General features: G+C 40.4%; 2 protein-coding genes across 2 annotated transcripts; both read left to right on the top strand.

Moving 5' to 3' along the window:
* The first annotated feature begins 183 nt into the window (after positions 1–183).
* On the top strand, positions 184–2,262 carry LOC134814060 (uncharacterized). Its single transcript, XM_063822098.1, has 3 exons — positions 184–429; positions 1,050–1,840; positions 2,072–2,262. The coding sequence occupies exons 1-3, from the start codon at positions 184–186 to the stop codon at positions 2,190–2,192; spliced, it is 1,158 nt and encodes a 385-aa protein (XP_063678168.1). The 3' UTR covers positions 2,193–2,262.
* Positions 2,263–9,256: 6,994 nt separating this feature from the next.
* Positions 9,257–63,243, top strand: LOC134811492 (uncharacterized). The gene is made up of 31 exons (XM_063818340.1): positions 9,257–9,299; positions 9,422–9,492; positions 14,875–14,905; positions 16,180–16,265; positions 16,377–16,488; positions 16,790–16,950; positions 17,060–17,168; positions 17,347–17,493; positions 17,614–17,724; positions 39,551–39,738; positions 39,898–40,031; positions 40,132–40,242; positions 42,410–42,522; positions 42,659–42,820; positions 43,013–43,460; positions 43,606–43,722; positions 43,908–44,021; positions 44,207–44,411; positions 44,592–44,770; positions 44,968–45,102; positions 45,591–45,704; positions 45,874–46,171; positions 46,476–46,638; positions 46,833–46,939; positions 47,187–47,320; positions 49,454–49,597; positions 49,800–49,898; positions 53,752–53,947; positions 54,526–54,663; positions 54,777–54,892; positions 55,053–63,243. The coding sequence occupies exons 1-31, from the start codon at positions 9,264–9,266 to the stop codon at positions 62,411–62,413; spliced, it is 11,640 nt and encodes a 3,879-aa protein (XP_063674410.1). The 5' UTR covers positions 9,257–9,263; the 3' UTR covers positions 62,414–63,243.
* The last annotated feature ends 317 nt before the right edge of the window (positions 63,244–63,560 follow it).

The following is a 63,560-nucleotide window of genomic DNA, read 5'->3' as shown; positions in this document are numbered from 1 at the left end:
GTCTCTGTTGAAAAACACGTGCAAAAACGCCTTTGCACCGAAGAAGATCCAAGCTGCAGTGAAAAGGGTTGCCCTACAAGAAGATCGAAGTAAAAGTCTGATTATCTTTGGGCTCCCAGAGACTGAGGAGAACCTAGAATGCTAAGGTATCTGGTATATTTTGTTGGACCATCTCAACGAAAAATGAAAATCTTGAGCTGTAAACGAGCTGGAAAGGACACAAGTGAGCGAGTCAGGCCAGTGAAATTCACTTTTTCAAGCTCAGATCAAGCTCGTACCATCTTGAGCAAGACTAAGCTACTAAGACATGTAGAGGGGTTTAGTTCAGTTTACAATACTCTTGATAGATCAGCTGCAGACAGAATAGCCTACAAGAAAGTTGTCGACCAACTGCTCAACAAAAGGACAGCAGAGCCGGACAAAGTTCACGTAATCAGGAACTTTAAAGTCGTTAGCTCAGAGAGTTTTATATTTTCTATAAATACAATATTATATGTTTTGATTCATTGATTAATAATAATTACTTTTTTGCAAGGAGCCAATGTTATTGCGGGTGTGGTATTCAATACTGCACACTTCCGTGTTTTTGTGACCCGTCTTTCAATACATAATTTGGGTTTCGATATACTGGGCTACTGGATATTTGGGCTATATTGGTTTTCTCCTTTTATATCTGGGTTTTTTAGAAGCATTCATTTCTGTATAATTATGTATTGTTTGAAAAGATTTAGATTTTTAAAATATTATGATTAATCATATTTGATGGCGATAATCAACTTAACCGCAACTCCTCGCAGTACAGCTATGTTGAAACTATTAGTACTAATACTGCTGTGTCTTGTGACACTAGGGGACAGTAAGGGGGTTAACAAGTGGTGCACCCACAACAATAAGTTTGTCTACACCTATTCTTCTGGAACACACGCGTATAGGGACCTCAACACAGCAAAGACACAGTGCTTACAGAGGTCAGATTGCTTTGGTATCACCCGAGAGGGGGGCTGGAGGTACACTTTAAGAAAGGAATGGAGATTGAGAGACAGTCCTAGTGCTCGACGTTTGGTTTGGTCAACAAGTGGGGCAAGTTTTTGAGTGCTCAGCGGGATGATACCGTCGACTGGGATAGGAGCAACTATGGCAGCTTGGAAGTTATCAGATTCGTTCAGAATGGCAAGGACACCGGCTCCCTCAAGTCTTCCTGGAACAAGTACCTTTCAGCCTCTACCAAGCACCATCTCGTGTGGGACAGGAGTGCTGCATATAGCTTGGAAAGGTTTAAGGTGCACCAGTACGAGGATAAAGTGGCGTTCCAGTCGTACCACGGCAGATATCTGTCAGCACAAAAGGACGGCACTGTGGATGTGGATAGGACCAATGCGAATAGTTGGGAGTGGTTCACAGTCCACCCGCAGGATTGCTTGAATAACATCGAGTGTGACTGTTCCAGAACCATCAACCGTGATGACTATGAGTTTAAATCAGTTACATATGACACAACAGGGGGGCACGTTAAGGCGTTTGCGCCTGACAGGGTGGGGTACCAGCACATAGATAACAGAGACGGGTCAGTCACACAATCCTCCACCTTCACGGTGAGCGAGTCAGTCCAAGAAACGGCCACATTCACACACACAGCTGGAGCAAGCGTCACTCTTGGTACTGAGTTCTCAGTTGGAATACCGTTTGTGGGTGAGGGTAAAGTTACGGCGTCAATTACGGCAAGCTACTCCTTTTCAGCAGGTAATTCGAGATCGGAGACCAAGACAAAGACAGCTACATTCAACTGTGTGGCTTCGGCTGGCAAAAGTGTCACGTGTGAGGCTCTTCTCTTCAAATACAGGTTAGGATAGTCTCATCATAGAAAAACATCGTAAATCATGCTGTATGGCTAGTGGTTAATCATGGAACAACGATAAACGATTGATAACCGCATAGGTTAAATTAGATTATGTTGGCTTTCAAAGATTCACTTTATTTGCGTTTATCTTTCCAATTAAATGTCATTGTTGATAAGCTTCTTAACCTCATAGGCCACCCCAAGTGGATAACTCAACCCAGGCTAATGTTTCAGGGCTACAATTCCTTACACCCAGACATGGCAACACAAGAGACTGCCTTGTACCTGCACCAGTACTGGACAGTTCTCAGAGATATCAGCTGACGAGATGAGAATGACTATAACTGAGGACTAGCTTAGTTATAAGGGAGGGTCACTATTTTAAAGTCGTGTTACTAACTGAAAATTGTGAAAATGGAGCGGTGGACTACTCAGAATCTTATAATCATTGATTTTGGCAAAAAGCGGGTGAAAATATACATTGATTTAGGGAAAAATTGGGAAAACATTTCATTTTGACAAAATATGCTTTATTATGGAATCGTTTGATTTCTTTGACGAATAGTTGAAATTACCTCCTTAATTAATGAAGTTATGAGTTTACATTTCGACTTAGTAAATTATCCTGACATGATAATCAAAAAGAGATGATATTTGACCAAAACCATAATCATGGGTAGAGTGGACCGCAATAGTGTCTCTCTCTCCCAAATAAAAGGAAATTATATTAATTTGAATAACCATCCACTAATGCAAATGGATACCGAGAATGAAATCGGTCGCTCGCTTTTCCCATTCATTTACAATTGTAATATGTAGATTAAGAAGAACTACCCGAAGGCAACTGTACTCGGCAATAAAGATTCAATAAACAACAGCTAATTGGACACTGTCACTAACTACCACCCTTATCCCAAAATATTAGGTATCGACCCGAAAGCATCCTAAAGAGATTTTACAGCATGTCATGGATATAATTAATTGAAACTTTATTACAATTCGTAAGCCGTGAATGAATAGGAAAAGCGAGCGACCGATTTTATTCTCGGTATCGATTTGCATTTGCGGACGGTTATTCAAATTAATATCATTTCCTTTTGTTTGGGAGAGAGAGACACTGTTGCGGTCCACTCTACCCATGATTATGGGTTTTTGTCAAATATGAAATAGAAGATATGTTGACAGTCCCGCTTAATATATCAATATGTTTAGCTTTTCCGAAACTTGTTCGTTTAGTGATTTGAATCCTACATATTTCCCTGACTTGCTGGGGTACATTCTGGCTCTGCGGATAACTCTCACCACACATTGTGGTACTGGTAGTCTGAAGCGCCGTCCTTTACCCAGTCCGTTTAGCTCCAGTATCCCGAAGAATGTTCTGTAGGCAGCGAAACGGTAGAACCTGTTCCTTCTCTCAACATCATCCTTTTCCGGGAACTCCTCCGATTCACAGAATATTCGATGAGTTCCAAAACAGACTCGTCGCAAATTGACACTTTTAATCTATAAATTTAATCGTTTGATTTATTTGACGAATAGTTGAAATTACCTCCTTAATTAATGAAGTTATGAGTTTACATTTCGACTTAGTAAATTATCCTGACATGATAATCAAAAAGAGATGATATTTGACCAAAACCATAATCATGGGTAGAGTGGACCGCAACAGTGTCTCTCTCTCCCAAACAAAAGGAAATTATATTAATTTGAATAACCGTCCACTAATGCAAATGGATACCGAGAATGAAATCGGTCGCTCGCTTTTCCCATTCATTTACAATTGTAATATGTAGATTAAGAAGAACTACCCGAAGGCAACTGTACTCGGCAATAAAGATTCAATAAACAACAGCTAATTGGACACTAACTACCACCCTTATCCCAAAATATTAGGTATCGACCCGAAAGCATCCTAAAGAGATTTAACAGCATGTCATGGATATAATTAATTGAGACTTTATTACAATTCGTAAGCCATGAATGAATAGGAAAAGCGAGCGACCGATTTTATTCTCGGTATCAATTTGCATTTGCGGACGGTTATTCAAATTAATATCATTTCCTTTTGTTTGGGAGAGAGAGACACTGTTGCGGTCCACTCTACCCATGATTATGGGTTTTTGTCAAATATGAAATAGAAGATATGTTGACAGTCCCGCTTAATATATCAATATGTTTAGCTTTTCCGAAACTTGTTCGTTTAGTGATTTGAATCCTACATATTTCCCTGACTTGCTGGGGTACATTCTGGCTCTGCGGATAACTCTCACCACACATTGTGGTAGTCTGAAGCGCCGTCCTTTACCCAGTCCGTTTAGCTCCAGTGACCCGAAGGATGTTCTGTAGGCAGCGAAACGGTAGAACCTGTTCCTTCTCTCAACATCATCCTTTTCCGGGAACTCCCTCCGATTCACAGAATATTCGATGAGTTCCAAAACAGACTCGTCGCAAATTGACACTTTTAATCTATAAATTTAACCAACTCAATAACATTTGGAAGAATAAGAACATAAGCATTAACAACAAAGTGCGAATCTACATCGCAGCTGTTCTTACCATTCTGACCTATGGAAGTGAGATATGGAACACGACTCAAGTGCAGACAAGAAGATTAGAGTCTTTCCATCAGTACTGCTTACGCAGAATCCTGAGAGTGAGGTGGTTCCATCGAGTAAGAAATGAAGATGTTTTAAGAAGGGCTTCAATAACTGCTCTTACTGACATAATAGCAACAAAACGGCTACGTTGGTTTGGACATGTCAGTAGAATGCCTGAAGATCGGTTACCTAACTATCTACTTGAATGGAAACCCAAGCATGGGAAACGATCAAGAGGCAGGCCTAGGAAGAGCTTAAATGATGTATTTATTGAAGATGCTGAGCAGAGATTGGATCGTAATGGACTCACGATTGATTGTATGAGAAGATTGGCTGCAGATCGAAAAGGATGGAGAAATATTACCCGCCGAAGTTGTATAATACAAAGTAATGACGCAGATGACGCAGACTAATCCTTTTGGATGGAGATCTCGCCATGTAACATGTATGTATGTAATCTATAAATGTCTGTAATGCAGTTGACTGACTTTCTTTCGGTCAGTTCCTTCGCAACCCCGATTGTCGAACAGCAATATGAATCGTCTTCGAGTTCATCACCACACGAGCTGCAATCACACTACTGTTTCTCTGCAGCCTCTTGTTCTCCAGCTTCACCTTCACTCTCAGTGTCGAAGTCATGTACTTGAACTTCGGCAGGTTCATCGTCAAGCCTGTATGATCAGACATGACATATCTTTCTTTGCGGGTCCAACGCTAGGGTATACATTCGCTCATTCAAACTTTCTGGAGAATCTTGAAGGCAGTAGTCTGATAAGCTGTCTTCATCCGAATCACTGTCCGTTGCGTAGTTTGACTCGTCCGAGGATAAAATTGTTTTCTCACCTAACATACTGTTTGTAGTATAGGAACTGATACTATTATTATTGAATCGGAGTTAGTTTTGGTTTTTAAAAGGCAATTGTGAAAATAATACAAGGATTTGAATTAAAAATTTGTGCACATTAACTTTAAATACTTACTATACGTATTAAAATCGAAATCAATGAATGTACACGCAGAACGGTTGAAATCTAATCGCGACGGCTTGACACATGACAAGCTGTATCATGTATACCTCTTTTCTAAAAAAGATAAGAGGTTTACAACGTGTAGCAAGCTGCAGGCAGCGCGGCCCAATAGTTTGCTCTAATATAACCAAAGCTTAACGGTTACCAAGACGCGGCGTGCGAGCCGCGCGTCTTGGTAGGTTTAAACCTATACTTACTACAAGTTGTGCGCAATGAATGTAAAAACATGTCAAATGTGTGATGTGCAATGTGGAAAACTTATAATCAATTGTAAATTTCAATAATTTGAATTTCACACAACCACAAATTTTTGCGTATATTGTCATACGTTACATGACCCGCCGCGCACGAGTGCGCGGCTCCCCTGTATCGTAGAAACTCTATAGTGAAACGACCGTGGGGGTCACGACGTGATACAATGCGTATCGGTATATATATTATATATTTGTCAATTGTCATTGAATGACCCGCACGAGTGCTCGGCCGTGATATTATATGATACAAAATTTTAACCTCAACTCGAAGAATTTAGAATTAGAATGGGCTGCACTTACTCTACGCGTACTACTTTTGACATAACTATGAATTCGCAAAGCTTTGTCAGTTGTCTGTGGCCTGGTTCATGCATGATGCAGATACAGGTTTTAATAATATTGTTGACGGATGTTACTCGTCTAAATTTCTTCGAAGTAGCGCTCGCCTTTATTTTCTTGAAATATTATGGCTTGATGCAGTTGCTCTAACCAGAGCCCTCTCGCTTGCCATAGCGCGTCACGCAGTACGCGTATACACATGGCTACGTGAATTGATGCAGCAAGTGCTATATACTTGATACATGTTTCGTATCGCGCGCGAAAAGTGGCATGCAACGTATGTCAACTATATACGAAGTAGCGTGAGCGCGCGCGCCGGGCCAGACCGAACCATTAATAATGGTCAATAATATTGTAATGTAGAAAAAACTTAATTGTGCACCATCCGTCAAATACCTAAATAAATTTTGTTTACACCTGCAAGTTTTGCTGTAACCCAATTGATTCAGATGACTGAATATTTATTGTTACCACTGTCGAATGATGGGGCCACAGTAAAAGTGATCAATGGCACATGAGTTCTAACATAGATGTTACTGGTTTCCCAATCATATAATACAGTCAACATATTCTTAATTGTGTTTGTTTACTTTACTTGTGCCTTCCTTGCCAAATCCGAGAATTTTCCCAACATAAACTTTATATTTGTCACCATTTATTTGATTCAAGTTTCCTTGTTGCAAAATTTTGTTTTATTTGATGATAGTTTCATGTCAAATCATGTAAACATTTTGAAATCGTGATCGTTTGTCATGGCCAAGGTGTACAACCACAAATTGTCAAATGCTTTTGATGATAAAAAGACTGCGCCCAGCCTCTGTTTACTATACAGCTGCAATGTGCAGATTGCAGACGGAGTGCTGATCGAAGTTTGGTCAATATGATTTTTCATATGTCTCACGATTAATCATCAATCATGGACAATTTCTCTTGAGAACATTTGAGTATGTACTTTGCTGCCAGAAAGGTTTACTACCGCCAAAACTAGCTTTTCTTTCACTTCTGTAGAAATTTGATTTGTGCTCGTCACAGCTAGGCAATGGTATGGATGACCTTGCACAAAATTTAAAATTCGCTATTTGCTTAAACAGTGGCGTCATGTTGCCTGTTGGCGCCCCCGCTGAAAGAGCGCCTCCCTGTTGGCGCCCTTCCCTAAAATTGAGAAATTAAATTATTTTAGAGGATACGCCGGTAAAGTCTCTCAAAAGTGTGTTTCTAGAGCAAAACGCGCAGTTTTGCTAGTACCGTAGTTAAGTTTTTCGAAATTGTCTCACATTCAACTGACGATTTGGCACCCCCCTCAGATTGCGCCCCCCGCAGACCCCGCTGAAGTTTATTACGCCACTGTGCTGAACCAAGTGAAATAGAGAAACAAGAATCAGCTGGTGCTAAAGTTTAAGATTCGCACATTCATCAACCAGACACAGGAAATTGTTTCCAACTGTTCATCTGAGGAGGAATTATTGTGGAGGAGTATAATACGATGGGTCTGCAGATGATGGGGGATCTAGAGGAACTGTCTAGTGCTGGCTGATTATAAGCAGCTGATCTTTTTCTCTTGAGTAAAATAGTCAAATCTTGTTATTCCTGCGAAAATCTTTTACATGATTTTCAGAAGGGATTCTATCAGACTTTTAATAAAATTAGAGTTGCAAGTTGGGACCTGCTGCTGCTGCTGCTCATCTCCTCTTGGTCGGTTAAAGGTAGGAGGAGTGAGTACCTGTACTGTCACGAGTCTTCACCAATCAACGTAGCACTATGTTTCTTTCATTTACTGTCAAATATATGCACAGATCTACAGTAATGATAGCACACAAATTTTCCTGTGTCTTTTTTGTGTCCCCAACTGCCTTTTGCCACATCCCCCCTGGAGCTTTGTTCTTCAATTTTCTTTGTGCCAATTTTCTAAGTTTGCCAGTGTAAAGTACAATTTACCTAATCGGACGATTTTCTGTCAAAATGACCTAAAACAGGGAAAAAGAGCACCCCTCTCTGATGCTCCCCGCACATTACAGGTTGTCTGGTGCCTGTTTTCGCAGTACAACAAAAGTACAGTTCTCTTTGTAGCAATGCTTGTTGTCTAAATATGATGACTTAAAAAGGGTAGATCTAGATGGATATACAATTGATTGGATCTATCATCTACCACCCTTATTTCATTCAAATTGTTTTCATTTAACCACTTGGATGGTGCTTAGAAGACGCCTGTTTCCTCATTAATGGGAATGATCTTCTCCTTAATAGGAACAATTTGTTTACCACACACAAGGGAAGTTGTTTCAACCTGTCTTCAAACTCTACAAATTTTTGAAGACTGTCCATTTTTCAGAACCTTAAATGATTGCCAAATATTCAGCCAGTTGCTTGAAAAGACTCCTGAGCAATTCCGTCTTGGTTTGACACTATATATGTGTTTTACATTTTGCTGTTCTTACCAGACAAATAGAACTTGCCAAATTTTTAAATTTGCAACCACTCCTTCCCAAATGCATCGGTGATCATTCCTTACTGACGATTTCAACCTTTGTTCTGATTTGAGACAGATTTCCACAATTGGAAACGATCTTTTCGTGAATATTCTTAATATGAACAAGCTATCAAGCAGAGTATTTCATTTTTACCACACACAAGGAAAGCTGTTTTAACCTGTCTTTTCACTCTAAAATTTGTTGAAGATTGTCCATTTGTCACCCTGTCAGTTAATTTTCTGAACCTTAAATGATTGATGTTCAGCCAGTTGCTTGAAAAGACTCCTGAACAATTCCGTCTTGGTTTGACACTAAACGTATTTTAAAGGTTGCTTTACCAGACAAATAGAACTTGTAAATGTTTTAAATTTGCTACCCCTCCTTCCCAAATGTGCATCGTTGATCATTCCTTACTGATGATTTTAAGTTTTGTTCTGATTTAAGACTCTGCAGCACAATTACAACTATCACTCTGTCATACTAAGCAGTTCATTGTATTGGATTGCAAAGTTTTTACAACCCCTCCCTTTCTTCACTCATTTTTACTACTTTTCGGGGCCCTTTGTTATGACACTATGTAACTTCACGATATTCGAACAAATTCTGAAACTACATTTTCCCATCGATGATTGTCAGCTGTCCACACCACTTTTTTGCACATGGAATTGTGAATTGAAATACCACACATGTTTTTAAATGTGCTATAAAAAGTGTAAAACGTTTCTCCTTTTAGGTATGAAATGTGGTTCTCCAAGCTAATACCTCTTCTTTTTCTGGTAAGTTCTCAGCTTTTGCATACCAAACATTCTTTGTTCATCTTTAGATCCTTCCGTCGGACAAATAATGTTTTTCTAAAAAAAGGTCCTAACTACATCCTTAGTTAACATCATTATTTCAGGTAATTAGGACTGGATCAAGTGAACGAATTCCCCTCACAATAATAACTGAACTCGATAACTCAGTACAAAGGTTGGTTTATTTAATGACTTACACAGATTACACTGAGATATACTGGGCTGATAAAATCTCCGTCTGAGTTAAACATTACATTATTAAGTTTTAACTTGTATTATTAACTTCCAATAACTGCTAACTAATATCATGGCTGGTAAAAACGCTCTAGCTCGTACGTGACACAAATTACCTTGTACATCAAAGTTCTAAATAAAACATTTAAATTTGAGAGACTTGCTAGGGAGTCAGGTATTATTAGTATGTGTGACACATTCTTTCATTCCCCCGGTCTCATAAACGTGACAACGCAGTGCACATCTCCCCACAGCAGTGTAGGATTTATTAATGCAGAAACGCACGGTAGATGTATCACATTATTGTAAGTAATGTCATTTCGTAATTACAAAATATGGTCCGAAACATCCCGAACGTGATTTCTGAGAACTCACCTCCAAATGGTATCTGATCTTGGTGATGTGGAACTGATGCGTCACCGCCGTCTGTAAGTAGGAACACGTAATTATCAGACTGTATGTACTTGCCGATAAAATTACCACTCAGAGATATTATATATATGATATAATAATATTATATATCCAATATCTCAATTTTTACCCCAAACCTTTCCGGTTTCCTAAAAAATGTAAAATTAGCCCCAGATAAACTCATCCATTAAGGCATGTCGTAAACGAAATGTTGGTGTCCATGTCGGTATGCGTCTGAAAAAGAGAGAAAATACTGTGCTTATCGATGGTAAGAAACTAATTTGTGCAGCCCGACAAGAGTTGGTACAAAACTGCCCTACAACTAGACAGGGCTGTATCAAAGGAAGTTTACTTTAATTACGAGCTGATAAGGTTACCAAGTTTTACACCATACACCCGCGTGTTTTATAGGCTAAAAATGTACACCCGTCATCAAGTGTTTGATCTTTACACGTAAAAGCAGAAACATGTTTTATTGGTTGTTAGTGAAATATGTATTAGTGGTATCTGGGCATGTTAAGGCTACAAGAGTGGTAGAAAGAGTTTACTGCTGTTACGACCTACAGGAAATGCTGGATGAGTTGTGTTTGAATCTAGGATCTTGTTTAAGGTCTCGAGTTTTTGCTTTACTATATTCCACATGAATAGAATTCAGAAGTAGGAGAATAAAATCACAGCCCATAACGGTAGATGTGAGAATAAAGTCCACTCCGTGCCTATCACTTGCTCATAACAACAGATAAAAAGAGTCGGCACTTAAATCAGCTCACCCGTTTAAGCATTCCTCAACACATCTTAAAAAATATTTCATACTGCCTTAGAATGCGGAAAATTTGCAAAAGCGACTAGAATAGAGCAGAACATTGGTGATTTTTCCAAAACTCTGACGTTTCACTCATAAATAATTTGGGGAGGCAGTACAGCTGGTAAACTGAGTTAGAAACAGGTCGTAAGCGGGGTGTCACGGCCTAGATCCCGCCACATACCCCACTTTTTGTAAAACTTGTTTGTCATTAAAGACACCCAAGATCATGTATCAGAATCTGGTAGGTACTGGTGTTTTCTCTTTGTAATCTGATGAGATAAACCCATATTTGGTCCAAGTCACTAACAGTTTAAGAAATCGATACGTTCTTTCTTTTTCCACACATACGAATCATCAGATTATCAGGATGCAGTCTAACTTATCAGTCCGATTATCAGGGAAAGATGAAACTTAACAGTCCTTGGTCTAGATGCTCACTGGCTATCTAGTTGAAATCATAATATAAGCCAGCTTCAGCACATACCTTTAGAAAATACCTAAAATTAGGTCATGTCCAGCAGATTTCAATTTATACAGCTAAATCGTTTTAGGCGAGACATTTCAGATAAGAGTTGAGATTGCAGACAAGTTGATTGGATTGCATATGTCCCGCGTGCAGCACGGAATTCCGTGCGGGCTCACTCGCAAACAAGGTTATCTGCACAGATACATGTACTTGTGTACTACACACTACTTCAAATTTCTTTATTTTGTTATCTGATATAAAATCAAATAAACATCGTAAGTACACTGAGTAGGTTGTATGTAAGCGAGCTCTAAAATCAACTCTGGTTAGAGACTGGGCGGTGTGTAGCTGCTATCACATATTGTAATATTATCTTCCTCTCACTGTGTAACCAGTACCGAGACCTTTTAAAAACTATAAATTCATTATAAAAACGATATGTTTTAAAAACTTAAACTTTCTCTTCCTTCTGAAGATCGTTGCAGCATCATGCCCTATATTAGGTGGTTATTTGCTTGATTGTGTTGTGAAGCAAGGTTATATAATACCTAATGAGGTGAACAGCTGTGAGCATGGAGAATGCTAGGGAAGCAGGTGCTTATCAATATAATCAGCATAAACATGCAAACTGCATGCTAGCGCGACAAGTAGCAATTACTGGAGGACTCTATTTTGGGAGAACTATTCCTGAAAACTTATCACCATTTAAGTAGAACTTGGAGGCGTGTAAAATTTATATAATATAGTCCTCAAATAATCCTGATAAATTAGTGATAAGCCGCTGGTAAGCACTCGAAAATATGCGGCTGTCTGCATGTATTCTGTATTAAGAATTAGAAGAATTGTGTATTTGAGTAGATCATTCTAACCCGCCGGAGCGTACTTCACACATTCTAGGTCCAGGACTAGATTTTTGACGCTTACGTCAGAACTCATTAGAATGGATGGTGGTCATTCTTCTAACTCGGTATTGTCTAATTTTCTATCTTTCTGGTGTCTTAGTGTCAACCTACTTCTGTATTTGTGATGTGGTGAAGCACCATGGTAGCAACATAGAACCAAATATAATATAAATTTTGTCGCGGTAGGTAGGTAGCAAAGATCTAACAGTTCTCTAAATGTTGCAGCCAAAAATAGTACCAACTCATTTGAATGGTCATTGGTACCGATTACATGGCAGAAAGCGGGCACTCTTGGAGGTCATGAGTAACAAGTTACGTAGTAATGCCGATCAATACAAGGAACCTCGTATTTGAAAACTAATCGTCATTATCCATCAACTTGAATAGTTATCCAGAAAATATTGTCCCGGCTGGGTGACGTCGAATTACCTTATTTTGTTAAATTGTATGCCTCTTTATTAATATTATGAACTGATGTATTTTTGGGTGTCTCCTGATATACGACAGTGCAATTTGTTGCAGCAGACTTAAGAGTTAAGATTTGATGTTTTATGGTTAGGGAATTGGATTATACACGATAATTAAAGTGAGTCATTACTATCTGACAAGGTTACTGACAGTTACAGACGACAATTGTAAGATTTTAAAACTTCAATCAAACCCTGATCTCTAGAAGGATCCTTTGTAGAGAAGAGGAAATTCAGGTGATAGTAACAAAAAGGTGGAGGTTAAACCTGCTAATAACACTTCTAGTTAACATCCAATCAACACCTATCAAAAACCGGGGAAACCCAACAAATGCACAGGTTCACCCAACCCAATCCGTTTTGCAGCCGTCTACCTTAATAATAACACGTATGTTCTGGACGTTCTTGCGGGAAAATTCCAAGAAACCCAAAGTTCACCAGGCACCAGGCACCAAGCTCCAGTTTTGGAAATCCTGAAATTAATGGGGAGGGGTCACTGGGGTCAGGGTAGAGATTTGGAGAAGGTAGATTATTTACACCCTTTGTGATAATGTGTTGGCACGATGAACTTTTGGCGGCAAATTAATATTCCATAATTATTGGTCAATGGACAGATATGTTGGTGACTTAATAAATTTGAATTTGTTTTCAAATTTCTGGCGTCTGCAACCAAATGATACCAAAAGCACGGCTCCAATTCCTTCTTTGATTTCAATATTGCATTACAAGGTTTGGTAATTGAATTACAGGACCATTAATTTTATCGCTAACGTGTGCCACACCAAGGGGCAGGACAATACAACATATTTTGAGGGCCAACAAATTTGAACACACCTTCATAACGCAGCTTCATATACATACAATTTCATCGGAACGTTCAAAAATAGAATTTCATCCATTTATATTTTCCTAGCGTATGGTATTTCTCTGGAGCTGTACTGCTGTCCGCATGTACAAACCGTTAGCACCATAGTAGTAGAGCACCATGGCAACTAACCCAACCTGATATCGCTCCGTTAGTCCGTACTTAAAACTAGGTGGGGTCAGGGGTTACCCAGACATTTCTACTGTGTCGCCCACTTGTTTGCCAATCCATATCGCTCAATATAAACCATGAAAAAGCACGTACTTTGAATGTAGATTAGTGATAATGCTTATAAATTCCGTTCTCTGAATACCCAGAACTGTCTATTACCAGTTACATGTAGATTGTAGAGCACAGATCTTATCAATAAACAAAGTCTAACCTGCACTTGAGCTGTCTATACTTAAGTTACACAAATTCTACAGTCACTAACGACCCATCATTCGATTAATTTGATATAAGTTTTCAACGATAATCGAATAGCAGGGGCCGGGACTTTTTCAGTTAAATTTAAAAATGATAATCTGTCAGAACATTAGTGTCTCTTATCCGTTTGTCTGCATTACATGCACACCTGTAATAATAATGAACCCAATATATTGACTAGACAGGCGGTGTGAGACCACCATCCTGGTTTCTACCGCGGACACCGCTAGACAGCAGCCCTTGCAAGTCTTTGTCAATAATATCAGTTCACAGATCAGGGAAGGAAATATAGGGCACGCCATGTAGACTCAGTAACGGACTTTATCCAATAACCCTGGAATTCGTTCCTCATTCTGTGTATCGAATTCCTTACAATTTAGTTTCTGTAAGTCACATCAATAGAAGAAAATCTATTTTGGATACAATTTTATCTTCTGGCGAGTGTTAAACATTTCAGCGGTAGGTTAGATAAGCATGCCATGATTTAATCTTTTGGGAACTCCCTAAATCTCTTAGCCGTAATTTTTTCTAAAAATAGTTATAACCCTTCCATCGGAATCATGTAGGAGTAGGAGTCAACAATGATTTAACTTTTGTCGCACCCAATCCGGGCAAAAAATCTCGTAATCATAATTAAAATTCCTCTAACCCTTGTTTACGTAGTCAACTAACCATGCTGTAACACCCCAGCTACGCTATTTATACCAGTCAACCCATTACCCAAATATGCAAGGCTTGTAACTTGGGTTTCTGAGACACGTGTCAGGTCGAAGATTACCAAATATGAGACGGACACGACCCTTCACTGTGTCCTGATATCTGGGATATATCCTCCAAAAATCTCATTGCATAATTGGTGATTGTAGATAAGGAGCCATAATCGGTTATTGCCTAAGATGTTGCCGCAAAACATGATGATATTACTGGTGTTAGTGTGTCCCCGTGGCCATGGACAGCCGTACTAAATTTCTATCATTTCAGTTTAGAAGAATCACAGAGGAACTTAATAGAGGTGAGTGGTTTTTACTGTTTTATTTTCGTTACCCAATTACCATCCAATCACCTCATTATCGTCTAATTATTTCGTACGGAGGGTGCTAATTTTACCGGGATGAGGTTTGAGGGCTTCATCCCGGCAAAATAGTTCAGTGACTGTGGTCTGTCACGTGATCAAAACAACTATCTCTGAGTGGTCGAAATATATCAGGTGACCGGTCAACCTCTTTCTGATTGATTAACCGATGGCTTGAGTTTCAAAGGGTAAAAAGTGTAGAATTTCTTCACAAAACCACTGAGTTTCCGTGACAAGAGAAGGGAGAGGAGAGGGGTACTGATAAATATTGAGCAGCTCAGTTAGTCACCACAAACACGATCAGACAGGACTTCAGACCTGTCTTGATGGACGTCTGAAACGGAAATTTAGAAACTCTGACAAGTTAAAACCCAAGAATTAGATCATGTCTTGAATCTGTCTAGGTAGACAGGCGAACCCCAAATACTCCGGGTGTACCCTGACAACATGCCAGGAATTTACGAATTTATAGTTTGAATCCCCGAGGAATTTGAAGGGTTCGTGTGAAGCGCAAGATGTTTGTGTGAGTGTGTCGGAGTGACTAGTTATATAAACGAGAGAGAGAGGGGGGAGAGAGGGGGGTTAAACCTAAGGACAGGGTTACACGGGAGTTAGACACCACGGTAATTCCTTTATCAGCTACACCCTCCCCTCCCGTTAATTACCTGTTCTCTGCACACTGCCCTCAGTTTGTGTTACAAATTGATTAATTTGATACCGGCTCCCCTCTTTTTTGGGAATAAGTCCCCGATATAATTTCCATATAATTAGGACATGCTCTGCTGTTGGGTTTAGAAAATCAGTGACTAGTGACTGTTTCAGTGACTAGTGACTGTTTATTATAGGTTTTAAACTGAAGAATGTGAGTTGACATCCAAGCAGTGGGTTTTAAAGTTCGAGGCCGTCACTGGATACCAAATATGTGATCCCTTGAAACAACTTTGTAAATTCCTATAATATGACACGAAGTTTAGTGAGGTCCTATATTTCCAACTCCTAAATTCTAACACCGCCAAAATCACTGATATGTGTGGGAATATGAATGTGTGAAACTTTGCAGTGTAAGTGAAAGCATAGCTGTATTCTTAAGACCAGACTCGGAAACGTCTGATATAGTGTCTACCGGACTCTCAAATTTATCTCTACCATAACAGTTACAAAGTTTAAGGATTGTGTTTCCCTTACCTCCATTCTATTTAATCACTTAATTTCAGGATAGCTTATTACCAGCTGTGTTGAAATGGGTAGAAGATAACATCAGAGTTGACCAACAACCTCAAGGCGTTTTACGGATAGAAAGGTGAACAAAGTTACTGAAACAAATTTAAGCGGTTATTTACAATTTGGTTTACCATTTTCCGATATTCATCACTGTTCATCCTATATCACTCTTAATTTCCGTATTTTTCAGGGGATGTACAGCCGATAATACCGTGCTGTCCATGGGCGTCCGGAAGTGTATTCGAGGCTGTGTAATCAATCAGCAATGCGGCTCGCAGATTATTCCTGCCGAACATTTAGGGGTAATAAATTCCTGTCCTCTTGCGTGTATCTTATCCAATTAGACCGTCTATTTTGTCCCATCCTACTGTAGCTTGATGCTCGGTTGATCAGAAGATATTTTAACGGCAGGCGCGAAGTACAAACACAAAATTTTTAAAGAAAATGTTGCAAAAGATATTCACTGTAGCGAGAATTTACGCGCGCGCGGTAAATAGGCGCGCTAGCTATCTGAGCTAGCTAAGCTAATGGCTATCTAATCTCGAGCTAAGGTAGTGGATGATCTCAACTTTGTGAGATTTTTTAACGACATTTTGCCATCAGGCTTGCACCCAAATGATAGGAGGCATGGTGACGCCTGCAGGAGAAGGTGTACGAGAGGGATTTATCTTGTACGTCTCTGCTGGAGAATGCGGTGAAGATGGAGATCCTGGCAATAATGCTGTCCAGGGCAAACATTGTACCTCTTCTAGAATAGATTCCGGGTAAGTTCCTAACATTTAGCTGCAATAGTATGAATCAATACATCCATGTTTCGTTACTATGAGATACTATGGACACAGTCTTTGTTAATAACGCAATGAATCTCATCAGACGACCCACACACGGCTACATGAAGTTCTGCACTAAAGAACTGAATAGCCACGTTAGTAAATACGAGGAACTTGTTCACAAGACCCTGCAGAAGATGATACACATTCTGGTAAGTGGGCACTGTCGTCAGTTACTTCATCTGGTCAAATACTTTCCTGGTAAACCTGATTATCCTGATCAGTGATCTGTTTTGCTTTATTACAGATCAGTTCGGCCAGCTTTCGGGCAAATGTCTCGTTTGATTTTAAGCATTGAATCTCAATAGTTCCTAGCATCTAATTTACCAGGCGTTCGACAAATCGCTGTTTAACAAATTCACTGGTAAAGATGGTAAGGTGTACACAAACCCCATCAAGAAGATTAGCAGAGGCATTGACACAGCAGCCGGGGTTATTACCAAGTCATTGGACTACATTGAACTGCCAACTGTTATGGTAAGCTTTCGCCACCATTTGAATAGTAATTTTCGATAGTCCAAATTGTTTATTATAATTCGATAATCACCACTCATGTTGCATGTCTGGTATTATTACTGATTGTACTCCAATTAATAGGAGGAACTAAAGTCTCATTTTGGTTGTGATGATATCCCGGGAGCTCAGCTAGAGTCGGAGGAAAATATATCTGCTGGAGACGAAATCTACTTGGAAAAACTATTCTTCGGGGTATGTTTTCATACATGTTGATTAATACTACCAGAAAAATTCTGTAACAAATTAAACATTTCGTTCCTAATACTCTAATATAATGGGTACTTTAATTTGGAAAACACAGAAAGAAACTTCTCCTCAAAAAGTTATAATATATATAGCGAGAATATTTCCATTATATGATGTGTTAATTAAAACATGTTAATTATAGGCTCAGATCTGAGATGTTTTCAAAATACTCAAAGAAATTCCAAGCGAAATTAATTAATGTAAGTTATGTTAAATGGCGAGAACCAACATTTTTATAAACAAAAGAAAGAAATGTAAGTTCACTTCCATATAGATTCTTCAGTTCTCATCAAGAGCTCCAGATAGGTTTGGTATATCTCCTAGATTTTATTTCAGTGTATGGTTGATCTCTAAGACTTCTTAGGGATCCATTATCGATTCCAATCGGTTTTGTAAAGGAAGTTGATATATAATGTTATAGTAAGAAACTAGGCAGCATTAACAGTAACTGAATGTCTAGCTAAAAGTACACAATAGATCATATATATATATATGTACACCTGTTGTATAAAGAATCACGAAGATAATTAGGCATGCGCTCATAGGTTCTCATGGACTAATGTTTACTGACTCTTATCGCTCATGCCTCGATCTAAAAACTTCTATTACATTACCAACATTCGTCTCAGCACACAATCAGTTGGTTGTGCAGCAATAATTTATTTATTTAAAAAATCGTTTACACACAGTGGTGTCTTTAAGGCAAAAAATCTCTTTGGGCCGGTTTGTCTCACGACTGCCCTACAATTTCATTGTTGACCATATTTTAAACATATCTAATTGTTTTCTGTAAGACTCTGAAGGCACAATAAATGTCAGTTCGCTTCTATCTAGATTCTAGATTCTTCAGTTCTCATCGAGAGCTCCGGAGATACTTTGGTTTTAAATAATTTCCCGAACATTACTTTAAGATGACGCTGCATGGCAGTGCTCCTCAGAAAAAGAGTAAGAGCGGTAACAGTAGAGCAGAGTAGAGGTGAAGTAGAGCTGGAGATGTAGATCATACCCAACTCTGTCCAGGACAGTTTCTTTATCTTGTCTTCTCTTCCAAGGTGTGTCCTGTAGATTATCAGCCACACAACCACTGACAGGATGGATGTCAGTACATATATTGTTGTCACAATCAGGATGGTGACAGCTGCTTTACGGTTAGGACTTGGTTTCTTCCTTTTCTCTGTCCTCTGTTCTTTTGAAGACTCTTTGCTTAGTTGTGTTGACTTCTTGCCAGATCCAGGTTGGTTGGAAGTAATCCCAGCTTTCTGTCTGGTGAGGTAGTAGATCTGTATTATCATGAGAATAAAACAGAGGAGAGCAGGGAGAGCTAAAGGAGTGAGGAACTGTACCACTACTATCTCTCCCTGAGAGAAGGAGGTCAGAGTGTTGTTTACAGATCCTGTCAGACTTGTGAGAGAAAATCCTGGCTCTGGTTTGAGGACCAGTGATTTGATGAGATAGACCTTGTTTTGGAGACAAATCTTTGTGATGTAAGTCCAGATATCCAGAGATGTAATTGTCGACCAGAGAAGAAGATAGACCAGGGTGGAGATGGTAACATACTTTCTGTTGACTGGATAGAAAGGGTTGAGAATGTTGATACATCTGACCACACCCAGCACACAGTTCATGAAGACACTCATCCTAACAGAAACTGAGGGACCACATGCAAAACTGGTATATCTGAACCAATTTTGCGCAGGTAGCTCATAGTCTTCAGGGTGAAAAGGTGCATCTTTGGAACTTTTTTTGAACAATTTTGAAGAAATTTTTGAAAAAAAGTGAAATTTTATTTTTCCAAAACTGGTATATGTTACAATATACCATTTTAGCTTTTAACAATCATGAAAACAAAATGGTATATCTGCAGATAGACCACCTTCAAGAAACTTATCTTCTATAAAACCGGTATATCTATACACATTTTATAGACTTTAGCCAGCCCAAATGGTATATCTTCAGATATACCATTCTCAGTTAAATTATTTTATTGTTTATAGTAGGGTAAGGCACGTAATTTTGTCAGGGTACCTAATTTTGTCATTTTGCTCTGAAAAACTGCCTCGGCTCGGAATTTCAGCTTGAAAGAAAAGGATTGTGTATAAAAAGAAAGCTTAGACTTTGCTGAAACTGCTCGTACAAAGTTTAAGTTTCTAGCTCTTTTGCATCTGTGTCAAAAATGAAGGCGAAACTGTTAACCCGAAAAATAAATAAGATCCTTAAGGTTTTCTTAAGGAATTTTCAAAATTTTGATTTATTGCTATTTCAAAAGTAATTGAGCTACCTTCATGCCATTGCATATTTCAAATATCTTCTACAGCAGAAGTATACGTACAAATTTTCAAGTCTCTAGCGCAATTATTGTTCAAGTTACAGAGGGTGACAAAATTAGATTCGATTTTGCCAAAAGTACCTAATTTTGTCAAAAAAATCGACCTTTCTCAAATTTCTTGTAAATCACAGATTGAGTTGAAAATGGCCTTATACAACTATTCTGAAGTTTTTTTGCCCATAGGATATGTATAAGGCACTTATAATAGCATAACACTTATAATAGCATATTTTCGCCGAGAAATATTAGGTGGATAATCTGATTTTTTCAATCTAAAATGACTAAAAAAAATATTTGATGAAATTACTAAGCAAGTAATCTATCTACAGACATGAAAATTTCAACCTAGGCCTAGAACCAATCGTTTTTCAAGATGCCAGTGGTTTCAGGGGCATTTGGAGCTATTTTCTAAGATTATATACCCAAAAAGTGTCATCTTTTCATCAAGCTACAAAACTATGAAAACATCATATCTTTGGGATTTTTGAGGTCAATGTTGGTAAAAAAGCGCTCGAATGATGCATCCAGGTAGTCTAAAATACCGAGAAACGGTTACTTTTTGCACAATCTTCAAGTGACAAAATTAGGTTCGGGGTGACAAAATTAAGTAAAGTCACCTAATTTTGTCATTTTTTCAAAATAATTTTTTTGGACATCTTCAACCCCAGCAATTTCGATCATTTTTGTGTTAGAACTTGCCTAGACTGTCTACTATAACATGGTGGAGGTTTCATCTAAATCAGAATTTCAGACGAGGTTAAAACCCATGGTTTATATCAGGCAGTCGGAAAATTGCCAAAAAATGACAAAATTATGTGCTTTACCCTATAGAAAAAAATGGTATATCGTGAGATATACCAGTTTTGGTACAATTCTAGTTTTAAAAATGGTATATAGACAGATATACCATTTTTTAGAAGTGTTTTTTACACATGATATAGAATCTTTAAATCAGTAAAATGCATTTATCTCAAAACTATCAAAAACAGATATACCAGTTTTGCATGTGGTCCCTCAACTGTAGTTATCCAGTAACTGATCAGAGCCAGACTTGTTGGAACATCTTCTTCTAGAACTCTTATAACCAGAGGAACTTGGAGCAGGAACCCGATGGCACTGATAAAGTCAGTTACACTGGTTCGGAGGTAGAGGATGGAGGGGAGGTTGGTAGAGTTGGTCCAGTAGTAAGTGAGAATGGAGAGGTTGAAGATAAGACTGAGGATTATCAGCAGTGTGTTGCAGGATGTGATAACAGGAAGAAGCAAGTGTGGCTTATCATGCTTTACCGGCGTCTCTGTAGGGCAATTATTGTTGGGGTTGTTGGATCCTGTTTCGTTTTCTATGTTGGATGGTTTCGTATATACGAGTACGTTCTGATGAAAAAGTACTGTTTCCTTAGTATTATCTGGTTTCTCCGGAGAAGGTTTAGGTTGTGGCATTGTATAGATCATGTTTGTAATTGGTGGTAGTTTGGTATATCTCCTAGTGTTTATTTCAGTGTATGGTTGATCTCTAAGACTTCTAAGGGATCTTTTATCGATAACGATCGGTTTTGTAAAGGAAGTTGATATAGAATGTTCTAGTAGACCGCTGAAAAACCAGCTTGTTGCGATCACAAACTTGAGGGAGAGCATAACCTCAAAGAAACTAAGCAGCATTCACAATAACTAAATATCTAGCTGGAAGTACACAATAAATCATATAAACACCTGTTATATAAAGAATCACGAAGATAATTAGGCATGCGCCCATAGGTTCTCATGGACTAATGTTTACTGATTCTTATCACTCGTGCCTCCATCTAAAAACTTCTATTACATTACCAACATTCGTCTCAGTACACAATCAGTTGGTTGTGCAGCAATAATTTATTTATTTAAAAAATCGTTTACACATTACACACAGTAGTGTCTTTAAAGCAAAAAATCTCTTCGGGTCGGTTTGTCTCACGACTGCCCTACAATTACATTGTTGACCATATTTTAAACATATCTGATTGTTTTCTGTAAGACTCTGAAGGCACAATAAATGTCAGTTCGCTTCTATCTAGATTCTAGATTCTTCAGTTCTCATCGAGAGTTCCGGAGTTATTTTGGTTGTGAATGAATTCCCAAACATTACTTTAAGATGACGCTGCATGGCAGTGCTCCTCAGAAAAAGTGTAAGAGCAGTAACAGTAGAGCAGAGTAGAGGTGAAGTAGAGCTGGAGATGTAGATCATACCCAACTCTGTCCAGGACAGTTTCTTTATCTTGTCTTCTCTTCCAAGGTGTGTCCTGTAGATGATCAGCCACACAGCCACTGACAGGATGGATGTCAGTACATATATTGTTGTCACAATCAGGATGGTGACAGCTGCTTTACGGTTAGGACTTGGTTTCTTCCTTTTCTCTGTCCTCTGTTCTTTTGAAGACACTTTGCTTAGTTGTGTTGACTTCTTGCCAGATCCAGGTTGGTTGGAAGTAATCCCAACTTTTTGCCTGGTGAGGTAGTATATCTGTATTATCATGAGAACAAAACAGAGGAGAGCAGGGAGAGCTAAGGGAGTGAGGAACTGTACCACTACTATCTCTCCCTGGGAGAAGGAGGTCAGAGTGTTGTTTACAGATCCTGTCAGACTTGTGAGAGAAAATCCTGGCTCTGCTTTGAGGACCAGTGATTTGATGAGATAGACCTTGTTTTGGAGACAAATCTTTGTGATGTAAGTCCAGATATCCAGAGATGTAATTGTCGACCAGAGAAGAAGATAGACCAGGGTGGAGATGGTAACATACTTTCTGTTGACTGGATAGAAAGGGTTGAGAATGTTGATACATCTGACCACACCCAGCACACAGTTCATGAAGACACTCATCCTAACAGAAACTGTAGTTATCCAGTAACTGATCAGAGGCAGACTTGTTGGAACATCTTCTTCTAGAACTCTCATAACCAGAGGAGCTTGGAGCAGGAACCCGATGGCACTGATAAAGTCAGTTACACTGTTTCGGAGGTAGAGGATGGAGGGGAGGTTGGTAGAGTTGGTCCAGTAGTAAGTGAGAATGAAGAGGTTGAAGATAAGACTGAGGATTATCAGCAGTGTGTTGCAGGATGTGATAACAGGAAGAAGCAAGTGTGGCTTATCTTTATCATGCTTTAACGGCATCTCTGTTGGGCAATAATTGTTGTATCCTGTTGGCCATGGTCCTTTTTCGGATGGTTTCGAACTTGTAGTATTATCTGGTTTCTCTGGAGGAGGTTTAGGTTGTGGTTTTGTAAGGATTTCGACTTTTGGTGGTGGTTTGGTATATTTTGTATAGACTTCTATGCTCATCTCTCCTTCTAGAAACAATGGCCTTTTGGGGTTTTCCTTGTTATTAGGTTTTTCATCGTTTATATTGCTTGGTGGTTTGGTATATGTTCCATTGTTCCATTTTATATCAGTGTATGGTTGATATCTAAGACTTCTAAGGGATCTTTTATCGATTATGATCGGTTTTGTAAAGGAAGTTGATATAGAATGTTCTAGTAGACCGCTGAAAACCCAGCTTGCTGGGATTACAAACTTGAGGGAGAGCATAACCTCAAAGAAACTAAGCAGCGTTAACAGTAACTGAATGTCTAGCTGTTAATTAACCAACAGATCATATAAACACCTGCGAAGAATCATGATCTTAATTAGGCATGTGCCCATAAGACTTAAGTTCTGATGGACTAACTGATTCTTATCTCGAGTGCCCAGATCTTAAAATATTTCTAACATTACCAACATTCGTCTCAGCACGCAATCAGTTGGTTGCACCGGTCAGCCAAAATAACTGATCTATATTTTCTAAAATTATGACTAGTATTTCTTAAAAGTTTGCCAATTTTCATATTGAGATGTCTTTCAAACACCCAGTTTGTCGTGATCAGGGGGATAATAACAAGACAATAATTTTATTTTACTGTAGACATATCACAAATAAAGAAGGTAAAACAGTTTTGTTCTAAAAATATATTTGAAAGCTTTTATTCTGGTGGTAATTTGGGCAAGTCGTTGGTCCGCTGAGGCAGATGTAATCACATAGTTGTTTAAAAATGTATCTTCGAAATTAGTGTTTTACAACGGTTCACAATTTGTGCCATCATATATATAAATGATTCCATCTGTTTATAATATCAGGCTAAAGTATCCTGTATAAATGTTTCGTGTGGAGTAATTTGGTATTTTAAAACTATTATGAGAGTGTGGTAAAATTTTATTCCCACCGAAGTTGATGTAGAATGTTCGAGTAGAAAACTCAGCTTGCTGCGATTACAAACTTGCAGGTGACCATAACCTCAAAGAAACTAGGCAGCATTAACAATGACTGAAAGTCTAGCTGGAAGTACACAATAGATCATATAAACGGCTCTTACTAATTCGCTTGCCCAAAAATTATCACGTGACTTTGGTTTTTATGGTTTTGCAGCCGAACAAAATGGTTTTACATAAACCCTAATCCCAACTCTAACCCTAACCATAAACCCAAAGCTATCCATAACCCTAACCACAACCCTAACCCTAACCCGAGCCCTAAACAATCAATTTCGTGTCTTACTAGCCTGTCACGTGAACAAAACAGTTTTTTGCCGATAATTTTCCAGGGAAGCATTTTTACCCTACGTCATGGGAGGTGATTCGGAATCGGCGTCCAAAAATACACCAACCAGATTACTTTTGAGCCTTCAGGTCCCTTTCACAAGGATTTTCTTTAAATTTGGGCGTGCGATTTAGTGGGAGCGCATATAAACACCTGTTATATAAAGAATCACGAAGATAATTAGGCATGCGCTCATAGGTTCTCATGGACTAATGTTTACTAACTCTTATCACCCGTGCCTCGATCTACAAACTTCTATTACATTACTAACATTCGTCTCTGCACACAATCAGTTGGTTGTGCAGCAATAATTTATATATTTAAAAAATCGTTTACACACAGTGGTGTCTTTAAGGCAAAAAATCTCTTCTTGCCGGTTTGTCTCACGACTGCCCTATAGTTACATTGTTGACCATATTTTAAACATATCTGATTGTTTTCTGTAAGACTCTGAAGGCACAATAAATGTTAGTTCTCTTCTATCTAGATTCTTCAGTTCTCATCGAGAGTTCCGGGGAGGTTTGAGGTTTAAATAATTTCCCGAACATTACTTTAAGATGACACTGCATGGCAGTGCTCCTCAGAAAAAGTGTAAGAGCAGTAACAGTAGAGCAGAGTAGAGGTGAAGTAGAGCTGGAGATGTAGATCATACCCAACTCTGTCCAGGACAGTTTCTTTATCTTGTCTTCTCTTCCAAGGTGTGTCCTGTAGATGATCAGCCAAACAGCCACTGACAGGATGGATGTCAGTACATATATTGTTGTCACAATCAGGATGGTGACAGCTGCTTTACCGTTAGGACTTGGTTTTTTCCTTTTCTCTGTCCTCTGTTCTTTTGAAGACACTTTGCTTAGTTGTGTTGACTTCTTGCCAGATCCAGGTTGGTTGGAAGTAATCCCAACTTTCTGTTTGGTGAGGTAGTAGATCTGTATTATCATGAGAATAAAACAGAGGACAGCAGGGAGAGCTAAGGGAGTGAGGAACTGTACCACTACTATCTCTCCCTGGGAGAAGGAGGTCAGAGTGTTGTTTACAGATTCGTCAGACTTGTGAGAGAAAATCCTGGCTCTGCTTTGAGGACCAGTGATTTGATGAGATAGACCTTGTTTTGGAGACAAATCTTTGTGATGTAAGTCCAGATATCCAGAGATGTAATTGTCGACCAGAGAAGAAGATAGACCAGGGTGGAGATGGTAACATACTTTTTGTTGACTGGATAGAAAGGGTTGAGAATGTTGATACATCTGACCACACCCAGCACACAGTTCATGAAGACACTCATCCTAACAGAAACTGTAGTTATCCAGTAACTGATCAGAGCCAGACTTGTTGGAACATCTTCTTCTAGAACTCTTGTAACCAGAGGAACTTGGAGCAGGAACCCGATGGCACTGATAAAGTCAACTACACTGTTTCGGAGGTAGAGGATGGAGGGGAGGTTGGTAGAGTTGGTCCAGTAGTAAGTGAGAATGAAGAGGTTGGAGATAAGACTGAGGATTATCAGCAGTGTGTTGCAGGATGTGATAACAAGAAGAAGCCAATTTGGCTTATCTTTATCATGCTTTAACGGCGTCTCTGTAGGGCAATTATTGTTGGGGTTGTTGGATCCTGTTTCTTTTTCTATGTTGGATGGTTGCGTATATTGGAACTCCTGAATAGGTCCAGTTTCTGTAGTATATATCCTAGTATTTCTTTCAGTGTATGGTTGATCTCTAAGACTTCTAAGGGATCTTTTATCGATTCCGATCGGTTTAGTAAAGGAAGTTGATATAGAATGTTCAAGTAAACCGCTGAAAACCCAGCTTGCTGGGATTACAAACTTGAGGGAGAGCATAACCTCAAAGAAACTAAGCAGCGTTAACAGTAACTGAATGTCTAGCTGTTAATTAACCAATAGATCATATAAACACCTGTTGTATAAAGAATCACGAAGATAATTAGGCATGTGCTCATAGGTTCTCATGGACTAATGTTTACTGATTCTTATCACTCGTGCCTCGATCTAAAAACTTCTATTACATTACTATCATTCGTCTCAGCACACAATCATGATCAGTTGGTTTATGGTTGTGCAGCAATAATTTATTTATTTAAAAATCGTTTACACACAGTGATGTCTTTAAGGCAAAAAATCTCTTCGGGTCGGTTTTTCTCACGACTGCCCTACAATTACATTGTTGACCATATTTTAAACATATCTGATTGTTTTCTGTAAGACTCTGAAGGCACAATAAATGTTAGTTCGCTTCTATCTAGATTCTAGATTCTTCAGTTCTCATCGAGAGTTCCAGAGATATTTGGGGTTTGAATAATCTCCCGAACATTACTTTAAGATGACGCTGCATGGCAGTGCTCCTCAGAAAAAGAGTAAGAGCGGTAACAGTAGAGCAGAGTAGAGGTGAAGTAGAGCTGGAGATGTAGATCATACCCAACTCGGTCCAGGACAGTTTCTTTATCTTGTCTTCTCTTCCAAGGTGTGTCCTGTAGATGACCAGCCAAACAGCCACTGACAGGATGGAGGTCAGTACATATATTGTTGTCACAATCAGGATGGTGACAGCTGCTTTACCGTTAGGACTTGGTTTCTTCCTTTTCTCTGTCCTCTGTTCTTTTGAAGACTCTTTGCTTAGTTGTGTTGACTTCTTGCCAGATCCAGGTTGGTTGGAAGTAATCCCAACTTTTTGCCTGGTGAGGTAGTAGATCTGTATTATCATGAGAATAAAACAGAGGAGGGCAGGAAGAGCTAAGGGAGTGAGAAACTGTACTACTACTATCTCTCCCTGGGAGAAGGAGGTCAGAGTGTTGTTTACAGATCCTGTCAGACTTGTGAGAGAAAATCCTGGCTCTGCTTTGAGGACCAGTGATTTGATGAGATAGACCTTGTTTTGGAGACAAATCTTTGTGATGTAAGTCCAGATATCCAGAGATGTAATTGTCGACCAGAGAAAAAGATAGATCAGGGTGGAGATGGTAACATACTTTCTGCTGACTGGATAGAAAGGGTTGAGAATGTTGATACATCTGACCACACCCAGCACACAGTTCATGAAGACACTCATCCTAACAGAAACTGTAGTTATCCAGTAACTGATCAGAGGCAGACTTGTTGGAACATCTTCTTCTAGAACTCTTGTAACCAGAGGAACTTGGAGCAGGAACCCGATGGCACTGATAAAGTCAACTACACTGTTTCGGAGGTAGAGGATGGAGGGGAGGTTGGTAGAGTTGGTCCAGTAGTAAGTGAGAATGAAGAGGTTGGAGATAAGACTGAGGATTATCAGCAGTGTGTTGCAGGATGTGATAACAAGAAGAAGCCAATTTGGCTTATCTTTATCATGCTTTAACGGCGTCTCTGTAGGGCAATTATTGTTGGGGTTGTTGGATCCTGTTTCTTTTTCTATGTTGGATGGTTGCGTATATTGGAACTCCTGAATAGGTCCAGTTTCTGTAGTATATCTCCTAGTATTTCTTTCAGTGCATGGTTGATCTCTAAGACTTCTAAGGGATCTTTTATCGATTCCGATCGGTTTAGTAAAGGAAGTTGATATAGAATGTTCGAGTAAACCGCTGAAAACCCAGCTTGCTGCGATCACAAACTTGTGGGAGAGCATAACCTCAAAGAAACTAAGCAGCGTTAACAGTAACTGAATGTCTAACTGTTAATTAACCAATAGATCATATAAACACCTGTTGTATAAAGAATCACGAAGATAATTAGGCATGTGCTCATAGGTTCTCATGGACTAATGTTTACTGATTCTTATCACTCGTGCCTCGATCTAAAAACTTCTATTACATTACTATCATTCGTCTCAGCACACAATCAGTTGGTTGTGCAGCAATAATTTATGTATTTAAAAAATCGTTTACACACAGTGGTGTCTTTAAGGCAAAAACTCTCTTCTTGCCGGCTTGTCTCACGACTGCCCTACAATTACATTGTTGACGATATTTTAAACATATCTGATTGTTTTCTGTAAGACTCTGAAGGCACAATAAATGTCAGTTCGCTTCTATCTAGATTCTAGATTCGCCAGTTCTCATCGAGAGTTCTGGGGAGGTTTGGGGTTTGAATAATTTCCCGAACACTACTTTAAGATGACGCTGCATGGCAGTGCTCCTCAGAAAAAGTGTAAGAGCGGTAACAGTAGAGCAGAGTAGAGGTGAAGTAGAGCTGGAGATGTAGATCATGCCCAACTCTGTCCAGGACAGTTTCTTTATCTTCTCTTCTCTTCCAAGGTGTGTCCTGTAGATGATCAGCCACACAGCCACTGACAGGATGGATGTCAGTACATATATTGTTGTCACAATCAGGATGGTGACAGCTGCTTTACCGTTAGGACTTGGTTTCTTCCTTTTCTCTGTCCTCTGTTCTTTTGAAGACTCTTTGCTTAGTTGTGTTGACTTCTTGCCAGATCCAGGTTGGTTGGAAGTAATCCCAACTTTTTGCCTGGTGAGGTAGTAGATCTGTATTATCACGAGAATAAAACAGAGGAGGGCAGGAAGAGCTAAGGGAGTGAGAAACTGTACTACTACTATCTCTCCCTGGGAGAAGGAGGTCAGAGTGTTGTTTACAGATCCTGTCAGACTTGTGAGAGAAAATCCTGGCTCTGCTTTGAGGACCAGTGATTTGATGAGATAGACCTTGTTTTGGAGACAAATCTTTGTGATGTAAGTCCAGATATCCAGAGATGTAATTGTCGACCAGAGAAAAAGATAGATCAGGGTGGAGATGGTAACATACTTTCTGTTGACTGGATAGAAAGGATTTAGAATGTTGATACATCTGACCACACCCAGCACACAGTTCATGAAGACACTCATCCTAACAGAAACTGTAGTTATCCAGTAACTGATCCGAGGCAGACTTGTTGGAACATCTTCTTCTAGAACTCTTATAACCAGAGGAACTTGGAGCAGGAACCCGATGGCACTGATAAAGTCAACTACACTGTTTCGGAGGTAGAGGATGGAGGGGAGGTTGGTAGAGTTGGTCCAGTAGTAAGTGAGAATGAAGAGGTTGGAGATAAGACTGAGGATTATCAGCAGTGTGTTGCAGGATGTGATAACAGGAAGAAGCAAGTGTGGCTTATCTTTATCATGCTTTAACGGCGCCTCTGTAGGGCAATTATTGTTGGATTCTGTTGGCATTGGTCCTTTTTCGGATGGTTTCGAACTTTTAGTATTATCTGGTTTCTCTGGAGGAGGTTTAGGTTGTGGTATTGTATAGAGTTCTATGCTTATCTCTCCTTCTAGAAACAATGGCCTTTTGGGGTTTTCCTTGTTATTAGGTTTTTCATCGTTTATATTGCTTGGTGGTTTGGGTCATACATCAGTATTCCGACGGCAGTACGGCGGCAGTACGGCGGCAGTACGGCGGCAGCACGGCGGCAGTACGGCGGCAGCACGGCGGCAGTACGGCGGCAGTACGGCGGCAGTACGGCGGCAGCACGGCGGCAGTACGGCGGCAGTCCCGCGGCAGTGCCACGGCAGTGCCACGGCAGTATAGTGACAACACTTATATCAGACTTTTGATCCAATTATTTCATGGTTTGGTATATGTGCCATTGTTCCATTTTATATCAGTGTATGGTTGATATCTAAGACTTCTAAGGGATCTTTTATCGATTATGATCGGTTTTGTAAAGGAAGTTGATATAGAATGTTCTAGTAGACCGCTGAAAACCCAGCTTGCTGGGATCACAAACTTGAGGGAGAGCATAACCTCAAAGAAACTAAGCAGCGTTAACAGTAACTGAATGTCTAGCTGTTAATTAACCAACAGATCATATAAACACCTGTAAAGAATCAAGATCTTAGTTAAGCATGTGCCCATACGACTTAAGTTCTGATGGACTAACTGATTCTTATCTCACGTGCCCAGATCTAAAAATATTTCTAACATTACCAACATTCGTCTCAGCACGCAATCAGTTGGTTGCACCGGTCAGCCAAAATAACTGGTCTATATTTTCTAAAATTATGACTAGTATTTCTTAAAAGTTTGCCAATTTTCATATTGAGATGTCTTTCAAACACCCAGTTTGTCGTGATCAGGGGGATAATAACAAGACAATAATTTTATTTTACTGTAGACATATCACAAATAAAGAAGGTAAAACAGTTTTGTTCTAAAAATATATTTGAAAGCTTTTATTCTGGTGGTAATTTGGGCAAGTCGTTGGTCCGCTGAGGCAGATGTAATCACATAGTTGTTTAAAAATGTATCTTCGAAATTAGTGTTTTACAACGGTTCACAATTTGTGCCATCATATATATAAATGATTCCATCTGTTTATAATATCAGGCTAAAGTATCCTGTATAAATGTTTCGTGTGGAGTAATTTGGTATTTTAAACTATTATGAGAGTGTGGTAAAATTTTATTCCCACCGAAGTTGATGTAGAATGTTCGAGTAGAAAACTCAGCTTGCTGCGATTACAAACTTGCAGGTGACCATAACCTCAAAGAAACTAGGCAGCATTAACAATGACTGAAAGTCTAGCTGGAAGTACACAATAGATCATATAAACGGCTCTTACTAATTCGCTTGCCCAAAAATTATCACGTGACTTTGGTTTTTATGGTTTTGCAGCCGAACAAAATGGTTTTACATAAACCCTAATCCCAACTCTAACCCTAACCATAAACCCAAAGCTATCCATAACCCTAACCACAACCCTAACCCTAACCCGAGCCCTAAACAATCAATTTCGTGTCTTACTAGCCTGTCACGTGAACAAAACAGTTTTTTGCCGATAATTTTCCAGGGAAGCATTTTTACCCTACGTCATGGGAGGTGATTCGGAATCGGCGTCCAAAAATACACCAACCAGATTACTTTTGAGCCTTCAGGTCCCTTTCACAAGGATTTTCTTTAAATTTGGGCGTGCGATTTAGTGGGAGCGCATATAAACACCTGTTATATAAAGAATCACGAAGATAATTAGGCATGCGCTCATAGGTTCTCATGGACTAATGTTTACTAACTCTTATCACCCGTGCCTCGATCTACAAACTTCTATTACATTACTAACATTCGTCTCTGCACACAATCAGTTGGTTGTGCAGCAATAATTTATATATTTAAAAAATCGTTTACACACAGTGGTGTCTTTAAGGCAAAAAATCTCTTCTTGCCGGTTTGTCTCACGACTGCCCTATAGTTACATTGTTGACCATATTTTAAACATATCTGATTGTTTTCTGTAAGACTCTGAAGGCACAATAAATGTTAGTTCTCTTCTATCTAGATTCTTCAGTTCTCATCGAGAGTTCCGGGGAGGTTTGAGGTTTAAATAATTTCCCGAACATTACTTTAAGATGACACTGCATGGCAGTGCTCCTCAGAAAAAGTGTAAGAGCAGTAACAGTAGAGCAGAGTAGAGGTGAAGTAGAGCTGGAGATGTAGATCATACCCAACTCTGTCCAGGACAGTTTCTTTATCTTGTCTTCTCTTCCAAGGTGTGTCCTGTAGATTATCAGCCACACAACCACTGACAGGATGGATGTCAGTACATATATTGTTGTCACAATCAGGATGGTGACAGCTGCTTTACCGTTAGGACTTGGTTTCTTCCTTTTCTCTGTCCTCTGTTCTTTTGAAGACACTTTGCTTAGTTGTGTTGACTTCTTGCCAGATCCAGGTTGGTTGGAAGTAATCCCAACTTTCTGTTTGGTGAGGTAGTAGATCTGTATTATCATGAGAATAAAACAGAGGACAGCAGGGAGAGCTAAGGGAGTGAGGAACTGTACCACTACTATCTCTCCCTGGGAGAAGGAGGTCAGAGTGTTGTTTACAGATTCGTCAGACTTGTGAGAGAAAATCCTGGCTCTGCTTTGAGGACCAGTGATTTGATGAGATAGACCTTGTTTTGGAGACAAATCTTTGTGATGTAAGTCCAGATATCCAGAGATGTAATTGTCGACCAGAGAAGAAGATAGACCAGGGTGGAGATGGTAACATACTTTTTGTTGACTGGATAGAAAGGGTTGAGAATGTTGATACATCTGACCACACCCAGCACACAGTTCATGAAGACACTCATCCTAACAGAAACTGTAGTTATCCAGTAACTGATCAGAGCCAGACTTGTTGGAACATCTTCTTCTAGAACTCTTGTAACCAGAGGAACTTGGAGCAGGAACCCGATGGCACTGATAAAGTCAGTTACACTGTTTCGGAGGTAGAGGATGGAGGGGAGGTTGGTAGAGTTGGTCCAGTAGTAAGTGAGAATGAAGAGGTTGGAGATAAGACTGAGGATTATCAGCAGTGTGTTGCAGGATGTGATAACAGGAAGAAGCAAGTGTGGCTTATCTTTATCATGCTTTAACGGCATCTCTGTTGGGCAATAATTGTTGGATCCTGTTGGCCATGTTCCTTTTTCGGATGGTTTCGAACTTGTAGTATTATCTGGTTTCTCTGGAGGAGGTTTAGGTTGTGGTATTGTATAGAGTTCTATGCTTATCTCTCTTTCTAGAAACAATGGCCTTTTGGGGTTTTCCTTGTTATTAGGTTTTTCATCGTTTATATTGCTTGGTGGTTTGGTATATGTTCCATTGTTCCATTTTATATCAGTGTATGGTTGATATCTAAGACTTCTAAGGGATCTTTTATCGATTATGATCGGTTTTGTAAAGGAAGTCGATATAGAATGTTCTAGTAGACCGCTGAAAACTCAGCTTGCTGCGATCACAAACTTGAGGGTGAGCATAACCTCAAAGAAACTAAGCAGCGTTAACAGTAACTGAATGTCTACCTGTTAATTAACCAACAGATCATATAAACACCTGCGAAGAATCATGATCTTAATTAGGCATGTGCCCATAAGACTTAAGTTCTGATCAGTGGCGAAACTTTGCTTGTTGACGCCCCCCCCGCTCAGTGACGAAAAGCGTCCCCCTAAAATTTTTTGACCCTAAAAAAAAAAAAAAAAAAAAAGGTCGGGTACTTTTTTTCTCGCCCCCCTACAGCTTTTTGCGCCCCCTGAAGCAAAAAAGGGTACCCCAAATATTTTTCTCGCGTCGGCCGAACGCTAAATTGGACAGGGAAATACACAAACAAGGCGTTTTTTCAGTGAAAGGGCCTAAAATTCAGGAAAATTGCGCCCCCCTTATACGGCGCCCCCCCCGCACGGCGGGGTCTGCGGGGCCCTAAGTTACGCCACTGGTTCTGATGGACTAACTGATTCTTATCTCACGTGCCCAGATCTAAAAATATTTCTAACATTACCAACATTCCTCTCAGCACGCAATCAGTTGGTTGCACCGGTCAGCCAAAATAACTGATCTATATTTTCTAAAATTATGACTAGTATTTCTTAAAAGTTTGCCAATTTTCATATTGAGATGTCTGGGGGGGGGGGGGGGGGGGGCCAATGGCATAAATGGAGAAAACGGAGAATTACTCATAGGTTTTTCCATTTTCTCCATAGAAATAGTCTCCATTTTATGCCATTTTATGCCATTTTATGCCATTAAAAACCTGAAAAATTTAGAATTTCGAGAAAAATTATTTTAAAAAAAATATTTTCGGCCAATAATGAACAGAGTATCATGAAACATGAAGAAAAGTGGTTTTCAGAAAAAACTTTGAAAAATGTTGACTTAGAAAATGTTCGGTCCGAGTCATTTTCGATAAGTACCTCCCGTATCGAGAGCTCCCGATTCCGAGCTCGTGTTGCAAAGGGGAGGCCTGCCTTCCGAGATCACAATCGTCATTACCTCGAGTCCAAAATTGTGTATCGAGGGGAAGGTGTGGACTTCGAAAAACCGAAAAAATATTTTCGGCAAATAATGAACAGGGTAGCATGAAACGTGGAGAAAAGCGGTTTTCAGAAAAAATTTGAAAAATGCTGACTTAGAAAATGTTCGGTCCGAGTCATTTTCGATACGTACCTCCCGTATCGAGAGCTCCCGATTCCGAGCTCGTGTTGCAAAGGGGAGGCCTGCTTTCCGAGATCGCATTACTTCGAGTCCAAAATTTTGTATCGAGGGGAAGGTGTGGACTTCGAAAAACCGAACAAATATTTTCGGCAAATAATGAACAGAGTAGCATGAAACGTGGAGAAAAGCGGTTTTCAGAAAAAATTTGAAGTCCACACCTTCCCCTCGATACACAATTTTGGACTCGAAGTAATGCGATCTCGGAAGGCAGGCCTCCCCTTTGCAACACGAGCTCGGAATCGGGAGCTCTCGATACGAGAGGTACGTATCAAGAATGACTCGGGCCGAAAATTTTCTAAGTCAAAATTTTTCAAAGTTTTTCTAAAAACCACTTTTCTCTACGTTTCATGCTACCCTCTTCATTATAAGCCGAAAATATTTTTTGGTTTTTCGGTTTATCGAAGTCTGCACCTACCCCTCGATACACAAATTTGGACTCGACGCTTCCCCCTGGTAATGCGATCTCGGAAGGTAGGCCTCCCCTTTGCAGTGCGAGCTTGTTTCGACTGTCGAGGATGTAGGTCTCACTTCTCAGTGCCTATTACTCTCCCCTATTACTCACTCCTGCTGTAGCCTGTAGAAATAACTTTACACTAGGCTTGAGTAATTATGAGTTTGCCTGAAGTGTGCCTCTACTAACCTAGTATAAGCATCTAGTAGCCTACTATGAGCTTTCATAAGCTTGTTACGCCCCTAGTAAGCGTAAATAAACATGTAAGGATGTCCAATTTAGGTGTTAAATGGTGTTAAAGATGAAATTTCGAAGACAAAATTCATGGCATAAAATGGAGAAAATGGAGAATTACTCATGGGTTTTTCCATTTTCTCCATAGAAAAAGTCTCCATTTTATGCCATTTTATGCCATTTTATGCCATTTTATGCCATTGGCCCCCCCAGATGTCTTTTAAACACCCGGTTTGTCGTGATCAGGGGGGTAATAACGAGACAATAATTTTAGTTTACTGTAGACATATCACAAATAAAGAAGGTAAAACTGTTTTGTTCAAAAAATATATTTGAAAGCTTTTATTCTGGTGGTAATTTGGGCAAATCGTTGGTCTGCTGAGGCAGATGTAATCACAAAGTTGTTTAAAAATGTATCTTCGAAATTAGTGTTTTACAACGGTTCACAATTTGTGCCATCATATATATAAATGATTCCATCTGTTTATAATATCAGGCTAAAGTATCCTGTATAAATGTTTCGTGTGGAGTAATTTGGTATTTTAAAACTATTATGAGAGTGTGGTAAAATTGTATTCCCACCGAAGTTGATGTAGAATGTTCGAGTAGAAAACTCAGCTTGCTGCGATTACAAACTTGCAGGTGACCATAACCTCAAAGAAACTAGGCAGCATTAACAATGACTGAAAGTCTAGCTGGAAGTACACAATAGATCATATAATCGGCTCTTACTAATTCGCTCGCCCAAAAATTATCACGTGACTTTGGTTTTTATGGTTTTGCAGCCGAACAAAATGGTTTTACATAAACCCTAATCCCAACTCTAACCCTAGCCATAAACCCAAAGCTATCCATAACCCTAACCACAACCCTAACCCTAACCCGAGCCCTAAACAATCAATTTCGTGTCTTACTAGCCTGTCACGTGAACAAACCAGTTTTTTGCCGATAATTTTCCAGGGAAGCATTTTTACCCTACGTCATGGGGGGTGATTCGGAATCGGCGTCCAAAAATACACCAACCAGATTACTTTTGAGCCTTCAGGGCCCTTTCACAAGGATTTTCTTTAAATTTGGGCGTGCGATTTAGTGGGAGCGCATATAAACACCTGTTATATAAAGAATCACGAAGATAACTAGGCATGCGCTCATAGGTTCTCAAGGACTAATGTTTATTGACTCTTATCGCTCTTGCCTCGATCTAAAAACATCTATTACATTACTATCATTCGTTCCAGCAAACAATCAGTTGGTTGTGCAGCAATAATTTATGTATTTAAAAAATCGTTTACACACAGTGGTGTCTTTAATAAGGCAAAAATCTCTTCGGGTCGGTTTGTCTCACGACTGCCCTACAATTACATTGTTGACCATATTTTAAACATATCCGATTGTTTTCTGTAAGACTCTAAAGGCACACAAAATGTCAGTTCGCTTCTATCTAGATTCTAGATTCTTCAGTTCTCATCGAGAGCTCCGGAGATATATTAGTTGTGAATAATTTCCCAAACACTACTTTAAGATGACGCTGCATGGCAGTGCTCCTCAGAAAAAGTGTAAGAGCAGTAACAGTAGAGCAGAGTAGAGGTGAAGTAGAGCTGGAGATGTAGAACATACCCAACTCTGTCCAGGACAGTTTCTTTATCTTGTCTTCTCTTCCAAGGTGTGTCCTGTAGATGACCAGCCACACAGCCACTGACAGGATGGAGGTCAGTACATATATTGTTGTCACAATCAGGATGGTGACAGCTGCTTTACCGTTAGGACTTGGTTTTTTCCTTTTCTCTGTCCTCTGTTCTTTTGAAGACACTTTGCTTAGTTGTGTTGACTTCTTGCCAGATCCAGGTTGCTGGTTGGAAGTAATCCCAACTTTCTGCCTGGTGAGGTAGTAGATCTGTATTATCACGAGAACAAAACAGAGTAGAGCAGGGAGAGCTAAGGGAGTGAGGAACTGTGCCACTACTATCTCTCCCTGGGAGAATGAGGTCAGACTACGCGTGTTGTTTGTAGATCCTGTCAGACTTGTGAGTGAAAATCCTGGCTCTGCTTTGAGGACCAGTGATTTGATGAGATAGACCTTGTTTTGGAGACAAATCTTTGTGATGTAAGTCCAGATATCCAGAGAGGTAATTGTCGACCAGAGAAGAAGATAGACCAGGGTGGAAATGGTAACATACTTTCTGTTGACTGGATAGAAAGGGTTGAGAATGTTGATACATCTGACCACACCCAGCACACAGTTCATGAAGACACTCATCCTAACAGAAACTGTAGTTATCCAGTAACTGATCAGAGGCAGACTTGTTGTAACATCTTCTTCTAGAACTCTTGTAACCAGAGGAACTTGGAGCAGGAACCCGATGGCACTGATAAAGTCAACTACACTGTTTCGGAGGTAGAGGATGGAGGGGAGGTTGGTAGAGTTGGTCCAGTAGTAAGTGAGAATGAAGAGGTTGAAGATAAGACTGAGGATTATCAGCAGTGTGTTGCAGGATGTGATAACAGGAAGAAGCCAATGTGGCTTATCTTTATCATTCTTTAACGGTGTCTCTGTAGGGCAATTATTGTTGGATCCTGTTTCTTTTTCTATGTTGGATGGTTGCGTTAATTTGAACGTCTGAATAGGTCCAGTTTCTTTAGTATATCTCCTAGTGTTTATTTTAGTGTATGGTTGATCTCTAAGACTTCTAAGGGATCTTTTATCGATTCCGATCGGTTTAGTAAAGGAAGTTGATATAGAATGTTCAAGTAAACCGCTGAAAACCCAGCTTGCTGCGATCACAAACTTGAGGGAGAGCATAACCTCAAAGAAACTAAGCAGCGTCAACAGTAACTGAATGTCTAGCTGTAGAGAATAAAGATCTTGATTAAGCATGTGCCCATAAGACTTAAGTTCTGATGGACTAAGGTTAACTGATTTTCATCTCACGTACGTGCCCAGATCTAAAAATATTTATAACATTGCCAACATTCGTCTCACCACGTAATCAGTTGGTCGTGCAGCGGTCAGGGAAGCAATAACAAGACAATAATTATTTTTACTCTATTTTTTATTCGCGACAACACTTGCCCAGTCGGTTGAAGCGGTGAACACAAATAAGTGATATCTTTCTACAATTATGACTATTATTTCTTAAAAGTTTGCCAATTTTCTTATTGAGATGTCTTTTAAACACCCGGTTTGTTGTGCACTTATCAGGGGGGTCATAACAAGACAGTAATTTTAGTTTACTGTAGACATATCACAAATAAAGAAGGTAAAACTGTTTTGTTCTAAAAATATATTTGCAAGCTTTTATTCTGGTGGAAATTTCGGCAAGTCCTTGGTCTGCTGAGGCAGATCTTATCACATAGTTGTTTGAAAATGTATCTTTGAAATTATTTTTTTACAACGTTTAATACTGTACCTATGTGAGCGAGATTGTTACAGGATTAGGTTCACAATTTGTGCCTCTGGTGCCATTATAAATAATTCCATCTGTTTATGATATCAGGCTAAAATATCCTGTATAAATGTTTTGTGGCGTAATTCTGTATTGTAACAGTGTGGTAAAATGTATACCTTACGAGACATATTTAAAAGGTACGAAATTCCGGTGACCTTAATGATTTGGGACCGAAAATATGGGATTATTGCCGAAAACCAACTCATTTCGTACCCCAAATTAAATCATGGTACTTGGGGATTTTTTTCATTTCTTAATATTTGAGAAAATCAATAAAATAAAATATGAAATTTGAAAAATTACAAGTCAATTTCCTCTTGTAGATCTTCTTGATCTTCTGGTTTAGGGACTTTCCTCTCTGCAGTGTAGTCCCAGGTGTAATACTAGTGTTCATTTGTTAGATGAATCATATTGATAGCTTACTATAACGATAGTAAATCGACAAAGTCATAATTAAAGAAAATATTTGAAAAATAAGTTGGGGGAAAAAATTGTGGTGACCTATATTTTGGTAGTCCAAAAATATGGTGTTTTTTTTTCCGAAAAAAACCATCGCATTTCGTACCTTTTAATATTTCTCGTAAGGTAGTTTGTTTTTATACTTGGCACAGTATCAACACCTTCCAAACATAAATATGGGCAATACTGGTTTTCTCCACTGTGATGAAAAACTGACAAGTGACTCGTTAAAAAAAACCTTATATATGTAATAGCGTTAAGAGGTTTGTGGATCAATATGCAGATCTCAGTAACAATTCTACTTTCAGAACGAGCTGATGAGCGCCGGGCTTAAAGGCCGAGGTGTGATCTCCAAGATAACCTGGGCAATCCTCAAGGACAGTGGCTGGTACGACCTCGCACAAGACTTCTCGGAGCCTCTGATCTGGGGCAAAGGTGCGGGTTGTGCCTTCGCTCGCAAGTTTTGCTACGAGCAACTATCTCCTAGCGGATATAGGTACGTGTTCATGTGCTCATAAATTAAACAAAATGTATTTTAATTATTAACTTTTCGAGCACCAAAAAAAAAGCAGAAATAAAATACACTCAAAGCTAAGTTGTATCTAAATTCTAAATCGTATCAAAATGCCTGATATCATAATAAAAACTGTTTCAGTCCGGACGAAGTGGAGCCATTCTGTGTGGAGCCAGGAAAAAGCAAGTGTGCAGCAGATCACCGAGGGTTTGGAGAATGCAACATTGGTCTGGAAGAAGGGACTGTCCCTGATGAGTACCAGAACTTTGACAGTGGTGAGTTGGAGGAGTACTTCTCAAACTGTAGTGATCCACTTTGAATTTACTTCATTCCTAATCGTACTTCCGATAGCAGTTACACCAATATAATCCACAGATTTTCCCCACAATGTTGAGGGTGAGACGACGGTTGGAACTGATGTCTACACAGACCGCTGTCCTTATCATGAGCACAATGTTATGTGCACTGACCTAACCCGACAACCTCGTAAGTGAAAGTTCATTATTCGTTACATCGGACTGATACAAGCTGTTTTACTTACAGAAATAAGGTTTTAAAATAATCAAGCATAAGGAATTCAAATAGTTGTTCTTAGGTTGCCCAAGTTGTTTACAATGTTGTTGTTCAATTATGATGTTTTAGATAAAGTCTCATCGGATAAGTTTACGACTTAATTGAACTTTATTGAAAAATCTTCTGCTATATGAGCCTTAGTTAGTTAGTGGCTCGTGATTGAACTGTTGATAAGTTGCCCTTCAGATAAGATCGAATATGTAGTTGTTGACCGCCCTTTCGATAATGACCAAATAGTCTTGGTCGCTTTGACTGGCATGTTAGCAAAGCTCTTAATCATAGAAATGTAAGATTGCTTCAGGACTGGCTTCCGTAAGATGATGATTATTGGAAAGACGATAGCGTTTATTCTTGGCAGAGAAAATCGTAACACCAATAAGACAGCTGCGTCCATTTTTCCTGAAAAACATTCTAAATGAGGACCCTAGCTAAAAATGTAGATCATTTATGATTTAACTCCTTTTAATGTTATAGTCTTTGGTTTATTGTAAGCGGTTGACAAATATTTGGTATTACAATTCTTACCTGGCCACAAGCAGTACAAACAAAAAGCAGCATTCGAAACGAAGAAGGTCATGGAGACGAGAAAAAGGGTGAGGTTAACATGGTTTGCGAGGTCTTGTTGGGGGTTTGAACTGCTGGTGAAGGATCTCCTAATGTTCACCATCTGGATAACCATGCAGACGAAGACCACAAAACATGGCACCAAGTACTCGACCACCATTGGTATGGAGTAGAGGGTAATTTTGTAGGATTGAGAGGCATCAATCAGGGATAGGTTGAACTTGGCCATGATTCCTTCTCCAAGGGTATTGTACCCGAACAGGAGGATCCAATGAGAATAACAGGAGTGGGCCGTATTGTGAAGCGAGTAGATAAGGATGATATCAATAGTTCCGATTACAAACCATGCGATAGTCGCGGCTATCATGAACCCATCAACGATCTTCTTTTTAATGATGTAAAAAGGGTTGACAATGTTGATGGTTTTCACGACTGCCAGGATCACGTTGAAAGAAATTGAGCAGTTGTAACAGGAAAGTCCAACGGAGAGATACCAGACCACCACCACCGCTGGAATGTTGACCTTCGGTCTGTAGAAACAAGGCAGAGCGACTCAAACCCTCAACATCTCAACAAGAGCAGAGAGCATGTCTACCAGGGCTATCATCAGGAACATTCTGGTAGCTATCCTGGCCCTGTCTTTGTAGCAGTGCAGGAAGATGACCGTGTTTTGGAGGAGAACGAACAATGCTAGGAGCAGGTTTGCGGGAGCGATGTAAGGGTAGGGGGCTTTTAGATCTTCTAGGTGAGGCCAGGTGGTTGAGACTGGCATTGCTTCAGTTGTGTTGTACTGCATTGCTGAGTAGGATGAAGAACGATTTATGTATCAGTTTACTTCAAGATTATCAAATGAACCAAAACGATTGACTGAACTGTCAAGAAGATAATATGATTTCATCTAAGAATATACGTACGTGATATAAGTATCTAGAGAAAACTTAATACGAAGTAAACATTTGGCAATGTATCAAGAAAATCTCGAAATTCAGTGATAAAAGCAATAAAAAGTCGAAATCCTGGATCGGAAGGAAAATCGTAAGAATTCGGAATGATGTACTCTTTAGACTTTACCGGGAATAGCGGTTCTCAGGTGGTCAATCCCCGTATTGAGTAGGAGCTTGCAATATTGTTGTAGTGATATAGTCCGTATATAGGGTACAGTGGCGTAACGCTGTGCAGGGGGAAGGAGGGGGGCGCCATCTTAGGGGGGCGCCAAATCGTCGTTTGAATGTGGGACAATTTTGAAAAAAAATAACTGAGGTACTAGCAAAACTGCGCGTTTTGCTCTAGAAACACACTTATAATACTTACTTTGTGCGTAACAGGCAACGTTACGCCACTGGGTATAAGCTTCCTTGGCAAAAGTTGTTATGTTGTATGCTGTTATGTTGTTGGATACATTCATGATAGTAATGAACTGAGTTAGAATCCTAACATAAAGTCGTCCTAGCACTGGTCTTAGCAGTATAATATGTAGGTGTAACCTTTATCAAACTTAATACTTAACGTCCCTCAGAACTGGATAGATTTGGAGAAGCGTACACAGGATTTTCAAGATGTTTTGACTATGTGGGTAACTGGACCAGTAACGTGCAGGGTACAACCCAGCAGTCTAGTGGCTGCTACCCGGTGAGTGTTTATCTGAGCACAATGAGCTGAAAAATAATTGGAGGAAACAGATTGTTTTTATTGAGTTCCTGTATTGGTCTAGTTTGTTTTTTACGGATCCTTCTTTCTCAACACTAACTCAGTAATTGTCCCCAAGATTGAATGCGGAGTTGACAGCTACACAGTTCGTGTCAGCAAAAACACGTACACGTGCACATCAGGCGCGACAGTCGCAGTCCAGAACGCCCTCAGTTATAACATTGCTTTCGACGGAACTATTCGCTGTCCTGACTACGATATAGTCTGTGCAGGGCAAGCGGTTAGTTCTTCATTGTTTTCTGGATAAGCTATAGTCTTTCAGGGACTTGATTTTAGGGGAGAACTGTAGTTCCTGGTATTTCCTGTCAAGTACACTGAAAACACTGCCAGTTAAACTTTGCAAGGAACTGTTTACGATCCAATTTCCAGCTGAATGTACAGGATGTAGATATAAACACGCTTACTTTTACAGGCATGTACTAAAGATTGCCACGGTAACGGAAAATGTGTATCCGGAGAAAAGGACACATGTGTCTGCTACCCCGGTTACCATGGTGAAGGATGCGATCTCTCGTTTGGAGTGGACTACTGCTCAGCTGTACCTTGCCAAGCTGGCTCCACCTGTGTTAACGACGAAGCAGGCTCGTTCAGCTGCACGTGTCCTGATGACAAGACGGGGGTGCTGTGCCACCTCTCCACCTCCTCCTGCACCCCCACCTCCTGTCAAAACAATGGGAGGTGTGAGGATGAGGACGGTGCTATCACCTGTGTCTGTCCTACTGGGTTCAGTGGAGATAAGTGCCAGGATTCCCTTACTGCTTGTACTGAGGAGGAAAATACCTGCCAGAACGGTGCTGACTGTTTCTTGGATGCTGAGGCAGAGGATGGCTTTTTGTGCGCTTGTCCCTTCAGTTACGAAGGTAAGAGAATCTTATTTTTTATAAAATGTAGCTTAATTTGTCTGACACTTGATACACGGAAATGTGGGGAGGTAAACTAAATGATCGCAATGTCCATATTCATCCTGTTTAACTATGTACTGACTGAAGAACACTCCAAATTCAGGTAGGTACTGTGAGTCCGTAAAGAATTGTGACATATTCGGACCTCTAGCTTGTAGAAACAACGGTAACTGCATCATCGGAGATCATTCTTATTGTCAGTGTCCTGATAACTTCGTGGGTACGTAATATTGTTATATTTTGTTAATTCTTATCAGTGATATAAGTCATAAGATCGGACCGCGTTATTGTCAATTATTTTAACTTTTCAACAAATGTTATTAGTGCGGTTCTTAAATTTTTATTTGGTTCATGTTTTACATACTAAGGTATGGATTTTGGAATGTAATCCTCAATTCCTATCAGGTGATTTCTGTGAAATAGAGATATGTAGTGAGAACGCCTGTAGTGGTAACGGGGAATGTGCTGAGGACCTCCTAGCACAAACTCTTGTGTGCACCTGTAACGATGGGTTCACTGGTAAGCAAACCGAACTGAAAACACATGTATTATTCAAATTGAGCGTAAAATTGCTCTTTCACTTTATCCAAGATAAATCAGACTCAAATTTGTTGAATATTAATAAAGCATTCCCATAATTTCTACACTTTTGGCTAATCGATTTAAGTAAAATATTTCCTTGTGTTCTACAAGCTACATTCCAGGTGGCAGGTGTGAGAGGGAGGAAGGTGACGTTCCATCTCAGATGGACCAGTGTGTCTTCCTGAGCCGATGTGAGATTGTAGAAGGAGCACGAGTTTGTAAGGAGGGTTGGTCTGGTAGAGACTGCATGTCAGTTGATAGGTGCATGGATAACCCTTGTGACCCAGTCAACACCGCCAGATGCGTCAGTCTAGACGACAGATTCGAGTAAGTGTAGCTGTATTCTTGCATCGTGGAATGTTTCTAGAGAGAATTGGATATTTGTTAATTGTTCACAAATATTTCATTTAATTGAACTTGTTTACCAGTAGGCAGTAGCTGATACATGATAGGTCTGATTAAGAAAACAGTGCTGCATCAGATTTGTAAACAGATTGAACCACCCAGGTGCGAATGTTACCCCGGGTATGAAGGTGAGGTCTGCACAGACATAGTTGAGAGTTTTGAGACGGAGCCCACCACAGATGCACCTACTACTGAAGCACTCGTGGACCACTGTGAACCTAACCCTTGTCAAAATGCGGCTACCTGTATCAGCAACGACATGGCCTACTTCTGCGACTGTAGTAAGTTATCCCTCTCTCTCTCTCTTTCTCTCTGACAAAAATATGTTTTAGTTCTGGCAATTATGTTATAAGATTTCGGTAACTTTAAACCACTTGGTGAAGTAAAATTAAAAACATTGCAGCGCGGCACATCTTCGTGTTTATGTTTCCCAATACTCATTCCCGACACATGCCTAATCTGTACCTTGTTTTTACAGCTGAAGAATACACTGGAAATAACTGTGAAACACTCCGTGGAGAATGCTACAAACTACCCTGTAAGAACAATGGAGAGTGTGCTCAGGGCCAGGATCCATCCGACTTCTCTTGTACTTGTCCTCAACAATGGACTGGTATGTAGATTGTAGCTATTATAATCACCGAGTCTAGTAATTGTTTAAGAGAGTTCTCTGGCAGTTACGAAACTCGAGAGACTGTGGGATACTGAAGGGAAAGGAAGCAGTTCTAACGAGCTCTTCTCAAACACAAGGATATATTCTTGTGAACTCGGCTAGTATATGTGAAACATTTGTCATGGAGTTGTAGAGGGAGTTATGTGCCTCGCCGGGCTAAAGTAGTGGATGACCTTGCTGTACGGCAAGTTAAACAAGGATCTGAAACTACTAGGTTCCGTACAGACTCAACTCTGCACCCGTGTCAATATGTTCATTATATGCAAGCCTCTTGATTTATAATAGCAATAACCGCAGTTACTGGACAGCTGCCGAATTTTCCAACAGTTGGACAAAACTTCATCTAGAAAGGGGTATCCAATAATGTGATCTGTTAAACCGAAATTCTTTGTATTTTGTAAATGTTTTATCTTCTGTAACGTTCCCAGGACCTACATGTGAGGTGGCAGTAGACCCTTGTGAGCTGTTGGATTGTACTAACGGTGGAGTGTGCGAGAAACTTGGAGATTCCGCTACTTGCGACTGTCCTATCGGATACGGAGGTTTGTGTGCTATCACGTTATAAAGCAATGAAAGGCATTAGTTTGGTCAAATCAAACTAATGCCATCATCCTAACCATCATCCTAATCTACCTGATCTAGTACCCAATATTCCAGTCCTTGTATGTATAAAGTAAATAGCAAGTAACCAGCTAGAGCTATACCCCTCAGGAGACAGATGTGAGAACCCTGAGAGTCACTGCTACGCGGAACCCTGTCAGAACGGAGCCCGGTGCGACTACCACGAGGAGCACCACAACTTTACCTGCCACTGTGCCATGGGCTACCTGGGGGATACATGCTCCGAGGAGATGGAGAACAGTTGCGACCTGGTGTCGGAGTGTCAGAACGGTACACCCTGTATCGGGAGTCATGATGATTACACTTGTGATTGTCCCCAGGGCTTGTCGGGAGAGTTTTGTGAGATCAACCCTAATGATTGTGTCGGAAATCCATGTCAGAGGATACTGTGAGTGGGATATAATTTTCTGTTACAAGTTTCCGAAAATAATTTGCTGATGGCCTCGCAAAATGTACCTGTTTTTATCCCCATACCTCGGATGATGTGCCTGTTTTTATCCCCATACCTCGGATGATGTGCCTGTTTTATCCCCATACCTCGGATGATGTGCCTGTTTTATCCCCATACCTCGGATCATGTACCTGTTTTTATCCCCATACCTCGCAAAATGTACCTGTTTTTATCCCCATAGCTCGTATCATGTACCTGCTTTTATGATATTTATCTATATTTAATCTACTCCTGCCTCCAGGTTTTCCCGATGTCAGGATAAGATAGACGGGTACGAGTGTGCCTGCATGCCTGGGTTCGAGAGGAAGTCTAACCAGTGCGGTGATGTCAATGAGTGTATGGACAGTCCTTGTCTTAACGGTATCTGTATTAACTTGCCAGGAAAATACCGATGCATGTGCAGGGTAAGTTAGTTTTATTAATAGTTACTTGTTGGTCATTATAATTACAGCCATTACAGTCATTATAAATACAGCCGAACATTTGATCGAATCATGCATAATTCTCTGACTTTTTATGTTTTTCAATGTTTAATTCAAATTGAGATGGAGATAAAGCTAATTTGCACATCTTGTGACCTGTGAATAACTCCTAACAGGCTGGATGGAAGGGAACTAACTGTGAGATAAACAGGAACGAGTGTGAGGATTATGGTCAGCAGTGTCTTAATGGGGCACAGTGTGTGGACCTCATCGCTGATTTCAGGTATAAACCCAGAGTCTCATACATGGCTACCAAGTTGATCATATCAGCTGCTCTTTGTTGCGCTTGCTGGGAATTAAATTCTAAATATGGACAATTGTAAAAACATACAATTGTAAAAGCATTAATGCCAAATTATTAGTCTTTCAAATGACTGAGCTACTTAATTTGTACTGAGAGAGTATACAATCTAGTAATTAGTTTTCACTAGTAAAATATTCTAAGTTAATGAAATGTTTTCTAACTCCAGATGCGACTGTGTAAACAAGTACAGCGGACAGTATTGTGAGATCGCCCCAGCACCTTGTGACTTGGAGCCGTGCCAGAACGCAGCTACTTGTAGTAATGTTGATGAAACCAACTTCCGGTGCAACTGTCCATCAGGTCAGTTGGTTAATTATTTGCTGGTGACAATGGTTGCTAGTTTCCACGTTTTATTACCTAGAAAGATTTTATTCTGATATGACACAAATCGACGGGTTCCGTTAATCGATCAGCTATAAAATATTACTTCGTAGTACAAAAATAATACCATTTAAAATATATATCTACGTATATTATATTAAACATTATCTTGAATAAATTCAGGCTGAATCTTTAACTTTAAAAATATCTTTAATTACCCGATAGAGAAAAAAGTGAATTAAGTTAGATATTGAAAGTCGATACAGTCGGCTAATAGCCCTCTAACAACCGGGCAACATTGTACCTATTCTCCGTCATGAGAATATAACGGAGAGGTAAAATCTGAACCAGACCCACAACTCCAATAACAGCTGTTAGTACACACGGTTCTGCAACTAGGAGTGCACCTCCGGGCGCATCCTGGTGATCTACGTGACCGTGCACCCTTCACCTTCTTTACCAGGACTTCCCAGTCACTTTCCAACAGCAAGTCTGCCAGTTTCTCTGCCAGATCGTCAGCAATGTCTGTTAGAGGGATTCTCTCGTTGTTGGAACACTTGTTTGAGGTCATCAGGTCTTTGAGCGTCTCTCTATGTTCTGAAAACGATAACATAGCTAGTTATCATGATCAAACCGAGAAAATGACTCGAGGCAGTATTAAATAAAGATAGATTTGTGAGATAGGTATTACAGAGCAACTTTCAGTTTAAAAGGTTAAACATCTAATTTTGATAAGATACAAATATCTTACCAGGGCATATACTAAGCTTTCACTCTGTTTCTGCTGCCTTGTTAGGATCATCTTGTGTCACACTGCCGCTGCGCCACTTAATCCTCATTAAATCGCCATAACCCCCATCCGGCGATTCGGTCAAAGGATATGACCGAACATTCTCACAACCCGAGTAATAGCAACGCCCAGTAGATCGGTACATGCAAGTGGGAGTGCATACCCGACCGCATCGTGGTGCTCTACGAGACCGTGCACCCTTCACCTTCAGGACTTCCCAGTCACTTTCCAACAGCAAGTCTGCCAGTTTCTCTGCCAGTTCGTCGGCAATGTCTGTTAAAGGAATTCGCTCGTCGTTGGAACACTTGTTTGAGGTCATCAGGTCTTTGAGCGTCTCTCTATGTTCTGAAAACGATAACATAGCTAGTTATTATGATCAAACTGAGAAGCTCACTCGAGTCAGTATTACATTAAATAAATATAGATTTGTGAGATATGTACATATTATAGAGAAACTTTCAGTTTAAAAGGTTGAACATTCGATTTGTTACGATACAAAATATCTTACCTGGGCATATACTAAGCTTTCTCTCTGTTTCTGCTGCCTTGTTAGGATCATCTTGTGTCACACCCACACCAACCAAAATTAACAGGACTAAAAGTAACATCATATTGATATCAAGTTAACAATGTGCCGAGATTTATAAAAGAATAACAGATTACCAGAGTGAGTTAGTGATTTTATATGCCATGTCCGCCGAGTAACTTATTCTTATCAGCAGCTCGGGTCAACACATTTCGTAATGTAATTAATAATAATATATTATAACTTGTAATTTATTTAAGCGTTCTAAGGTAATTTGAAGTAATTGCACTGAAAAGATTCTGAAGATGCTTTTACAGTGATTCAGTGATTGTTTGCAGTTTGATATATATTATACCAGGCAAGATTACATGATAAGCGGAGAGTTTTAATGCTGAACTCCATTAGCCGAGGAATGTATGTCTCCCGCCAAGTGGTGGCCGGACGGGGTTATCGCCAGGTGCTTCCTGACAGTCTCGTGCAAGTTTCATTAAGTTCTGATAAACCGTATTTATATACGTAGTTCACAGAATGATCAATATACGACGTTGATTATGTTCCAGCCAACAACATATTCAAGAATGTTCCAGAACATCTCACATGGCATTAACCTAACATAAACACCTCTGGGATACTGCTAAGAGAAGGATTATTTTAATTAATCCTGCTGTTACTCCCGCTTAATAAATAATCCCTGCCCAATTTTGATAATCCCTCCCCTTATTTGCTCAGACGGGTTTATTTTTAATAAGAAGAAGAAATTAAACTCAACAAATCATTAACAATAACATCTCTCTAGGATTTGAAGGAGAGAGATGTGAAACTAACATAGACGACTGCGCCAGTGAGCCTTGTGTGCACGGTACCTGTGTTGACGGAGTAGCTGATTACACGTGCGAGTGCGATGTGGCCTACGAGGGAAACAACTGTGATGTTTATGTTGGTAAGTAAAACACTCTGTGAACCTGATGTTACTGTTCAACATGCCTGAGTAACTTCAATACCTCTACTACACTTTTACAATTACAGTTCCCTACCGTTCAACAAAAACGGTATAGAATTCCAGAATTATCAATTAATAATGTTTAATTATAATTAAATATAATTAGGCACATTAAATGTATTTAATTACATTTCCCCTTCAGGACAATGTAAGGGAGCGATGAACCCCTGTGCAAATGATGCGGAGTGTGTGGATCTACCTGACCGCAAGTTTGAGTGTGTCTGCCCTGAGTTCTACACAGGTCAGTGTCTTCTACTCTAAACTCCTATAACGTCTAACTGATAACCTGTGAAGAGCAATGTTTTTACTGCCGTGGTTCAGTAAGTTTGTTTATCTCCGGAGCCGTTTTGTAAGCCCGATCACGCACCCAAGCTATTGCGCATCATATGAACGGTGTCTGTTGCAGACACCGTCAACTCATTTTGTTGCAGTGAGCTGATTGTCAGCATTATCGCTATTATGTTCAGGAACATAATTTTGTTCATTGTATTTACCGGTAAGTCATTTCGATTTTAAGTCATTACTTCAAGACATTAAAAAAACTCGCTGTTACATAACTAGTTATTAAATAACTAGCTATCAAATAACTGCTTTCACGGTATAATAATTGTGACCAGATAGACACCGATCCATCCACCTACCAAACCGCATGATTTTCCTTGTTTAGGCTTACCTTATCATCGGATATCGGGATATTAAGCATTCGGTTGAGTACGCTATTCGGTACCAATAAATGTATAAAAAATGAAAGATCAGGAAAGGTTAATTACAGAACAGAATTTCAAATAACAGCAAATGTTAAATCTTATTTGAATAACAGTAAAAAACATTGAATTTAAGAAGCTGTAAGGATAATATCTTCATGTTTAGCTAGGCTAGGTGCCAGATTATTTTTCATAAATCGTGTCTGATAATTTCTCTACGTTCTTTTAAGAGCTTGCCGAATCCAGTTCTGGTACCCTTTCATCCTTAGCAAGTAAAGGAGTGGGTTGATTGCAGCGTTCAGATATATCGGGAAAAACTGTAACATGAGTTGAGAATAGAGGAATACAACATCTAGAGGATCAAATATTTCCGAATCAAATGGTAGGAGACTGAGTGCCCCAAGAATCTCCCATATCTGATAGAGGAAGCAAGGTATGTTAAACGCCAGAAAAACTGCAGTGAAAATTGAGATTGTGACCGAAACACGGCGAATTCTTTTGTCTGTTTCGTTACTAAGTGCTGGCCGGGTCATCAGCACCCTCGTGCTGACAACAAAACAGATAAAAGTTATCAGTGATGGTAAAGTTAGTTCCACAGCGAAAGAAATCATCCCATAATATGTAGCAAATTTTACATTGTTAAAGTCCAAAGTCTCAAGTATACAAGAAGACAGATGAAAATAGTATTCACCATATTGCCATCTTTGAGGGAGGTAGATCAAGTAGATCACCAACATATAAGTAGCATATCCAACAATAACAGTAATCACCCAAAATCGACTGAGAATACGGTTAGGACATTTCATGGCAATAGTGCGAGTAATACAGATCATCATCGCCAGAAACATGGACATTCTTGCTGTGAACATAATGACGGAAGCACATGCAGTGCAGAACACTTTACTCTTGAAGAGCATTTTATATCGGTAGTTGAAGAGAGGTAACACAACAGGAATAACCAATAAAACGGTAAGAAAATCAACGGTTGTTATGGCGAGATAAAGCAGGTCGTGGATTGTTCTTTTTCTTCTCGACCAAAAGTAGCATACGGCAGATCCGTTCCCCAAAAGTCCAACTAAGATGGCTAAGATTAGCACCGAGCCTACCACCCGGTCAGAAGTCTGGAGTTTCTCGATGTAATAAGATCTCCACCATAGCACATCATTACTGTCTGTTACTGTTGTACCGCTAGGCGGAGTTGTCATAGCCTTGAGATATAGATTTGTTACATTTAAAAAAATTGTTAAAAGAACTAAAAAGCAACCTCGGAAGTTTACTACTTTTTTTTCTCCGAGGAAGATAAAAATAATACTCTTGGTATAGTATTCACTGTGCTCTGTAGTATGATTTCCTATTTTGGGTAAGAATAAAAAGTCATGCTCTTATGAAAACAATAGTTGCAGTGACCAACTGTTCAGTTAGGCTAAAATTACACCAAAACCCGAGTGAGATAAATTCCGAGAAATCCTCACAATGTGTACGCTTAGAGAAGGCACCTGTCGCAGCTGAATTTGGATCAACTGCATGATTTGATTTGATTTGATTTGAAACATTCACAATTTCGACGATAAAGCAATTATGATAAAATAGATCAAAAACTTATAAAGCCATATCAAGGACAAAAGAAAATCGTGATAATTTAGGCCAAAAATCGCGGCGCCGCGACAACTAGGCAATATGAAAACTTATAAAGCCATATCAAGGACAAAAGAAAATCGTGATAATTTAGGCCAAAAATCGCGGCGCCGCGACAACTAGGCAATATGAATATCGTGGCGAAAATCTCGAAAATCGCAGCGAAAGATAATGTATTAATTGCACGATTAAAATTATGAATTATGGGTAGACTGGTTCGTAGGGTAATGACTTGCTAGTTGGTTTGAGTGTATGACTTAAAGGTTGGGGCATGTAATGTTGCCAGCATTATGGCATCCTTTGTATACGTTTTTCACTATCAATATGTTCGTAGAAATATCTCCTTTACCCTCATGAGTTTATGTCCATATCGTGTCCGCAAAGGTATGTTATAAAGCTATAATATAGATTAATTGTCTTAACAATTGATGAATTTGTCGCGGAGGATGGGAAAAATCGCGATTCCGCAAGTGCCGCGATTTCCTTTTGACCTTGAGCCATATTGCATCAATAATAAATGTGTGGCTCAGTAACAAAAGGAGCAGACCCACTACATAGATCTACTAGTAACGTAATCTATTTGCACTCATGAAATGAAACGAAACACAATATTTAGTATTTACTACCCCACATCTATGAGCTTATGAGGCAATGATATTGTATAAGATATACAAGAGAAAGTTTTTGGAGGAGAGCCGCTCAGACATGGGCACCGTATTGAGTAAATTATTTAAATATATAATTACATAATTTACTCAATACGGTGCCCATGTCTGAGCGGCTCTTTCTCTTCTCGTCGGAGCAAACAGTTGAAACGAACAATTGTCTTCTAAAACACCAAATAAGGCTAAGGGGATATCACCAGATTAACGGGTGACAAAAAATTTAATTGTATCAATCAAATATACATACAATACAATTGATTTTACTGAAACACCCATACATACCAACTTGTTAAAGCCAAAGTAAATGTCGTATGTCGTATGCGGGCTACAAAACATGTCATATTACAGTCACAGAAGGTTTCCTATGGGGTTAAAATGACAATGTATCCGTCAGAGTCTAGTACCTGACACCTGTTGACATCCTCTTCGACCAGTAATGAATTTGGAGAAGGTAGGCATGCTGAATTGCTCAGGCCTCATTGTCGGCTCCCACATCGGCTCCAATCCTTGAGTAACCTTTAAACAGATAAGGCATACGCAAGAACAATGTTTTCAAAAAAACACACAATGCTATAATAGTTGTAATAATCTAATTTGTAAGATTTCGGAAAACAGACCTAAATTAAATCATGTATACTGTATTTAAAAAACCTACTTTCTTATAAAAATGTGCACGTTATGAGTGTCGATCCTACTAATAACTAACCAGCTAAGCAGTGTTGAAATGCTCAAACGTACGTTTTTATGGTGTAATTGCCCGTTTTAATGTTAACGGTTAAACTATCATTAGCCTAATGATATTAAATCCCGAATTTAATCCCACTTGTCAGCACTAGACGTATAATCTATCTGTTTAATATTTTCATATTTATTCTAGTGGGATAGTAGTATTACATTACTGTACTGTCAAATATAAGAGTTCACTAATAGTAGTAATAGTAGTAGTAGTGACACTATTTTTAACGTATGAAGTAATGAAGCGTGAAGCGTCCCATCAAATGGTAGCCAGTAATCCACACTCCTGAGATCCCGATGTCTGGATAACTCAGTAAATTGTAAACTCATTTCTAACTCCACCCTTTAATACCAGGTGAACTGTGCGATGAGAATATAGACGACTGTGCATCAGTACCCTGTGCTAACGAGGGTGTGTGTAGTGACGGACTAGGAACCTTCACCTGCGACTGTCCGGACCAGTGGACGGGAGATACTTGTGAGGAGGATGTGGACGAGTGCGCGGCGTCTCCTTGTCAGAACGGAGCTGAGTGCGTCAATGAGGACGGAGGGTGAGTTGTAGCTTTCTACTAACTGTTATTCTCCCATGGAAATATTCTTAGGTCTTTTTTAGAAAAGCTGCTGAAGCGCTTTTCATATTATGGATACAGCCCAAGATTTAATCTTGGGCTGTATCCATAATATGAAAAGAAACAGAATAACTCGATATTTTATGGATGTGCTCTATTTTTTTTATCTCAACACTTATTTTACTTCGGACATTCCAACAGCCACATTGTTACACAAGTGTGTAACCAGCCAATTACAGGAAGCCGAAGGATTCAATTATACATTAGGCCAGTGACGGTTAAGGTAGTGTGTACCATACTTTCTTCGCCCGAGACTTTGCTGCAATGGGCAGCTCCTCATTTAACCCTCACACCCGATTTCTCGAGTATTTGGCTGAGTGGACCGGGGGGCTGCATAGACCACTCAGGATCCTTAGCTGAGCGTCGACGACGCTCACCCCACGGCTAGTGACAGAGTCGGGAATCGAACCTGGTACCTCAAGCAATACCAGGCGGATTAACCAACTGAGCCACTAAGCCGTCGTCTTGATTTGTGCCAATTTTAAAGACGACTGTTTCAGGTTCCAATGTGTCTGTTTGGATGGATATGAAGGTGCTCTGTGCGAGACTAACACAGACGACTGTGTCGACCACCAGTGTATTAATGGTGGAGTCTGTTCTGATGGTATCGCTGGATACAACTGCCTCTGTTCTGAAAAGTAAGACTCTCTCGCTCCCTTTTTTATTTGCAAATTGTAGTTCACTGTATTCATATGAGGTAAACATATTAGAAATATAATAATGCAATCCTGATAATCCAACCCTCGACTAGGTATACTGGATCAAGATGTGAGGTAGAGCTGCAGTTTTGTGAACCTGACAGCTGTCTCAACAACGGTACTTGCAGTGTTGTAGATAACGTGATCCAGTGCGACTGTTCTGAGACAGGTAACAGCTTACTCCTATAAGTGCATTTATTAAACATATTTTATATTCAGTTTGTGGGACTACTAAGTTTAGGTTCTTTTATCTTTTTATTAGCTAGCTTTCCAATAGCAATAACCCACTGTTTTAGTTAAGTGTGTCTCTAACAGTATCCCGACCTCAGGTTTTGAAGGAACAACCTGTGAGACTGAGATTGATGAATGTGTCTCACAAAACGTGACCTGTCTCCATGAAGGCACCTGTGTAGACGAGATCCTGGGCTACCACTGTGAGTGTCACTGTGCCTTTACCGGAGACCACTGCGAGGACGAGGTTGACTTCTGTGAGACGGGGCAGTGTTCAGAGAACACCTACATGTGCATCAGTCTGGTTAACACCTGTAACTTTCAGTGCCAGTGTAATGACGGCTGGGAGGGCACTCTCTGTGAGACAAATATAGATGAGTGTGCTGCTAACCCCTGTATCCACGGTACTTGTGAGGACGGGATAGCAGATTACACCTGCACCTGTGATGAAGGATATCAGGGTGACAACTGTGATGACCCCCTTGACAAGTGTGCTGTTGAGCCCTGCCTCAATGGGGCAGGTTGTGAGACGATAGTGGAGGGTGAGGAGAGGTACTTTGAGTGTACCTGTACTGCTCAGTACCACGGGGACACCTGCCAGAACAAGCACCCGCCCTGTTTTATCAGTCCTTGTGGAGATAACGGGCTCTGTCAGATAGATGGAGACAACGAACTTTGCGCTTGTGACGATGGGTTTGAAGGAGACTACTGCGAGACAAACATAGACGAATGTGCTGGCGACCCTTGTAAGAACGGTGCTTCGTGTAAAGATAAGATCCTGGACTTTGAGTGTGAGTGTCAGCCAGGATACGGTGGTAAGACCTGTGAGGCTCTGAGGGATCCTTGTGCGGACACTGAACTGTGCCAGAACGATGCAGAGTGTTCGGAATGCGTGGAGGAGGAATGCGAGAACAGGTACACGTGTACGTGTGTTCCTGGCTTCATTGGAACTAACTGTGAAACTAATGTTGACGAGTGTGAGGGTGATCCTTGTGTAAGAGGAGGGTGTACTGACTTGATCAACGACTACGAGTGTACATGTCCTCTTGGATACGCTGACAAGAACTGTGAAACTGATATCGATGAATGTGCACCTTCTCCCTGTTTCTACGGGCAGGAATGTACTCAGGGTATTGGATTTTATACTTGTAACTGTGTTGGTTATAGCGGTGATAACTGTGAGAGTGATATCGACGAGTGCTCCACTCTGGAGAACAGCTGCCAGAACGGGGGTACGTGCCGGAACACGCTGGGAAGCTACGAGTGCGACTGTCCTGAAATGTTCGGAGGTGCCCATTGTGAGCGGGTCGTGGAGCCCTGTGATCTGGAACCTTGTCTCCATATGGCTGACTGTGAGAATCTGGGTGTTACTGAGTACCAATGTAATTGTACTGGAGGGTACACTGGAGACAATTGTGAACATCCCAGTGAGTTATGCAGTGAAGAGAACAACCCCTGTATCCCCCATGGAACTTGTGCCGAAGAGGATGGTGCTGCTGTATGTGTTTGTGATGTTGGTTTTATGGGCGAGTATTGTAATATTGAACTTTGTCAATTTGAAACATGTCTGCACGATGGTGTATGTACAAACACACGATCAGGATTCGATTGTAACTGTAACCTACCATGGGTGGGCAAGAAGTGCGAGAAGAAAGCTAGTGTTCTTCAGTTCAATCCACAGAGCAAGGCATCCATACCTCTTGGAGAGGTCACTGAGAAAGGAGTTCGACTTAAGATGGGACTGAAGATCAGGGACATGACAACGGAACAACAAGTTTTCGAACAGGCCACATCTCTTGGTCAGCTCAGTTTGAAACTGTTCGACTCAAAGATCCAGCTGACTCTGGAAGAAACGATGCTTGAATTACCGATCACCGATAGATTTGCTACCGTCAGCGTTATTTTAGTGGATGATTACCTTGAACTGATGGTGGGTAACCAGACTGATGTTTCCGTCTTCTCAGAGAAAAAGGATGCGTCACCAAGTGGAGGTATGCAGTTCGGTGCAGTTCCCAGTGCTAAGAGAGAGGCTATCAGCTCGTACACTGGATGTCTGGTAGATATTGGTAACATTGATATCATCAACATGGCTGAAGGAGGAGGTTTTGATGAATGCAGCGACGATGACGATGAAATAGATGATATCAACATTTCTATTGAGCCAACTGAAGAAGCACCTATCCCTTGTGAAAACGGAGGTATTAGAGTCGGACCGTACTGTCAATGTCTGGCTGGATTCCGAGGCGATCTCTGTGAGATTGAAGTTGGAGAGAACTGTCAATCCACGGAGTGTCCTGGAGGTTGTCGTGACACAAGTAGGGGACCCCAATGTGTGTGTAGCTGGCCCCATCATGGTGAACTATGCACAGACCTCATTATCATACCCTCATTCAAAGCTGACAGCCACCTCGCATTCCCTGGAAACCAGTATAAGAAATTGGAAGGAAACAATCCAGAGTACAAGTTTGATATGGAGATCAATCCTGAGTATCCCAGAGGATTTATTGTGATGTTCGAGGGAAGTAATGGCTTCTGTGCCATGTATCTTGACGGTAATATTTTCTTTGACTGTATGGTGTCAGGTGAGTACATCTCAAGAGAGCACTCGCATACAGTACAAATGGATCACTGGAGTCTGATTAGAGTGCACATAAATCACAACACTATGTCCATTTCTGTCGATAATAACGTGGAACTGTTTGATTGCACCCATATTCAGGATATGAATCTAGACGGGTCAATCACCTTCGGCTCTATCCCTGCGAGTGTCGACATTGCTGGAACCGACCTGGAAGCATCATCCATCCCAGGGTTCTTTGGTGAAATTCAGCCCATTACTCTGAACAGCAGAAAGGCAAAACTGAAAGATAGTATCGGACTAAATTTTGTCTCAGCCAAATCTCGAGATATTACAGAAGACTATACCCCTCCCTGCAAGGGAAGTCCTTGTGGTAGCGACAACATCTGCTACGAACGAACAAGAGGACACGGCTGTTTGTGTGAACGTAGTCCGTCTGGACCTGATTGTGCTGGAACACCCCAACTTCTCACCTTCCTAGGAAGCAACTCCTACGCTGTTGTGGACACCAAGTATGGAGAGAGTAACGAGTTCAAGATAAGGTTCCAATCTGAGACAGATGAGGGTATCATGTTGTACGGTGCCAGCAAGTACAAAGAAAAGACTGTCCCACAATCTTTATTCTATCTTGCTCTTAAAGACGGAGCCGTTCACTTCGGCTTGTACAAAGAATCAGATTTATTCAAAACAATGAGTATTGAATTATCAGCCGAATCATGGAATACCGTCACCCTTACCCTACACGCTCAGAAAGCGTCACTTGCCGTGAGTGGTAAATATGTAAATAACATTGTCCGAACCAAATACGAGTCCGTGGATTTGTTCCGTAGGAATACAGTATATGTTGGTGGAGTAAGAGACTTCTTTGGACTTAACCATCTTGTGAAAAACTTTGACGCAAACATCCCATTCAGTCCTTTTGTTGGTCAAATAAGCGAGTTCCACCTGAACGCAGACTCCCTCCTCGGATCTCTTAGTCGTGTAGTAAAAGTAAATGCGGACGGTGCTCCCCCACTCTGCGGTATCAGTCCATGTGCTTCAGGTTCATGTGTCGGAGATGGAACATGCGAGTGTGATAACGACCTCCTACAAGGAGACCTCTGTGAGGAGACCGTCTATTTTGTACCACTTCAGATCACTGCCGGTTATGTGGCGTATCACAAACATTTTGATGTTGGGAACTCTCTGAAGATCGAGTTCTCTTCACCACTCATTAATACCGAAGAAGATGCAGTTATTTTACGTATCAACACCATGTTCGTGGAAGACCGAGAGAAAATGTTAGAGTTTAAGTTGAGTGACTTTACCTTTGCTGATGGTACCGTAAAGACACTGACCTTTGAAAGGAAGATGAATCACATCAATGTTATTAACGGAGATGATGTAACCGAAATGGAGTTCTCGTCTGAAACCAAACTGGACAAAGAAGTATTCATCGGACTCGGAGATAACAGTTTTACAGGTAGCATATTCTCTGTAGCAGTTGATGGAGTGGAGTTGGTTCCTACCCACGGAAATAAGCTCTCTCAGGGCACATACCCACCCTGCTACTTCGACCCTTGTCTTAATGGAGCAGAGTGTCTAGAGACATCAGACACAAACTTCACGTGCGACTGCACCGCTGGTTACACCGGAACAGTTTGTGGAGAACTGATAGACATGTGCGAACCTAATCCTTGTAACGATACTTCTAGATGCTTCTCTGTTGAAGGAACCTCCTTCCTCTGCAAACCATGTCCTAAAGGTTACCACGGATTTGATTGTCAAGACAAAGCATTCTGTGAACTTCTAACACCTTGCACCCACGGAGACTTAGCGGGAAATTGTACTGAAACTGAGGAGAGTTATGAGTGCGAGTGTGGAGATGGAAAGGTAAGGAGAGATTGTGATCTGTCTGATACTTGTGCTCAAGTACAGTGTCAGCACAACGCTACCTGTGTGGAGACCAATGATGAGTTCGAGTGTGAGTGTACGGAGAGATGGCAAGGAAGGTACTGTGAGGAACCTATTGATAACTGCGCTGAAGATACCTGCCAGAACGGGGGAACCTGTGTCTCCCTGTTTGATGACAGGAAGTACTTCTGTCTCTGTTCTATGGGCTACTCTGGAGATCAGTGTGAGATAATCCTGGACATGTGTGAGAATGAACCGTGCCAGAACGGCGGAGTTTGCTCCACAAAAGCGGGCATGTTTGTCTGCGAGTGTCCTGAACCGTTCTTCGGACACGACTGTTCCAGTTCAGCGTGTGATGCTTTCAACTGTAATGACGGAGAGTGTGGGATTGAAGAGGGTTCTCCCGTGTGTGTCTGTGATGCAGGGTACACTGGGGAACAGTGTGATCTAGATGTAGACGAGTGTCTTGAAGAGACAGCTTGCTCTAATGGTCAGGGAATCTGTTTGAACGTGTTTGGAGATTACAACTGCCACTGTCACCCAGGATTTGAAGGCAAAGACTGCGAGATCAATATTGACGACTGCACTGAGGACTCCTGTAATGGAAATGGTTTTTGTATGGATGGCTATGATTCCTTCACCTGTCTTTGTGACGCCTTGTACACCGGAGAATTCTGCGAGGAGAAATCAGACAGGTGCTCTCCCGATCCTTGTCAAAACGGTGCCAGCTGCTTTAACTACGGCATCGACCACTTCTGTATCTGCCCCCAGGGCTACGAGGGGGTAAACTGTAGCATAAACTCTGACGACTGCAGGTTTAACCGCTGTGAGAACTTTGCCAGATGTGTGGACGAGCTTAACGGATACTCCTGCGACTGTGAGGGCATGTTCTCAGGCCATTTCTGTGAACGAGATGTGGACGAGTGCGCCAACACCCCCTGTCACAACGGTGCTAACTGTACCAACACCTACGGTGGATTCGAGTGCGAGTGCCCGGAGTTCTATGCTGGTGAGACATGTGAGGTTACACTGGGCGAGTGTCATGGTAATCCTTGTCAAAACGGAGCAGAGTGCTACGAGGTTGGAATGGTGGGAGAAGGAAGAACGTGCAGGTGCCTGGAGGGATGGACTGGTGATGACTGTGAGATCCGGGTCACAGAGTGTAATGATGACTCTTGTCAAAACGGTGGAAGTTGTGTGGTTTCAGAGTACGGGTTCGCGTGTGAGTGCAAGTACCCCTTCTCTGGACCTAACTGTGCCACCAAGATTGTCGTACCTTATCTCTCTTCGGCTCAATCGTTCGTTGCGTTTGAAACATCAATTGTTGATATCGCTAAAGGTTTCGAATTCCGATTCCGACCTGAAAGGTCAGGATTTGTCTTCCACCTCGCGTACGATAACTTCTACCTCAATGCTATGTCCACAGAAGCTAACACCATGGTCTTCACGGCTAACCTTGACGGGAAGGTTTACACCAAAATATCATCGGCAAGTTTAGATCACGAGGAATGGAACAAGGTTCACATTAAAGCAAACTCTAAAGCAATCACACTCACTGTCAACTCTGAATCGGATGTCATGACTTTGAAAACGACACAACTGAAGACCATTCTCCGTAAACGACATCAGTTCTACATCGGAGACTCTACGAAGACAAACAGTTTTGTGGGATGCTTCTACGACCTTGGTCAAGACCTGGGATCTAACGGAGTTGAATTCGAGGGTATTGAGTACTGTGAAGGTGGTAACACTTGCATAGTAGGACATCTTGGTAAGTGTGGAGAGGGTGGTCAGTGTAACGAGATCGGACACTGTGACTGTCCCTTGGGTCGATCTGGCCAGTACTGTGAGAAAGACAGACCGTCACGCAACCCCAGCTTCAACAGGGACGGTTACCTGTTACTCCAGGAAACTGACAAACATTCCTACATCTTATCCCTGGCAGCTCAGGGGACTGGAGCCGTCTTTGTTGGTTACGACAAGAAGGGTAGAGATATAGTAAGTCTGGTTATCGACTCAACCAGTATCAAACTGACCGGTATGGCTCAGGAGACTATCTACATTAAAGGTTACGACGGAGCTTGGTTGGACTTAACCATGACTTTTGACGCAAACGAAAATGCTGTGTCTGTGGAGCTAGGAACAGGAGAAGAGATGATGACAATATACGAAGGAGATAGGAAACTAGCTAAGCTTTACCTTGGTGGTTCTGCGAAATTCTCGAACAACTTTAGAGGGTGCTTCACCGAGGTGACAGTGGATGGAGTGGAACCTGAGTACGCTGAGCAGAATAATGTGGTTGAGTGTGCTATGGAGGGATGTTACGATAATGCTTGCCAGAACTCAGTTAACGACTACAACAATTGCGTTTCTGACGGACCACGTTACTTCTCTTGTATCTGTGGACACAACTTTGTGGGAGATAAATGCGATGTGCAGTGGAACAGACAGACGCCCCGTTTTAACGGCAACAGTTTCCTCAAGTTCCTCAACCCTGATAACTCAACCAACGAAGACCTCATGCTGGCCATCGTGTTCAAGGTAACAAGCAAGTCAGGACTTCTGTTCAGCACAGAACTGTCAAGTCAGCACCCTGACTATGTCGAGATAGGTATCTCCAAAGGACGTCTTTACATGACCTTCGAGCTGGGAGCTGGTCCTGCATTCTTGGAGTGTCCCAGATATGTTGATGACGGAAAGTGGCATTTCCTTCACCTCACTCTGAGAGGCAACCACGCCGTGCTGATGGTGGACAGATGGGCAAGTGAGGTGGTATCTCCAGGGCAGAGAAACACTCTCAATGTGGGACCTTATCTCTACTTAGGAGGATCCCCCACTGAGCCAGGAATAACTGGGTGTGTTGAGAGTCTGTCTGTCAGGGACGAACCCTTGACCATGTCCGATACTGTGGCCTCCTCCAACATTCACTATTGCGAGGATAACGTCCCCGAGAATAGCATCTACAAGCTCAAATACCGACTAAAATAGAGAAAACGATCAGGGCATGCCTGATCTTTATTTGTTGAATAGAACCACCTTCATTTAGGATTGATGATCGCTGTTGAACTGTTTTTGAAAAATGAACTGTTCTGGAATTATTGACCCGAGACTGTGTAGGACAATTATAATTAGTCATGACACTGACTTACTGAATTTGTTATATAGCGACCCTGTTATATTTAAACTTAACATGATTTTTAATTAATTTTATACGACGTTCATATGTTTTTAACTGCTGAACCATTCTTAAGACTAGTGGATTGTAAATAAAATATGTGCGATGTTTCAATTTACGTTTTTCAAGCTTGTATTTTCGTTCGCTTGAAAACTTTGTTCATTGTGTAAACTTTATAACCTGAGAAAGAACTCGAAACTAAAACCTTAAAACTCATCTTCATTTGAGTATGCAGAACTAAAGTAGGTTTTTATTTAAGACATTTTGATACGTTATTTTATATTTTTGATAGATTATGTTCACTGACGCCGACAGCAATTATATTTTAAGATGAACCTGTTCCTGTGACATTAACTCAGTACATAATTTTAGAACTTAGTCTTTTAAACTTAAAGATCATCTCTTATGATTTTTATAAATAATTGTGACCCGGAACTCCGCGCAACGTTCTGACATAACATGAGGTGGCTGTGACAATGTTTGAAGATCACACTCACCAAACTTTTATTAAGCTAATTAGTTAATTAGTTTATTAGTTAATTAACTAGAAAATTAGAAGTAGTGCAGCCTAGTTACACTGTATTAACAATGTCAACATGATATTAGTTATTGATAATGTCTGATTTGATAAACTTATTACCACCTACCAATTGACTGTTTTATTTGTTCACTGTGGGAAGCTAAAACAAAGTTCTTCTCATATTTTGGTTTGATTTTAAATGGGGTAACTGGTAAGCTGGCAACGGTTTGATTTTTATACGTGCGTCTTTCGTTAAACTATGATGAAAGACGCACGTCTCAAGGCAATTTTTTGTTAATGTTTTTTATTTTAAGTTTAAAAAATTGGAATACTATAAGTTTAGCAAATTTTAGGGAAAGACGCAGAAATATGAAATATAAAACTTAATTTTAAATGAGTTGGTAGCTTTTCTGATCTGTGGTCTGCAATAAAAAAGGAAA

The sequence above is a fragment of the Bolinopsis microptera genome, chromosome 1 (genome assembly GCF_026151205.1).
Source record: "Bolinopsis microptera isolate Bmic1 chromosome 1, MBARI_Bmic_1.0, whole genome shotgun sequence".
In the NCBI taxonomy this organism is placed as follows: Eukaryota; Metazoa; Ctenophora; class Tentaculata; order Lobata; family Bolinopsidae; genus Bolinopsis; species Bolinopsis microptera.
This window is presented reverse-complemented; position numbering and strand designations above follow the sequence as displayed.

Bases quoted from the DNA above. Each gene is read 5' to 3' on its own strand.
- LOC134814060 (XM_063822098.1), top strand. From the start codon at position 184: ATGAAAATCTTGAGCTGTAAACGAGCTGGAAAGGACACAAGTGAGCGA. The intron at 430-1,049 runs GTAATCAGGAAC...AGACAGTCCTAG, and splicing joins CAGAGCCGGACAAAGTTCAC to TGCTCGACGTTTGGTTTGGT. The intron at 1,841-2,071 runs GTTAGGATAGTC...CTAATGTTTCAG, and splicing joins GCTCTTCTCTTCAAATACAG to GGCTACAATTCCTTACACCC.
- LOC134811492 (XM_063818340.1), top strand. From the start codon at position 9,264: ATGTGGTTCTCCAAGCTAATACCTCTTCTTTTTCTG. The intron at 54,664-54,776 runs GTAAGACTCTCT...ACCCTCGACTAG, and splicing joins AACTGCCTCTGTTCTGAAAA to GTATACTGGATCAAGATGTG. The intron at 54,893-55,052 runs GTAACAGCTTAC...TCCCGACCTCAG, and splicing joins GTGCGACTGTTCTGAGACAG to GTTTTGAAGGAACAACCTGT.